The sequence below is a fragment of the Haemaphysalis longicornis genome, unplaced genomic scaffold (genome assembly GCF_048455015.1).
Source record: "Haemaphysalis longicornis isolate Haplotype H1 unplaced genomic scaffold, Haemaphysalis longicornis Haplotype H1 scaffold_6, whole genome shotgun sequence".
NCBI classification, from domain to species: domain Eukaryota; kingdom Metazoa; phylum Arthropoda; class Arachnida; order Ixodida; family Ixodidae; genus Haemaphysalis; species Haemaphysalis longicornis.
The window spans coordinates 209,801,922-209,874,010 of NW_027526407.1; the positions used below are offsets into that span (position 1 = coordinate 209,801,922).

Here is a 72,089-nt window from a genome sequence, read left to right on the forward strand (position 1 = left end):
GCGATGGAGCTGATTGATATGATGTGCCTCGACCAGTCCCTGGGCAGTATTATGAACCCCTAGATGCTCAAGTCTGGCAGTGGATGCAGTCATAGGAATTTGTAGTGCAGCTTTGTAAGCCTTTGTGATGATACAATCAATTTTGTTCACTTCTGCATTCGAAACTTGAAGGTAGGGGAGAGAATACGTTATACGACTAATTATAAACGCTTGGACAAGCCTCATCCTCTCCGTTTCCTTGAGACCATGGCGGCGTCCGGTAATTCGTCGGATGAGTCCAATTGTCTGATTAACGTGTATAACTGCGAGATAAATTTTGTGCTGGGGCGATTATACTGAATGACAAGACCGAGGACCTTGAGGATGCGCACCTCAGGTGACAGAACAGCCCCTTGTGGAGTTCCTATGGAAGGGAGAGTTAGAACGTCAGATTTAAGGTCCCGAAACTTCCTCTCGGAAACAGTGCAAAGAAGGGAGCAGACGCATCGGCAACTTTGAGGGCGAGATTTTTGAGTCTTAAGAAAGCAGAAGGACCTTAAGGCAGTAATTTGGCAAAGAGTCTGGTATGGTGAGGGGAAAATGTGGTCGGCAAAGTGGTTAGAAACATTCAGGATGTGTCTTTGCAATCACCGGATGGAAATATTGAATAGTGACCATGAATATGCTGGACGACTCAAAGCATCTTCCTGTCCCAGCGCTTTACTGCGCTGATTGAGCTAGTGTACATGTGTGTTCCTGCGTTGAGTATTTGCAGTTTTGACAGCACAATGCACAGTTGACAGTTCAAAGGCAATTGGAGTGACAATAGCATGAGTGCAGGTGACTATATATATTGAGAGACGTCGACCAGGTGTCCTGGTGAAGCGTTTATTGCAAGGCAATGGTGCAACCGGCTTTGGTGAGAGACCAGCCAAGATGGAGCCCAAAACGAACGCGCCCGTCGGCGAGATGATGATGGTAATGGGAGTGTTCCTGGATGGTGCAGGTTGTGGTGAGATTGACCACTGCAGGACACGATATCCGATAAGACAGAGACTGTGCTCACACTATTTCCCCCCCGGGCGGAGAGGCGGCCACCTGGCCGAAATTCAAGGGGATGGAGAGCGGTAGACGAACGGCTTCATACGTGACACGTGCACAATCTCCACGCCGCGGCACCGGCGGTCGGTGACAGCACAAGTAGGAGCTACTACATAGTTGACTGGAGAGGTACGCTGAAGAACTTTGTAGGGGCCAATAAAGCGGGGCATAAACTTTTCGCACAGTCCTGGCGCACGGAGAGGCGTCGAAAGCAGCACTTCATCTCCCGTATGAAAGGAGACATCTCGGTGAGCTGCGTCATAGCGAGATTTTCGCTCGTTCTGGCAGGACTCAGTGCTCAATCGGGCGAGGTTTCGACAATGCGCTAGCCGGGAAACAAAATGATCCAGTGCGTTGTCTGTTGTAGACAACGGGCAGGAAAAGAAAGAGGAGTCCAGAACAGAAGGGGGGTGGCGGCCATAAACGAGAAAAAACGGTGAAAATCCGGTGGTACTTTGAACGGCGGTATTGTAGGCGTAGGTTACGAAGGGAAGGATAACGTCCCAATTCTTGTGGTCCGGGTTGATGTAGCAGGAAATCATATCGGAGAGGGTACGGTGGAATCGTTCTGTCAATCCATTCGTCTGAGGGTGATAGCTTGAAGTTGTTTTATGGGCAGTACCGGCCGATCGAAGGACTTCCTCAAGGACTGCCGAAAGGAATGTTCTGCCACGATCACTTAAAAGAGTGCGAGGAGGTCCATGGCGCAAAAAGATAGCTTGGAGGAAAAAATCTGCCACCTCGGAAGCGCAACCCGTACGGAGTGGGGCAGTTTCCGCATACCTGGTCAAATGGTCTACAGCGGTCACGATCCACCGATGACCAGTCGGCGTCAGAGGAAGAGGTCCATACAAGTCGATGCCAACACTGTCAAATGGAGCAGGAGGGCAAGGAAGAGGTTGTAGCATCCCTGCAGAGGCCGAGGTTGGGCGTTTACGAAACTGGCACGAAGGGCATGACGCAACATATTTAGCGACGCTGGCCGAAAGACGCGGCCAAAAGAACCGGCTTTTGATTCGGTCGTAAGTCTTGTGGAAAGCAAGATGTCCAGCTGTGGGGTCATCATGTAAAACTTCTAAGATCTGGTTCCGAAGGCAGCGAGGGATTACTGGAACCCATCTGTCGCCGGTGGGGTGATAGTTGAGGCGGTAAAGAGCTCCACCATTCAGAAGACAAAATTTGTTTAGTCGTCGGCGGGAACGTCCGTTGGTTGGTGATTCTGAACCTTCCAGTTGGTCGATGAGTGGTCGGCAGAACGTGTCGTCGCGTTGTAAAGATACAAGGTTAGAAGGGAGAGTTTGTCCGGTGATGTGCAGAGGTGCCATTGGCAATGCTGTTGCGGAATCGGAAGAGGCTAAGGTATCTGGTGGGGATGACTGTGGACAACGGGACAGAGCGTCAGCATCCTTGTGGGTTCTGCCGGACTTGTAAGTGACAGAGAAGTCGTACTCCTGCAAACGCAGAATCCAGCGACCAAGACGTCCCGATACATTTTTAAGCGACGATAACCAGCAAAGGGCGTGATGGTCAGTTACGACCGAGAAATGCCGCCCATACAAGTAGGGTCGAAATTTTTGCACAGCCCAGACAACGGCAAGGCACTCTTTTTCTGTTATGGTATAGTTCTTTTCAGCAGGGGACAAAGTGCGGCTCGCGTAGGCGACAACACGTTCCGAGGAAGCATCGGTACGTTGGAGGACAGCACCAAGACCATGCCCACTGGCGTCGGTATGAAGAATGGTGGGGGCGGCCTCGTCAAAATGACATAGTACAGGTCCAGAGGTGAGTGCTTCTTTTAGGGTTTTGAAAGCTGTTTCACAGTCTTCAGTCCAGAGAAATGAGGTCCCGGATGAGAGCAGCTTGTTAAGTGGAGAAGCTATTGTTGCAAAATTACGAATGAATCGTCGAAAGTAGGAAGCCAATCCGAGAAAACTGCGGAGTTCTTTTTGACTAAGAGGCCGGGAAAAATTAAGAACTGCATTGATCTTATCAGGGTCGGGACGGATTCCGTCCTTGCTCACAACATGGCCCAAGACTTTGATGGAAGTACTGGCGAAGTGACATTTTTTTGTGTTGAGCTGGATATTGGCTTGGGCTAGACAGGTCAGCACTTCGTCCAAACGTTGAAGATGTTCAGTGAAAGTGGCAGAAAAAATAACAATGTCATCAAGATAACAAAGACAGGTCTTCCATTTCAAGCCACGAAGGACGCTATCAATCATGCGCTCAAAGGTAGCTGGAGCGTTGCATAAACCGAACGGCATCACGTTAAACTCGTAGAGTCCGTCCGGTGTGGCAAAAGCTGTTTTTTCTTTATCGGCTTCGTTCATGGGTATCTGCCAATATCCTGACCGAAGGTCAAGACTCGAAAAGTACTTTGCGCCATGTAACGTGTCGAGGGCGTCATCGATTCGGGGCATAGGGTAGACATCTTTAAGAGCCCGATAGTCAACGCAGAAGCGCACTGAACCGTCTTTCTTGCGGACCAAAACACGGCGATGACCAAGAGCTTTCTGAAGGACGAACGATGTCACGCCGAAGCATGTCGTCAACGTTCTCTTGGATGATTTTGCGCTCCGACGATGAAACCCGATATGGGCGGCGGCGGATAATGCACGAACCATCAGTGTCTATGCGGTGGGATGCCGCTGATGTGCGTCCAAGCTGAGTGGAATGCGAGTCGAATAAAGTCTTGTGCTTATTAAGTAGGCCCAAGAGAGAGAGAGAGAGAGATGAAACTTTATTAGGCAGCTCAAGTCCGAGCCGCGGAGTTATCAGTCCACGGAGGAAGGGGGTGTTCCACGGTCCTCCGACGGTGGTGGGCTTGGCGGAGGTGCACAAAGAGTTTCAATGTGGGCAGCCAAGAGGGACCACAGGGCTGCCCGTAGGTTTTCAGGGGGAGCGGCCCAGCTAGACCACGAGTAGGGAATATCAGGGGGGAAGGGGTTGGTCGAAAGAAATGTGGAAGACGAGGTCGCCCGTACACAGCGCCAATATGTATGTTCATTGTCCGGATAGCCACCGCATACCTGACAGTGCGGACGGCCTGGTGACTTTTGTATGTAGTGGAGGAACAGATCACAGGGGAGGGACAATGTCTGCGCCTGTCTAATATATGTAGCGTGTCTCCGTGACATAAATTTAGATGGGGAGGGAAGTACCATTCTTGCTTTGCGGAGGTTGCCGAGATGTTCGCGGCGCCTTTTATGGTGCCTTGCTCTATCCTCTTTTGGATTGTATTCCTCAGGCCACGGCTGAGGGCTGCCCGGGAAATGAGCGTCGCGGGCCAGAGCGTGAGCTCGTTCATTACCCTCTATGCCTTGGTGGCCAGGGATCCATTCGAGGAAAACGTGTAGGTGGGGATGCGCGTGCATATATGTTGTCAGGCTAGTGTGGACAGGGGATGGAATGTCATTCGAGGCGAAGCTTCGAAGTGCTCCCTGACTGTCCGTGCGGACTGTAATGTGGGCGGTCCGATGCTGGTGAAGTGTAATGGCTTCTGCGATGGCTTGAGTCTCTGCAGCTGTGGGCGAGGGGACGTTGACGTGATGCCGTACGTGAGCTGTGCAGGGGCCAACCGATGCCGTAGTCGTTGTATGGTCCACAAAACGGGCGTCCGTGTAGTAGGTGTCATGGATTGGTTCGGGCAGATGTTGAGCGCGCGATGCTCTACGTTCTTGATCTGTGGCTTGACTCATGTGTTTTGGTATGGGTAGCACAGTGATTCTTGGTATGCTTTCCCAGGGTGGCGGCGAGGGAGTGATGGGTGGGAGGTGGTCGGTGGGATACCCGAGGGCGCGAAGAATCTCCCGCCCTTGCATTGAAGTTGTTAGTCGGTGGTGCTGAGCTTCATGATAAACTGAGGCTTTTTCTTCAAGCGTGTTGTGGAGGGCAGCGTCATTAATTAATGCCGTGGGAGCGTAGAGAGGCACTCCCATTTCTATGCGGATGCATTTTCTGATGGCTGTTTCGATTTTGTTGGCTTGTGTCTTGGTAAGGCGCTGAAAAGGGTATGCATACATGACGCGTGAGAACACGAGGGCTTCCACTACTTTGCGTAATTCGTGTTCTTGGAGGCCTTGATGGTGTCGCGTCACGCGGCGGAGCATTTGGTGAATTTGGTTAATTTGAGCAATGATGGATTTGACCCATTCTGTACTTTTACCGTCTTGTTGGAGGATGAAGCCCAGGACCTTGATGTGGCTACGGCGAGGGATGGGCAAGTTGTTTACTGTCAGATTAATTAGGTTGCGATATTGGTTATTTTTCTTGGTTCTGTTGTCTAATACCACTACATATTCTGATTTCTCGTTTGAGCAGGTGAGTCCTACGTCATGGGCGTGCCCGCTGATGATATCGAGACCCTGTTGCAACGTGTATTCCTGCTCGCCGGGGCTACCCTTTGTACACCAGAGTGTGACGTCGTCAGCGTATATGGCGTGTTGAAGATTTGGGATAGCGTTCAGTTTGTCGGGGAGATTTTTCATCACTAGATTGAAGAGCGTTGGTGATAATATAGACCCTTGTGGTGTGCCTCTGTGAAGTGGGTAAGGCCGAGATGGTTTCCCATCGGGTCCCAAGATGCAGATGGTTCGGTCTGTTAGAAAATTTTTAACGTAATTGAAAATACGGATACCCGGTCTAGTTTCCTTGAGGCTGAGAAGTATCGCGTCATGGAGCACATTGTCAAATGCTTTTTTTATATCTACTCCTACGATGGTGCGTAATTGGGCTGCACTTGGCTGTGCGTATACGTCCTCATGGATGCGCTTGGCAATGTCCTGTGTGCTCACATGCTTTCGAAATCCCACCATTGTGGCTGGCAGGTGGCCGTTGTTTTCGAGGTGCCATTCCAGTCTAGCGAGCACCATCTTCTCCATTAGTTTTCCAACACACGATGTCATGGAAATAGGGCGGAGGTTGGCGGGTGTGTTGGGTGGTTTTCCTGATTTTGGAATGAGGGTAACATGAGCTTCTTTCCATTCGTGTATTTTGGTTTTTGTTGTCCCAGTAGTGTGCGAAACAGTTGCCAGACCCTTGCCATATGAAGCTTGCCGTTGAGCCCTTCGCACACTTGAAGCCAATTCTGTGTGGCTAACTTGTCGGCATACTCTTGGGCTTCGTGATTGAGGCGGTAAAGGCGTTCTTTGAGCACGCCGTTATGCTTGTCACGTTTCCAGCGTTTGACAATAGCACGACGCTTTCTCCAGAGGGTTAGGAGGTGCTGGTCAATGTAGGGATTGGATTCGGTGCGGGTTATTCTTTTGGTGTGTTTACGGACGACTGTCAAGATGACGTCGCTCCATTCAGCAAGGGTAATGCCGCTTGTGTCAATTTCTTGCAGGCGTTTACGGACAATCGGCCAATTCGTTATATTTGTTGTGGGCCTGTTTGAACCGTTTCGTTTTGATGACCGAGTGAGAGGGACACTTATTTGGATAATGTTGTGGTCGCTCCCGAGAGTTTCTTCGGTGTTGTCCCAGGCGGCGATTAACGGACCTCGAATCCAGGTAAGATCGGGATTTGTGTCAGCCTCCTGATTGGAGCCAAGCCTCGTGGGAGATGTGGTGTCATTCATAAGGGTGAATTGATGGAGGCTGGCAAATTCGTCCAATTTACGCCCTAAAGGGGACGTTCGAGTGTAGCCCCAGGTGGGGTGGGGAGAGTTGAAATCCCCAAGCAATAGGAGCGTGTCTGAGCTACGAGCTGCATTATACATCGTATGGAAGGCGGGCCCAAGAGTTGTTCCTTCTTTTCAACAGAGAGTTCAGGGCTGATAGTGGACGTGAGGCACGAGGACGTAAGTTCTGGAACACAGGTGCGCTGAACAGGCGCAACAGAGCAAAGGGGAAAAGGACCAACTTCGTCTTGGGAAACAGACGCAACAGTAGCGCCTCGAGGAAGCAGAATTGACTGAGAACTAGTGTTCCTGGCGGCAATGAGAGCTGATCCACCTGAAAAGCGAATTACACATGGAGGTATTATGACGCCTTTGCAAGCGAAGGTACCAGCGGGTACAGCAATCACATCTCCGTCGGGATTACTGGCACAAGTAACAGAAAAGACAGTTTCTTGTCCGGGAGAGAGAACACAATCGGCGGTTGCGACCAACCGCGGGGCTGGGACGTCTGATAAAGTGGCAAGGTCGGTGTCGGAAAGGTGAATAAAGGGTTGACGGCAGGAAATCACTGCAGACGATGATGAGAGAAAGTCCCACCCCAAAATGATTTGATGAGCACAAGGCGACAACACTGCGAACTGAATATGATGAAGAACTCCACTGATGAGAACACGTGCCGTGCAATGTCCAGAAGGCTTAATCATGGCTTCGTTAGCACCACGTAGGAGTGGACCGACATAAGGAGTGCGCACTTTTCGGAGACGAGAACGTTGATAATCGAAATGCTGGCACCAGTATCTACAAGGGCGTCTACTCGAATGCCTTCAACAAATACAGTCAACGTGTTCGATGGTTGAGCAGGAGGATTTGTAATTTTTCCAAGTGACGCAGTTTCCCCTCCAAAAACTGCTCCTTCTAGTTTTCCGGGTTGTTTTCATGGAGTCGAGAAGCCGGGCGAAGGGGCGATGCAGATCGACGGTGAGGGGAAGGCGAACGGCGTCTGAAGGAGGTCGAGTTGCGCTGTTGGTCCAACGAGTCCGGCGGCGGGGAAAAGGAGCGACGTGGAGCATACGGGAAAGACTGCTGGTAAGGGTCGTAAAATTGGCGTCGGTCGTTGCGAGAAAAATCAAGGTAGGCGCGGCGTTCATCCTGCTGGCGTCTCCGACAAAAGCGAGATATATGGCCTCGAATGCCACAGTAATAACACGAGGGACGAGGCTGACGCCAGGCCGAGAAGTAGAGGGACTGTGGAGGAGCTGTAGACAATGGAGCCACGTGTGGATGGTAAGGTTGCGGGAGGGATGGAGCAAGAGGAACCGCAGGAGCACTGGGCGGCGGCGGAGGTACGGCGGCAGGCGGCGGGGCTGTGGCAATGTCTCGCTTTGGGGGAAGGCCGCACGTGACAGAGGCGAGCTCTTCGCGAATTACCCCACGCAACCCAGGAACGGATGACTGAGGGTGAACACCCGCATACTCAGATGACGGCTGTCCGTAAAGTTCCTCACGGATGATGGACCGTATAAGCGCCGTATAAGAATTATAAAAATCCGTTCACTATCACCGAAACTATGCGTGATGAGCAATCGTGCTTAATTGTTCCCTCTCAACTCAACCGCAAACAATGTGACGAAAGCTGTGCACTCTTTTCCGGAAAGGGGGGCGGCTCGCGGCGTCCTCTTCGGCGGCGTTCGATATATCACATGCCGGGTAGTTTTCTCCTTTTCTCCGCAACGCGGAGGGGCTATTTCCGGTCTGGTGCCACAAAAAAGCAGGCATGGGTGCCTGCTCGCAAGTGCGCGCTCGGGCTGGTAGGGCGTTTTTGCAGCAATAAACGTTTGTAGTCGAGTGGTCCCGTTGAAAAGGAAGTATTGAGCTCGTCACTCAAACTCCGCGCGCACTCAAAACACAAAAGAAACGGCAAAACTGTGCCTACAGGTTCAGGCATAGAAGAGGTTCGTACACAGCGATGACGACGACGGAAATGGGAGAATCTAGCCGCGAAGTTCACCAGTGACAGCCGATCGGGCACCCATGGCCAATGTGGCGTCCCTTAGGCCATGCCAGGGGCCGCATAATGAGGACAACTGAAGAGAGAGCGGTTGGTTTTTCCGCGTCTTTCACATCGATTTCCGCGCTCACCGCTTCACGTGCACGTGTAATATTTGGCCCAGGTTTACTTGCACTGCTCAAAGAGTGTTGCAGGGTCCCTTTAAGGCGTATTGAAGCGCAGCAGAGACGAGGACAGGAACACAGACGACGACACACAGGGCGCTAATTAACTTCCAACTTTAATGACAAAAAAACCCAACCACCACACAAAATACTTACAAAATACTTATTCGGTCTAAATTAGAATACGCCCCGTGTATTTGGGATCCTTCTTTTAACAATCTCATAAACTCACTTGAAATGGTACAAAACAATTCTGCCCGTTTCATCCGAACTATAACCGAACCGCCAGCGTAACAACAATGAAATCTACCCTTAACCTTCAATCCCTAGCAGTGCGACGTAAAATTTCCTGACTTTCGTTGTTCCACAAAATATTGTCACGGTATAAACAAAACTACTAGTGGAATGGTTTATTTACAGAGGCGAACTTGTGCCCACAAGCAAGCTGCGAACCTCTAGCCTTTGCCGAACTCTCGAGCTCCTCTTCCTTCTCTTCTTCTCCGGGTCCCTTTCTTCGTCGTCGTCGTCTCCACAAGTTATCAGCGGCTATCCCCCAAGTTGGGTATGTGGAGAAACAAGAGCGGTTGGTGAATGCCTGCCCAGGGCATGGCGTCAAAGTTCAAACTCATTACCAGCCGTGGCATTGCCCCCCCCCCTCCTGGATGGCATCGACCCGATGCCACTCGTTCAAAACAAGAGGATTATCATAACCACTTGGTTACAACGTCAGCATGCGGCGGGGACGCCAACACGGACGAACAGTCATCGCCTTGTCATCGGGCGTGATACGGTTTCAGGCGTACGACATGTACAACGTCTGGGCAATGTTGACGCCTTGGAGAGGAAAACGCGTTTCCTTCTGGAACCACGACGTAGGTAACGTCCGATAGACGCGACAGAACCTTATAAGGCCCGAAGTAACGCCGTAGTAGCTTCTCTGAAAGGCCGCGACGGCGAACGGGTGTCCATACCCATACGAGATCGCCGGGTCGGTACTCCACATCGCGACGTCCGGTATTGTACCGTCGGGTATCAATTTCTTGCTGTGTGCGGATTCGAAAGCGGGCCAGCTGGCGAGCCTCTTCAGCTCTCTGCGTCAGGTTTTCGATATTTTCGCTGGTTATTGCACCGTTGTCAACAGGCAGCATTGCGTCTAGCGTCGTAGTGACCTCGCGACCGTACACAAGTTCAAACGGAGTGAAGCGAGTAGTTTCCTGCACAGCCGTATTGTAAGCGAAGGTGGCGTAGGGAAGAATTTCGTCCCAGGTCTTGTGGTGAAGGTCAATGTACATAGACAGCATATCTGCCAATGTTCGGTTTAGTCGCTCCGTCAAGCCGTTTGTTTGGGGATGGTATGCGGTACTTTTCCGATGAGCGCTGTGCGTCAACCGGAGGACGTCCTGCACTAAGTCTGCGGTGAATGCTGTGCCGCGGTCTGTTATAATAACAGCAGGCGCGCCATGTCGGAGAACGATGTTGTAGAGAAAAAATTTGGCGACCTCTGCAGCAGTTGCACGTGGAAGCGCTGCCGTCTCAGCGTACCGCGTCAAATAATCCGTAGCAACGATAATCCACTTGTTCCCCGATGACGACCTCGGGAATGGGCCCAGTAGATCCATTCCAATTTGGCGAAATGGTGCGTCCGGCGGATCCAGCGGATGTAGTAGTCCTGCGGGTTTGACGGTTGGTGCCTTGCGTCGCTGGCAGTCACGGCAGGTCCTCACATACTGCTGCACTGATGTTAGTAGTTTGGGCCAGTAGTATTTCTGATGGATTCTTGCAAACGTGCGGCTGACTCCTAGGTGCCCAGCGGTTGGTTCATCATGGCAGGCCTGTAAAATTTCAGTTCGTAATGCTGACGGAATGACGAGGAGAAACTTCTCCTTGCTATGGTCGTGATTCCTTTTGTACAGTACGTCGTCTAGTAGGCAGTAAGAATTTAGTCCCCGAAGAAAGGCGCGTGGAGCCGTGGTAACGTTTCCGCGAAGGTATTCAATGAGTGGTCGCAATTCTGCGTCGGCCAACTGATGTGCTGCCATATCCGCAGTATGAACGACTCCGATGAACGGATATTCCTCGTCGGCGTCGGACGATCCGGCCGGAAGCGGTGCTCGGGACAAGCAGTCAGCGTCACAGTGTTTCCTACCCGATTTGTATACGACCGTGATGTCGTATTCTTGTAGTCGTAAGCTCCATCGAGCAAGCCGTCCGGACGGGTCTTTGAGGTTTGCGAGCCAGCAGAGGGAATGGTGGTCGCTAACAGCACGGAACGGCCTACCGTACAAGTACGGGCGGAACTTGCTGATAGCCCACACTACTGCTAGGCATTCTTTCTCTGTCGCGGAATAGTTACTTTCCGCTTTGGAAAGAGCGCGGCTAGCGTATGCTATCACTTTTTCTACACCGTTCTGCCACTGTACGAGGATGGCACCGATGCCAACGTTGCTGGCGTCAGTACGAATTTCGGTGTCCGAAGCATCGTCGAAGTGAGCCAGCACGGGTGCAGTTTGCAAGCGCTCACGGAGTGTGTCAAACGCATTCTGCTGTTCCTCACTCCATTCGAAGGCTACGCTATCTTTCATAAGTCGCGTGAGGGGCTCCGCTATGTGAGAAAAGCCTTCCACAAAGCGTCTGTAGTATGCGCAAAGTCCCAAGAAGCGTCTGACAGCCTTCTTATCACTGGGTCGAGGAAACGAGGCTACAGCAGTCGTTTTTTCGGGGTCTGGTCGAACGCCATTAGCACTCACAACATGGCCCAGAAATTTAAGCTCTTGAAAACCTAGGTGACATTTCTCCGGCTTGATAGTTGTGGCTTCCAGGACACTTTTCAGGCGGGACAAATGCTCTGCGAACGTGCGAGAAAACACAACCACGTCATCCAAATACACGAGGCACGTCTGCCATTTGAGTCCAGCCAGAACAGTGTCCATCATGCGCTGGAACGTAGCCGGCGCAGAGCATAGGCCGAAGGGAAGGACCTTGAATTCGTACAGGCCATCCGGTGTCACGAACGCCGTCTTCTCGCGATCTCGCTCGTCGACTTCGATCTGCCAATAGCCAGATTTCAGGTCCAATGAAGAAAAGAATTTAGCATCACGCAGGCGGTCTAATGTGTCATCAATTCTGGGCAGGGGATAGACGTCTCGCTTTGTAACACTGTTCAATCTGCGGTAGTCAACGCAGAAACGGAGGGTGTTGTCTTTTTTCCTTACTAGCACGACAGGTGAGGCCCATGCGCTTCTCGACGGTTGGATAACATCATCTGCCAGCATCTCTTCCACTTGCGTCTTGATTGCCTCCCGCTCCTTAGGCGACACTCTGTACGGGTGCTGCCGCACAGGCCTGGCGGACTCGTCCGTAATTATTCGGTGCTTCGCGACCGGCGTACGGCGCACTTTAGATGTCGTGGCAAAGCAATCGGAGAATTCGCGCACAAGGCGTATTAAAGCATCCTTCTCTGTGGCCGAGAGTTTCTGGTCGATTTCCACGGGTATGTGTATGTCAGCTGTCGGCGACTCATCCGAAGTTGTCCCCAATGTGGTTAAATTGGTCACTTCGGCGACTTCCTCGATGAATGCAACGGTGGTACCTTTCGCGAGGTGGCGACGCTCATTTGTGAAGTTGGTAAGTAAGACGGGTGTGCACCCATTCTGAAGGTGTACAAACCCTCTTGCGATACAGATACACTTGTCCAGTAGCAACCGGATATTTCGTTCGGCTATACCTTCGTAGTCGACGAATGCGTCACTTCTAACGTCGACAAGTACGCTTGTGCGAGCGGGAAGCGTTACGTTGTCGTCGACAATGCGAAGGGCCGTGTCATGTCGGTCGGTGATGCTTCCGGCTATAGCTTTCTTTGTGGAGAAGGTGATTGTGGACTTCGGTAAGTCAATAACGGCCCCATACGAGTTGAGAAAGTCCATGCCCAGTATCAAATCCCTCGAACAATCGGGAAGTACTACGAAGGTGCCGATGTACGTGAAGCCGCGGATCTCGACCCGCGCAGTGCATATACCGGCAGGTGTAAGTAGATGACCCCCAGCTGTGCGAATTTGTAGGCCTGTCCAAGGGGTGATAACTTTCTTAAGTGAAATCGCTAGAGCCTTGCTAATAACGGAGTAATCTGCACCCGTGTCGGCCAACGCAGTCGTCGGGAAGTCGTCGATTCGTACAAGTAGGTCGCAGGAAGCCGGTTGGGTGGTGCAGATTTTATTGTCACTGGGCGTCTCGTCGTTGGTATCCGGTCGCTCCCGTCGTCGTCGTCGCAATGGAGGATCTTCGAGCGATTCGTCATCAGCGGCCTCACCTCCAGGGGTCGCTGACTTCAGTTTCCCCGGCTTTCAGGGCTGCGCGATAGGCGGTTGGTGGAGTTGGGCGCGAAGCGAGGACTGAAGGAGCGGCGTCGGTTCGGGGACGGTGAACGGGACTCAGAGCGTCGGTGGGGGAACATGTCGTGACGTTCGGCGAGGTATCTTGCTATCTCAGGCGGACGTTCTCCGTTTCGTGGACGCGGTGCATTGAGTGCGAACCCACGCAAACCGGCATGGCGGTATGGGCACGCGCGATACACATGACCAGCCTCCCCGCAGTGGAAGCAAAGGGGTGTGCGGTCAGGGGTGCGCCAGATATCACTTTTCCGGGAGTTTCTCTCTTCTGAGTACAGCACGGCGGGACGTGGCGCGGCGGGACGCGGCATGAAGTTTACGGCGGTTGGTTGCGGTTCAACAGTGGCGATAGTAGGCGGAGGACAGTAGTGGGACTGACGCAGGGTCTCTGCATACGTAGATCTGCTGGGCAGCGCTGGCTGTGCACACTCGTCAGCTGGTTCGGGAACCCGCACAGCCCTCCTGATTTCGTCCCTAACGAGCTCAGTAACTGACACAGTGGGACGGCGCACCTCACCATGAAGCACTGCCTGCAGCTCCTCCCGGACTATCCTCCTGACCAGTTCACAAAGGCCATCGACGTTGCCTTCCAGCGCTGTCAGAACGTTCGTACCAGAGACGGCAGTTTCCCGGCGGCTATACTGCCGTGCCCTTTGTTGAAGCGCCCTCTCTATCGCGGTGGCCTCTTCAACAAATTCGGGGACTGTTTTTGGAGGACCCCTCATCAGTCCGGCGAAGATCTCTTGCTTCACGCCGCGCATCAAATGCCGCAACTTCTTGTCCTCGGGCATGGATGGATCTGCGCGCCGAAATAAGCTAACCATGTCTTCGACGTACATGGCAACGCTCTCATTCGGACGTTGGTTCCTCGCCTGCAGCGCAATCTCAGCCTTTTCTTTGCGGTCCATGCTCACATAGGTAGCGAGTAGCCGCTGGCGAAAAGCCTCCCAGGAGGTCATTGCAGCTTCGTTGTTTTCAAACCAGGTACGCGCGGATTCTTCCAGAGCATAGTAGGCATTGTGAAGCTTACGCTGCTCATTCCAACCGTTGAATCTGGCGACACGCTCAAACTGGTCTAGCCAGTCCTCCGCATCTTCGAAAGGTTCGCCATAAAAGGACTTCGGCACCCGTTGCTGCTGGACCACGTACCCAAGTGTCATGGGAGTCTCAGGTGGGACCGGTGCGCTGTTGTCCCGTCCCGTCATCCTGGCTCTGCGATCTGGAAGCAGCCCGTACTCCACCGGCAGACCAAGTAGGCGGCGGCTGGTCCTCTCGTGAACAGGCGTGATCGGGGTGTCCTGGAGCTTACTCGAAGCCCTTGATGAACCGGGTATCATGTACCCCGCACCTCCACCACTTCTGTCACGGTATAAACAAAACTACTAGTGGAATGGTTTATTTACAGAGGCGAACTTGTGCCCACAAGCAAGCTGCGAACCTCTAGCCTTTGCCGAACTCTCGAGCTCCTCTTCCTTCTCTTCTTCTCCGGGTCCCTTTCTTCGTCGTCGTCGTCTCCACAAGTTATCAGCGGCTATCCCCCAAGTTGGGTATGTGGAGAAACAAGGGCGGTTGGTGAATGCCTGCCCAGGGCATGGCGTCAAAGTTCAAACTCATTACCAGCCGTGGCAATATCACCAACATCTGCATGAAGAACTCATTTTGCCTCCATTGTACGTTTCTTCTCGCCTTGATCATGCTCACAAAGTCGGTATTGCAATCAACCCGAACGACCGCTTTTTCCCAGTCGTTTATTCCTCGTACGTCATTAGAATGGAATCGTCTTCCCTCTCCTACAGCAACCATTGTAAATCACACGCTTTTCAAAAATGCCATAGTCAACATTGTGTAATTCTTGCTTGTTGTGTACAGTTATGCTTGCTTGCTGCGTTTCTTTTTCTTTTGCCTAATTTTGTATAAGATGTTTGTTTGATATGTATTTCTCTCGCTGCTTTTTTTTTGTTATTCTTATGAATGTACCCACTCCCCTCTATAATGCCATTGGCCCTGATAAATATAGTGCTAATTATCAGCCAACATGCCTCATTTGAGCCAACCAGGATGTAGTCAATATCACAACACAAATAAAACTGCGGCGAAGTTTAACATCTCCTTGTATACACCTGTCTTGCACATTCCAAGCAAGTGTTGCCACGATTACAGAGAACACTGGAGTCTTTCTCATTCCGCACAAGTGTTGCCAGATTACAGCGAACACTGCATGCGGTTGTTCTTTGGGGGCCAATTTCCCAAAGTGGGTATGCTCGGCTTGACAAACGTGCGGCAGGGATGCTGGGTGGTTGAACTGCCGGGTGGTTGCCACAATCTTGGCCAGTTTCCCAATTAATAAGTGGGTATGCTTGGCTGCACAAACGTGCGGCAGGGACGCCGGGCGGTCGCCGCGAGGCTTGCGCTCACTTGCGCTTTACATTTTTAACTACAGACATGAAACTGAAACCATTTGCTAAACAGCTTCGCTGCTGAAGTCAGGCAGCAGGTAAACGAGATGAAAACAGCGAGGGAAACGGCCATGTCCAGAAATAATGTGGGCGAATCACCTGTGGCGGTACTACCCATGCAACCACGGACGTCCGTTGGACGTCCGTAATACAGCCGAACATCCAAGGCCGAGTTTGGACGGCCATGTTTGGACGTACATTTTCGAACGTACAGTGGACATCCAGAAACGGATGTACAAGTCCGAATGACATCCGCCAACGTAAAAAGTTGCTATGAAGCATCAAATAACAGCGTAAATTGAATATAAAAGCAATAACGAATAAAGCTACTGTGCTTTTCAATTAAAAATATTTTGTACATCAACACTCGGGCTTGTAGGTTGTAAGTTTCATCTGCATATTTCTGATATTAAGCCGAATTTTTAAATTTTTTTGAAGCACTTAGCCAACTCCAACGATTATCTCTTTGGGGAAGGATATATAAGAATTGAGAACCACTAAAGAAACATGTGAAGCAAGTTCGTTGTGTTCATGTATGCCGTCTGCACGGTAGTAGCCTTGCGCGGTGTACTGTACTATTCGTTGTAAGAACATATTTTAGCATACCGTTACCGTGTTTGCGGGAGTCATCCTGGAACAGGACGAATTTTTCTTCAACTGCGAAGTTTCTGAGAAAGCTAGCTTTCCTCTGTAGCCGTATGGCTACATTCAGGTGGATGTCAAACTTTCCTTCACAGAAACTTACTCCACCTTGGGGATTTCCCCTAAATCTCGTCGATTACCGGCACAGGCTTCACCGTCGCCAGCGCTTCCGGTAACACGGGAAACGGTAACGCAAACACGGTAACGATATGCTAAAACTGCCTATGATTCTCCAAATTTTTACTGAACATCCAAAATACAGCCAATTTCAGACGTCCGACTGGACGTACGGAAATGTTAAAACCGGACGTCCAACGGACGTACATGGTACGTACATTGGCCCTGAAACGAACGTCAGTCGGACGACCGCTAGAGGCGGAATGGACGTACGGCGGACGGCCGACAGACGTACGTCCGGTGGTTGCTTGGGTGTTTCTCTTTCCTGGCTCATGATGCCTGTCTCGCGCTTGCGATTTTCTGCAACTCAGAACGCGCGTGTTTAAATGTGCACAGATGTAAGGCGTTTGCCGCAACATTTCAGCTGGCTCAGATGGTTGTCAAGTGGTTGTATGCCAAGTTTAAGCACTGAACCTCGCCACCTTTGAATGTTCAGTAGAGAGACTAAAATTCCTTTAGCATGTTTATTTCAACTACGATGCCTCAGCGTGTTCTTGAACAAAGGAAATAACGACTTTCATGTCATTTAATGTCTTGCGAGCACACGTAGGCTCGGAAGACATTGGTCGGCGGTGTATTTAAGCTGCAATGTTGGCCACCAGGAAAGGAAGAGGCAAGTCCAGCAAACTGTTCCAAGTGCTTTATTATAGATCTTTTGAACGACACAGCAAACTTTGCACGTGGGCAGTGACGGAGCAGCTACGGGGATCACAGTAAGCCTAATAACAGCGCACAAGCTGGACGTGCGAGATTGCAGTGTCAACAGTGGTCCCAAGGATTACGTTTCCAGTCAGACGGTTGCATCACATGGCAGCCTCTCATGGGAACAGTAACAGCAAATCAGCTCATGATAATGAGCAAAGCCCATTCATATGGGAGCACCATTCTGAAGGTGCTCACACACATGCACTTTAGGGCATTTTGTAAGCAGAAAGTAATTTTACAAAAAGACTTGCTTATTTGTGACAAAAGAAAGAAGCTAATGAAACTACCCTTACGCTTACAGCTTCTATTCTTACTTCAGCACCAGCAATCACTCCTTTCACGGTAACATAGCAACTAAACTTTGCTCGGAGGCAGCTGTACAAGCAACGTTCAGACAGGGGCTTTATGTCCAAGATTTCAGGTCAATGGGCATTGCAGCTGCAGAGGGCTGAAGATTCATTTTTTACATCACATCTTTTGCACTTAGAAGTTAATTTTTATACAATATTCGTGGCTTTGTTTTCCCACAGTTAAGATAAATTTCAGGAGCTTTAGTGCAATGTCTGACTTTGTAGCCCATTTTGTTTTTGTAAGTTAGGAGATAAGGAGATGAATTTGTAAAATGAGCTTTGCAGTTCAAACACCGTTTGCCATGCCTTCTTTATCAACCAGTTGGAGATATGCTTGTGCTGTTAGTTTGCTTTCGTGGCAAATGTTGACAATTTACACGTCGCTCTCACAGGCCTCAAAAGTCTCCCTTGGTTGGCGTGTCCTACTTAGAATGAACACTCCACGATGTTCATACACAGGTTTTACATTTTATTACCAAAATCTGATTCTTGTATATTATAACAACATTTCTTTGGTTTCCCAAGATAATGACGGACATTTTGTTTATTTTTCCAAGTACGCAGGTTTTGCAAACTCCGAGTCCTGACTTCATGATAGAGATTCTTTGGTTTTTGGTTTTTCTATAAAGGCTTTTATTTTCTCTCCACCAGTCAGTCTTTGCACGTCCTAGTACAGGCCTCTTTCCGTTCCAACTTGCATCTTTTATAATCTTCAAAATGTTTGCATGAAATGGGTATGCTACACGCATACTACTAAAGACATCATGCCAGGTTAGCAGGACCACGTCATTAGGACACGATTTAAAAACAGTCATGAACAGAGAATATGGGATCCTCAAAATGCACTATTTTGTAAAAGTTACATAGGAATCTATCAGGCATCTTGTAGGTGAAATGCATGCTAAGAGTGTCAGTAAATAAAATAAATAAATCATGAATCTGTGGGCATTTTTTTCACAGAAGCCAATTGACCATTTAAAAGCTTCAAGCGATGAACTGTAATTACTGAGTTGCATGACCTGTGATTCGGAGCACAGAAATAGTTATGGTCACTTTTTCTGCAGTACCGGCTAGCTAGCCATGCATACTGCAGCACGCCTGCCGTAGCACTTTGGCTGTCCACACAGTAAAACCTTACGTGGATAACAGTTGGTCCACTTTCTGAGTACTCTGCTAGCCACAGTGAGGCAGACCTCTAGCAGACACACACACCACACAAGCTCCCCCACCCCGGTCGGCACTGTGCGTGTGCCACAGGTGCCTGCGTATTTATTGCACTCGCACCCAGCAGACGGGTAAACCACACGGCTCTTCTCAAACTGCTGTTCAGTTAAGTGCCCCGTTCACCAGCTGGCCAGCTGGCAGCTTTGCTTCTGCTGCCCTTATCATCACAGACGGCTTTGAACAAGTCTACTAAGTAATACACCACATGTTGCCAGGATTTACGCGAAAATGAACAGATCCAGGCAGCACACCCCTTCCCCCCTCGCAGAAATTCTCTGGCACAGGGGAATACCCTGCCCATCAAAAAGTATCACGTTTCCGCCGCAAAGCACGCACCAACCTTGCAAGGCTTTGGCGCCTGCCCCCACCACTGTGGTAAGCCATTTTGAAATGTGCGTGGAGGAGGAGCTGAACAACAAAACCAGAAGGCTGTGGGGGGTAACTTGGAATTGGTCCTTCGCTTAGTTTGCTCCGAGATTTTTGTTCTTTTTCCCTCTCTTCTCTCTCTTGTTAAAATGGAAAACAAGACGTGCACACCCAGCACTGCAACAGCAACTACGCTGAAATCAGCAGCCCTTGTCTGTCAATGTGCCGCAGCCCAGCACTAGTGCTGGCTTTCAGGCATTGTGTAAAGCGACTCGGGTAAAGGTGCCCAACTGTGGCTCGCCTACTACAGAAACAGTGGGCACAAGGCACACAAATCCGGATGGTGTCAAAATGATGACACCTTTGACCGAGCCTTTCAGTCCAGACCTAGAAAGCACAATTTTTCACGGCTCTGATGGTAGAAAGTTTAAACAGGACTTGTGAACTTCAATTTCAGCTCAGGCAACAGGAAACATGGAACAAGAAGCGATTGCAAAAGCAATGGCCTTGAATTGCTCTGAACACTGCAGCTCAAGGCAGCAACTGCAGCTACACTGCTCAAAACTTCGCAAGACTTTGAATGCAAAATGACTTGACTGCAATACATTCAATTGATCCTACAGGTCACAAACAACCCCTGAAAGCAGCATTCATGTGAAGCAAGCTTTATTTGTTCTAAACAGACTCAATGGGACGGTTTTTGCTCTAGCCCAAACGGGCACTTTAAAACCAAAGAAAAATGGAAGCCAGCGCAGGGTGCAAATGACTTATCCTGCTAGGCTGTAAACGGCACTACCGAAAAGCTGTTGGTGCGACGCATGCAAGGGCACCCAGAAATGTAGCTCGAACAAAACATCTCAGCTATGCTACACTATCAGCACAACATTAACCCTGTCATAGGCCAGTAACAAAACTAAGTAGCTACCTGCTCTCATGCTAGTAAAAGTAAATGCTTTAAGGCCACGTTTACGCGGGTTTGGAAAGCCTCGAGCTACTTTTAAGCTACTTGGCGGAGTCATCTGCGTACTTGCATACCCTGGGAGGCACTGAGGGCAAGGCATTATGTTCGGACGCTGTAGATGTTTAAATGCTCACAATACAGTGTGGCAAGCTACGACACTGCTTTAAATGCACACCACAAAGAAACTTGCAAGGTGCAACTTTCAAAGCTTACAACACCCAACTGCAGGAAAGTGTACAGGGCTTGACAAAACCTATGCACAGTCAGTATTACACCTCTTTCATAATCGTAATCATGAGAGCCTGCGTAAGCTTCATGATAATGTGGCTGAGGTTATTTCTTGCGCTTGCTGCGTCTCGATAGTCGAAAAATAAAACAAGACATTTTACTCCCCCAAATACTGATTGGGAGATTAGCAAAAGCCTTTTGTACGTTATCAGCCCTAATAGACTGAACAGGGCAGTGAATTTTAAAATACTTTCTTTTTATATAAAATATAACAAGGACATGGTGCACCCACAAGAAAAAAATGAAACATGGAACATTTTGATGTGCGCATTCTGAAGGCAAACTCAAAAACTTGCCATTTTGGCCCTCTAAAAAACCACAACAAAACAAAACCTTGCAGTCTTTCCACACTGTTACGGCAGGAGGAACTACTTGCCGGCAAAAGGGGAATAAAAGAAACAAAACGGCGGGTGAGGGCTGTGAGCCCCACCCACAGGCACTTTGGCACATCAAGCACAGCCATGCGGGGCAGAAAAACAAACAAGGCAACAACATATAGCAGTGTTGAAGCGTAACAGCGCAAAAAGGACGGCGGCCACAGACCAATAAACAAGAAGAGCGCCAGTTTTGTTTCTTGCTGCGCTGTTACGCTTCAACAGCAGGAATACCCACCAACTCGCCCAACTGTCCGTTTTGTTGCAGCAACACATACCAATAAGCATGGCTGGGACACGCAAAAAGCAAGCACACACTGGGTGCATGAGGTGGCACAATAGGAGTGGTCCCGTGCAATTCAGGCAAGCGATCTTGATTACTACAGTCTTGATTAAGCACTTTGCGGGAAGGCACTTTGCTGGCAACCCTCACTGGTGCAGAGGAACGAGAAGGGTGCGGGCACTCTGGCCTGGTTCGCTCCAAGGCAGGTCCACAATCTTCTAGAAGTAGCAGGGACAGCTCAGACGAAGTGACTTCCTGGTAACGAGGGTCCACTGTACACTGTAGCTTTCCATAGATTTCCCATTGCAACAGACCTTCCTGTCCCCGAAGAGATGCGCGTGAATAAAATGACAGTGCAGGCACACCACGAGGCTACAACAAGAAGGTTTAAAGCATCAAGAGCAAAACTACTGATGCAATCATTAAATAAGATTGATCTGCAGGAACGTCGTTGGAGCCCTTTGTACTCCACACTGCACTAGGATGGCATGCTGCAAAGATCAGGGTGCAACGACTAAACAATGACCGAAGCAGCCTGGGCTCAGCTAGGATGGACCGCACGGCCAATTTTTGAAACTGACCGGCACTAACACGTAGAGCCAGATCTCCCAAACGGAGCGATGCACCAAGATGGTGCTTGGAAGGCTAACGGCCGTATCACATCAGTGCGCGAGTAAGCACCGGACAGTGCGGATGCCACGCTGGCAGCATGGAGCAAAGGTCACCACAGTGCGGGTCCAATGCCCCATTCTTGTAAATAGAACCAGGCAAAAACGGGCTCTGCCACACCACCGTCTGGGCAGTTTACAGCACCATCACCACACCTACAGGTGCGCTACACAGTGCAGTGCAGTGCAGTACCACACCACAGCAAACACCAGGCAGTGTCCACTTCATCCACCTAGAGCAGTCCTCAGGTGCAGTGGCACACTTTGCGTGTACACAAATACAATAGATCCTTTTCCACGGGGGTCCCGAATCTCGAGGGCCCGTGCAGTTAAGTACAGCTCGACCCCGATGACAAGGTGGGGCGAAAGAGCGTGACGCAGTGCCCCCCCACGAGACCCCTGACTCAGAGGTGGGCGGGCTGAGCGGCCCTGTGGATGCCCGCCAGCGAGAAGAGCCAGGGAGCGCCTACGGACATGGTGAGCCCCATGGAGAGGTAGGTGATGAACTTGCAGGGCAGCTCGATGGTGCCCCTCTGCCGGCTGCTCTCCAGCCGCGGGTCGACGCCGTGCAGGGCACACAGCACCGGGTACGTCTGCGGGGGGCACATCGAGAGGGAACAGCAGCTGTTAGAGAAGAGGTGGAACCTCAAAGGAAATACACAATCCAACAACAGAGGTATTCACACTAAGCTTGCTCCATATTCTGCATCATTCAATCAGTCACACAAGTAAACATGCACAAAAAAGACAGACTTGCAAAAAAATAGAACACTGTGGTTAGGCTGCCTCAATTTCAACCAAAAACATACCTGATTCAAGACAACACACGTGGCTTGGTAAAGATATCGTGCACGAGACAAAACTGTATTTAAAAGGACCGCAAAGACACAGTACCAGTGTGGTTCGTTCAAAACACTGCCATGTCCCAGTGAGAATAGCGCCAATTTTCTCACCAGCTCCAAACCAGCAGTGAGAGAGCACCGACGAAGCAGTGGCCACTTGACAGCGACAGCGATGCCTCTGTGACAGCACAGGATCGCGTTTGTGCGATTGGCTGCCACCAGCCCAAGCCATTACCTCTGGGCCATGGCCTCAGTTTCGTCGGATTGGATCCCCAGTTGAATGCTCACGTGTAGTAACCCGCTGAAGAATGTTTTTATAGTGCTAGCGCATACTATGTCACTCCTGTCCCTATTACGTCACCGCAGCACTAAATTTGAAAGTTACTTAATATATCGTGTGTTTTTGCAGTTGAACAAACATCTCTCGTGGTTGGAATTGGGCTCAGTGAGTTACCTAAGGCTGGTTCTTTCAAAAGGTACGTGCCAATGTGCCCGTTAGATGGCTTCATTGCTGTACTCGCAGGCCATGTCAGGCCCTGTTCCCGTTCGAATGAAGCCAGCAACGGAGACTGCTTCGCAGCGACAGCAGCAGTGAAGGCTGCTGGGAAACAGTAGCAGCGCCTCACCCTTTCACTCATTAGTGTTGCGACACACAAACTTGTTCTTTCATTTAATAACTTACTACTGGCAAAGGTGCTGTTGCTCACTTTTTGAATCACATAATACTGAATCACATAAACCAATCATTCTTTGCGGAAATACAGCTTGAGCTTGCCAACATGTGTGCTACGAGGTTTTCTTCTGCATTGGTGACCACTGCAGCGCTCCAACTCTTGTTCCTTGCTCCGTACGCTGCCTGCCAAGCTGTCCACACATCGGAATGCAGCCGAACTGAATGGACGTGGTGGGCTGTCTTTACAGCCCCTTCATGTGTGTCTGTGCAGGGGCGATGAGGGGATTTAGCAAATGTCCCGCACTTACTGAACGACAGATGACCTGAACTGTACATGATGTGGTGAAAAAAGTTGATTGATGCCTATTTGGTGACGGGCAGGTAATAGGGCAGGAGGACGTGTGCAACAACACCACCGATAGATTAATCAGAAGGCTTTCTTTGCCACGGTTCTACTGGCGGGCACGTGTTGGGCAAGGGGAGGCTGCTTAGACTGGCTCTCTTCTCTCATTCCCTCAAATAGCATCACTGCATGAGTCGTACCACATCACCATGCTGCTATGGGTTCCACACAATAAAAACACATCCCAGTGTTTTAGTAAAGACTGGCCTAGTTAGTATTCCATTACGTACAGTTCCGCTCAAAAATAGTCAAGGACTTGCGTGGTGTCTTTCTTAATCCCTGTCTATTTTTGCGCCGAACTGTACATCCCAGTGTTGTTCAGACAAGCGATTTCAGTGCTTGGGGGAGTGCGTCCTTTGGAGCAGATGAAGTCAAGATGTTTTGACGATGATAAGCTGCCGGTGGAAATAATACCAAGTATTTGGAAAGTTTTTGTAGATTTAAATCAGCGCATAAAATATGATGGACAGTGTTTATTGCGGGACGACATAGAAAATGTTTTGTGGAAATTTGCAATCAACTGCCATGTTTGACAGCTGTCCATTATCGCTTGCTAAGGTTCTGATAACATTGTGATGAGCTAATACTGTCACAGAGCACGCAATCGTCGGCATAACAATGGATTTCAAAAGAGGATTGAGTGCTGACAAACAGCAGAAGCTCTGCTACACAGACATGATGCCGAACCGTTAAAAGCGTCAACATGCACACACAATCTGAAAGAATGTTTCCAATCCAATCAGGCAGTTGAATATCAGCTCAGACTTGGATGCTGAGTAGAAAGCTTTGAAAAAGTCTATGGAAATTGTGTCACCTTGTTTCCCTGGAAATGAGGGCAAAACAAATGCCATGTATGAGTCTGTTGGTTGTGTTGTCGTACTGAAGTCATGTCTGATGCCAATCTCACAGTGGCACAATAAGTTTCGTTGTTCTAACTAATGCTAATGTGTTTTTAAATAATATGCTCCAGTAGCTGACATGAGTATGAAGTTAGTTATACAGTAAAAGCTCACTAATTTGAACTTGGTTCATTTGAACTTCCGGTTAATTTGAACTCATGCCCTGGTCCCGGCACAGCCCTGTATATTTCAATGGGGGGGGGGAGGGAACTCTTGATAATTCGAACTCGTCGGTATCCAGGGCGGTTAATTCGGACTATGATCCCCTGGTTTCCATTGCTCCTCGCAGAAGAAGTCGGCCCAGAGTGATTACAATGTGTTGCCAAATCCAAACCAAACCACATTTACTAGAAATGCAAAACAACTAAAGTTAATTACGAAACTGGAAAACAACAGCGTCGTGCACGTGCGCTGCACTCCTGCAACAGAACTTCGCTTCTACATAGGGCGCCGCGCCACCGGTGCTAGTGCTCCAGCGCATGCCATTATTACTTACGAAACGCTATTTACGAGATCACCTGCCACAAACGTGTAGTAGTGCCTAATTAGCGATAACAAGTCCAGAGGTGGCTTCTTCGCCCTTGCCCGCACAGTGTGGTGGCGCGTTTTCCAATCATTTTAGCACCCGCCTGCTAAGTCAAACTTCGCTTAATTCGAACAATTTTACAGTCCCCTTCGAGTTCGAATTAACGAGCTTTTACTGTATTGGCCTACAGTAGTCAAAAATTTGCTTTTCTCCGAACTTGCGTAAGAAAATCACATCAGCCCGCTTCGATTAGCTAGGGGCTATATTCCTGTTTCAAGAGATTCTTTAAATACGGCAGTGAGATAGTGGCACATCCAAACAAAACAGCAGACCAAAAATGCGTCAGGAATTTTGTCACAACCTGTGCATTTCTTGGTGTATAAATTCTATATTAGGTTCATACCAGCTTTCACTAATCACGGATGTCCTGCACCAGAACACAAGGCTGTTTTGAAGCAGTTGCAAGTGAAAACGGACGGAAAGAAGGTGTTGAAAGCATTAGAAATCTGTAATGGTGTCGTCGAAGGAAAATGAGGGTGATGCCGCATCACACGGCAGTACTCGTGACCAGAAGTTGCGTGGATTACTCGACAGTGTGGATTACCCCAGTTGTGGTGGAAAGTTTTTTGCAGGGTTTGTTTTGCACTGAAGTTCTGTGCCTAGCTGAGCAAACCTGCTACCACCACCTGAAGAGTGTTGCATTCCTCATCCTATGAACAACATGCAAGATCTCACGGGAAAATCTTTTTTGTTTCTCGGGTGAACGACGATTTTCAAACCTGCCGTGAAAGTTAAAAACAGCGCTTTGCAGGCGATAACGCCATCTGTTGTATTTATTGACAATTCATTTTTCCATTTGATTATTGCTTGTTTCCATTTTACGAACATAGACAGCTTCGGGAGTGACATTTCAGCCCAAGGCAGCGGCGAGTTGGGCGAAAATGGTGCCCTGTTTTGCTGCACGCTCTATAAAGGCGGACAGCTCTTTCAGGGACTTGGGCAGCTGCTGCTGCTGACGTTTTGTACCCCAGCAGCAGTGATAACTCCAGCAACGATGTGGATTGTCAGATTTTAGTTCTGATGAAGACTCTCCCATTCAATGGCCTGGGACTTCGACAGGTGCTGACCAGAGCTCTTCGATGTAAGGAGTTGCGAAACTCCACCGCAAAAAATGGTTATTGTTTGGCCTACAACACATTGTATGCCAAAACTAATCCAGTAGCCGATCAAGTGGCTCTAAATAATCCTTTTCAGCTTGCATAAAGCCGTCAAAGTGACTTTTTATTTATTTATTTTTTGCCGCCAGAAGACCAAAGATGACGCACAGCAGACGACAGTGCACAAGCGATGGTTGACCCCACGGTCACATTTCTTTTTACTACTCTTGCTTCGTATGTATATAAAACACTTACATAGTCGAACACATTGGGCTCCTTTGGCATAAAAAATTCACGTAAGCACTCAAATGCCATTTTTTGCCCAGGTCGTCGAGCAGTGAAGCACGTTGTAGTTTATTTTCTCACCAACACATGGCGCCACTGTAAAACAAGATCCAAAACAGTGGACCAATCGTACGGCCACTTTTCGATGCATGGGGCCTACGGGGAGTTTCGCAACTCCTATACCAAGCAACTCTGGTGCTGACAGGTAAGGTTTGTTTTTGACTTCGCGCTGTATTTATAAACAAAACATGCTTCCTACCTGACGACTGCAGTTTTACTTTCATGTGCAAGGTCTGGACAATGTGCGGTGGGGATATTTTGCCAAATGCGTTGCACCGTATCGTGTTATCCGCTCCAGGATAGCCTGGGGCTCGTGTCAGATTAGCGCTGGCGAGCGCTTCTCAAGAGCGCTGGATTTTTTTTTTTTTCTTGCTTTTTACCACTGAAGTGGTAATGATTTACCGTCAGAACGCAAGTACGTATGCCAGGACGCATATTTTAGAGAGCAACTGACTCTCAAGTTGCTTCACGGAGTGGCGCAGCCATCAGGGCCACTAGGTTGGAAGGCCCGCAAAAATCCAAAACTTGGTGCACAGCATTGATGTGCAGCTTAGGGACGTAGAAACAACTTCTATATCTTAGAATTCCAAAAATTATTTTTAGGCTTAGTACAATCGCCTATATGTACTGTGTGTGCACTTTTTTGTGCATTTTGTTCTGTTTATTTGACCAATCAGCTATAAATTGTACCTTTCACGAAACTGCTGTTATGTGTTTGAAAAAGCAATCTACAAGCTACAATTTCAGGCATAGCATTGCTAAATGTGTCCAGTAGCTCAAGAGAAAAAAAATTTTTTCTGTAAGCACTCAAAATGGGCCATTTTTCCACGGACACGAAAGAGTTAACAGGGACAAAGTGTAGACGGAAGGTCCTCACCACACTGCCAAAATAACTGACGAATGCAACAAGCAGCAATTTAAATTTATCGGCTGAGCATACGGGCAAAAAAATGCCATCTGCACAACTGAGATCAGGGAAGGAAGCGACAGCGCAGTGCAGCTTAGCAATTGTGCACCTCAAGGGAGCAAGCACTGCCTTGTGATCACAGGTACCATTCATGATTGCGCATTTACCGTCCAGCACGCTCATAACACGTCGTGAAACAGGAATCAGTTCGTTATGTCCACTTCTCGCTATATTTGGACACTAAAATAAAGACAAAATGAAAACGATTACAAAGGGAACTTGGGACGGGAACGTTCAAAGGCGTTCCCCATGCACCTTGCTCTTTGTGCACCTTCCCCCACATTGGCATAAATCAGATTTACTTGCAGTGATTACGAGCGCCACTTTTCCTCTTTGCTCACCCTGTCCTCCCTGGAACTTACGACAGCCCGCACACGCCGACTCCATGATTCCTTGAAATCGCTACACTGTTTCACTCATTCCGCGCATCGCATGTCTGCCGACACATCTGCCTCACTGTCTACTACTGGAAGCAACCACCATCTTAACATTGAGCCCTGTCGTACCAACACGCCCAAATTTAGTTTCTTCCCTTCAACAGTTGGACGCTGAAACCGATTGCCTGGTGCTATACGTTCCCTCTGGCTGGAAAAATTGGCACTCGCCCCGTGTGATTCGTCCTGAATGCGATTTTTGTGGCACCGCTCTGTTTAATGCTCACTCCTGCCAAAGCCCCAAGCGGGGGCTGCAGTATGCACAAATACACAAACAAACAAATGAACGGAGGACGCGGCAAGGAAGTGTGGGCAGTCACTGGTGAGTTGAACCCTTTCCACCCTTTGCCAGCACCAGGAGAATTCGAGCCGGGAACTCGCTTCTCAGTTGCCGCCTCGAATTCTCGAATAAAACACGAGAAACGAGATTTTTTTTCCAGACTGAAAGTGCGAGCCATTCTGCAGAGCTGATTGGGTGCTACACAAAGGGACGGAAGGTGCAGCACAAATAGTGCCAAAGCAGTTTCCTCCTCCAACACAAAAATTTAGACCCAATTTTTGGTTTTTGTTCGTCAATTCTGCACAGCCATCATGTCACACGAAAAAACACAATCTTTTGTGAGATCAGAGAAGGGAGTGTACATGCTTTCCATCAAAGCTGATTCACACTAATTACACCCGAAGCATGGCCGATAAAGCCGAAAGAAAAGGGCCAGCTGTGAGGGCAACCACTGCTGCACCGTGGCGAGAGGTCCCTTCACACTGCCAAGCGCCTCTACCGTTCCTTGAGGGTGCAACACGCTCCCACTCTGGCTGCATGCACATGTCGGGCCAAGCTCCTTTCCCCCTGAATAGCAGCCGTGGACTCACCACAGCTTTGACGAGAGTCCGGACCACCAAACTCGCTGCAAGGCCCACCGCTGTCCGTGCTACGATCAGCGCCAGCCCCGAGAGCACTCCAAAAGCGTATGGGGCAGCAGCTCCTATCTGGAATGCAGTACACTGGTGTCGCCGCAGGGCTACACTGGCCCACGAGGGTCGCAACATTCACATCTGTGTTTGCAGCAAAAGTGCATTCTTGCTGCCTTCACTAGCACTGCACAAACGTGCTTTTTCAGATTTCGTTTTTTTTTTACCCGCTCAGAAAAACTGGCACTGCAGCCAGAATTTTAACGCCAGTCGCCAAGTGCATTGGCTGTACACAAGAGAAAAAAAAAAAACCAGAGAGCTTACTCGGGTGAAATAAGTCAAATCAAACTGCCTTACCACCAGTTGGCTGTAACTTTCGCGGCACCCAGCGGAAATTGAGGCCCCGACAGAGGCCTCCACAAGAGCAGGAAGCAGAGCAGTTGCGACGTACGAGCAATGCACACAGCTAACAGAATGGACACTGTGCTTGGCATTAATCGTGACAACTCAGCTCTGCAATTGCCATTTTTCCCAACCATTCAAGATGCATCCATGGCCATGGCACGTTCAAGCATGGAGGTGCTAGTTCCCACTGACCAAAACTGGCACACTGCAGGGTTTCCTCGACTGTCGCGTAGTTGTCGGCTCCACCTCTGCAAAGCCATGGTGCCTCGTGGCACCTCAACAGACGTCTTCCACCCCCGTGGGATTTCTGGCAAACAAAAGAATCTGCAGGAAACTTCTCCCTGCAAATGTGCTCTGAAGGCCGCAGCCCGGCGACTATTCGCTGCTGCATTGAGTTTGTGTCCCTACCTCCTTTTTCTTGGCCCCGACAGGCAGAGATGCGCCTTTCAGGGCCAACCTTTTGTTCCATTCCGGCGTACCGCTGTGCTCGCGCTGTGGTGAGCTGCTGTTCAGCGCAAATCCCACGTGATGCCATTTCGCGTCACTGCGGTGGCCATTTTTAAAATCAAGAGTTGGGCCCGTCTGGTCGGGAACACACCTGACGACCATTAGGAACTGACTCCGGCCACGAAAGTTAATAACAATGAAGACGTTTGGGCTCCCATGCATGGTCAGTCAGTCAGTTCTTAAAGGAGTACCAACACGAAATTTTGGGTTACATTTTTCTCGCTGCTATGCACGCCCACCAGCCCACTAATCATAGAATGACACATTAGACGGTCGAGCGCAGCGTTAACATTCATTTACGGCGTCGTTTATTCGTGTCAGTTTCGGTTTCGACAAAACGAACGCCGAGCGGCCGGCATTTTTTTACCTTACAGGGGCCACGGCTTTTACTTACAGGCTTTTACCTTTTTTTTTACCTTACAGGGGCCACGGAGACAAAACACGTCTGGTTCATGAACAAAATCCCGGACCATCTCCACTAACGAAAAACCTGGCGAGGAGCAAAGCATGCAGTGCACGAGGGCATTCAAAGATTGCAAGGAGAAGGACTGCGCACCGGTGGGAGCAGCAAACATGCGCTTGCTGAGAACCCTCTCTTGCGCTGAACCGGATTTAAGCAACTTGCACGCCCCATCTGCCCGAGTTTGGGGCCGTGGTAGGGGTCAACGCAAGCGCAGTGCATTGCCCGCCCTGGGAGCTCGTACTCTGTGATCAACGAGGCCTCAGCACCACGTAAGGTTGCCTCTTCTTGCTTCGACCAACCACCTGACTTGATCAGGCCTACCGTCGAGAGCTGGTGGGTACTGAATGTAAAACAAATTATAACCCGTCTACAAACAGCTTCTGCTTGTACTTGACAATTGCTGAAGTGGACAGGGAGCGTTCTACTAATCTTTAAATCATGCTAGTTTATTTCGAACCACTTGTATTGATTATACACTTTTCTTTAGCACACATTACGTCCTAGCGCAAGGGGTTGAAAAACGAGTGTCGTGGTGTTTCAGTACTGTGACTACACGAGACATCGATAGAAGACACCGACAGCCCGAGCCCCTACGGTGCTTTGCCCCTAAAAGACTGCCTGTTCCCAGCCACAACGATGCCAATTTCATGGTAAACTACAAACCAGTAACGCAGCCATTGGAGAAAGCAGATGAAGCAGTGGCGACAGCCCAGGCACTTTGTGATCTCCTTGGCGTGATTGGTGAACCCCTAAACCAAGCCACTGCCGAGGTACATGACTGGGCGATTGTGCAGTTAACGCGGTGACGACTGTGTCTGCAATGCCGGCTGTCTGTCAACACTGCTTGCGTTTTTTGCGGTGCCCCGAGGCTGTGAAGCAGCCGGGTTTTCCAAGCGAGCCCAGCGCACACGGAAAGAGCCCCTCACCGAGTCGGCCGTGGGGAGCAGGCCCAGCCGGGGCAGCAGGGCCTGCCCCGCCCAGATGCCCGAGACGGTGGTGACCACGAGGCAGGTGTCCCCCCGGGCGGGCGTCCAGCGCGGGGGCGCCGGGTACACGTAGAGCAGCAGGGCGGCCGCCAGGGGGGCCCCCCAGGGCCGGCCCAGCAGCCACGCCTCGGCCGGCAGCGACACCGCACACAGCACGAACAGCAGCGCCCAGGCCAGCACCAGCCCCACCAGGATGTCCTGCCGGCAGCGGGAGCAGGACAACGCCCATCGTCACTACCCTGCTCGGAGCACCACTGCCGCCAATCACGTGCCGCCTGCCTCCACTGTCTGATTGCCACACCTCCGCTCGCTGGCCCTGCCTCCACTGCCGTGGCAATGCCTGGACTAGCAGCCCTCAACCTGGAGCATCAGCAAACCTCGTTTATTTATCATATTTATTCATTAATACTGCAATCCCACACTGGGATTTTGGCAGGTGGGTACAAATGACGAGGACGTCAGAAAAAGGCTAACAACAAATACATAGGTACAGAAGAAAAAATAAAGGCCGTGTCCGCACCAAGTTTAACACAATGTACACAATGTGGACAAGGTTAGTGAAGGCTAGTTAGCAAGTTGCTTATATTCAGTGATGGTCCGTGGAAAGAAGGAATATTCAGAGGTATTGTTGCGTGTACAAAAAGGAGTAACGGTCATCTGTAACTGTAATTCTCGCTTACCCTCGACACTCAAAATTTTCAGGCAATATAGTCTCTTCCTCTGCACTGAGCTACTGGTCCTCCTCTACTTTGGGTTAAACAGGTGCTTGCTCTGTGGGTGCAGCCAAGTGATTGAGAAGTTCCTGCAAGCGATCCTCTAGCTTCGCCACTAAGGAAAGGGGTCAGCTGTGTAGCACAAGCGTGAGGGCTGCTGACTGGGGCAGCAGGCACAAACTCCTTTCATCCTGGCTCTCCAGGGGCCTGCACAGGCACGCGCACAGAGGCCGCCTGCAACAGCGCCCCACAGCCGATTCAGCGACAGGGGCTCACCGGACCTGCTGCTCTTGGCAGAATGTCGATACCCGGAGTTCTGCTGCTTTCCCCAAGTGCAAGACAAGGTGGGCGAACAAGCGCCACAGGGCACTTCCCGTTGTGCTGTGGAGGGGAAGAATGTGCTCGCGTGCGCACCAAATCATTTGAAAAGCAATGGAATGCACCACTGCTCCAGTGATACACTTGAGAAGGGCCTTAGTTCCCACCCTGTTAACATTGGTTTATTATCAGCACAAGCTAGGATTCATGTCTGGACGGAGATAGTGTCATATCTTTCACGCCAAAGCACGATAGGGAAGGGAACAGTTTCAGGCTGTTTTTATGAGGCTACAAAACAAGATTCGTGATTTTGTGAGCTATAGGTACAGACATACATGCAAGACTGGCCCATTACACAATAGAGTTTTTTTTTTTTTGCAAGTCCAGTCCAGTAAAGGCAACATGAAATCAATGTTTGGACCAAATATGGGTTCCAATAAAATTTTGAGACACAGGTGGAGATGAAAACGGGCCATCGAAGCACGCAAAAAGCCCCAAATTTAAATTTGAGGGGCACAAAGGAGGACAGGGGCGTTTCAAAATTATTCACACCTTGTCGCTTACATACCCTGCCTCCCTTCCCGAGGGTCATGCTCATGTTATGCAGGGTCGTTTCCCGAACGGCAACACAGAACCACCACTGTTCTGCATACACGCACTGTGGATTGTGCACAAAACGCATTGACACACTATGTCACTTCCTGCACAGAGTGGATTGTGCAGGAAATGCATCATTAGGCTATGTCATGCACGTGAAGCGACCTAGAAGACATCAAACCATCCTATATCGAAAAAAAGGTGTGGAATTGGTCTTACACAACATTTCTTGCATGAAAAAAAAATCAATCAAACGAACAAAAAATTTCCATAATTGTGTCAGCTCCAAAAGGCTGCCACCGTTAGAGTGGAGACTGTACTTGTATGTACCTCCAGGCTACAGCAGCTGAATGACACGAAATTATCGCTGGTGTTAAAAGTGAACAAGTAGACGGAGCAAGGTGTACGCACCAAGGGCCCGTTCGGTGCCATCGCTGATCTTGCCATAGAAGCAAGCAGACAACAGCACGCAGTCTATACGTAGCACATCAAAGGGTAAGATGAAAGATTAAGCAACTTGGTACATTTTTGAACAGAGCAGACAGTGCAAGGAACGACCAACCAACCACAAGGAAAGGGTGAACAAACAGGCAGGCACAGCAGCACTGGATTACAACTAAGTGCGTTCAATCAAATGCAGTGCCCGCTAGATGCATGCCATGAAAAGGCAGAGTGCTTGGTCGAATACCCTTAGTTGTGTAGAGGGCAGCGCAATAAACGGGACGAAGCGAAGATGAGACAAACACAAGCGCTTGTGTTTGTCTCATCTTCGCTTCGTCCCGTTCATTGCGCTGCCCTCTACTCTGAAACAACCGGCTCAAGCTTCGACTCTTACAAGGTCCTTCCTTGCGGTTGGTTGGCCGTTCCTTGCACTGTCTGTTCTGTTTAAAATTTTCAATGGGAACGTGCAAACCGTGTGGACAAGAGAAGTTCACAGGGCCAGAGCCCCTGCACTGTTTTTCTACCCGCTCTGGCGATTGTGCACGGAAAGAAACGGTTGCCTCGACTGTTTGGTCGGCCTCATCAGGGCAGGGCCAAAGTATTCCTCCAGTGCTGGTGCGGAGACCGACTGGCCAGGGCCGAGAGACGAGGAGGAAGCGGGACGACTCACCAGCACCGTGTGCATGCCCAGGTAGAGTCGGCTGACGCAGAGCAGCAGGCACCACACGATGCACACAGCCAGCGCCACCGGAAACGAGTACTGCACGCAGCAAAGGAAGCAGGGAGGGCACACTGAGACCGGCTGCAGAGCTCCTTGGCCCAGCCGAGACCACCAGCAGAGCAGCACGCAGTCAGCACCAAACAAACTGCTGCATTTGCTGCACTGACGATGATAACACGGGCAAGCTTGGCGATGCCTTCCACTGGAGTGCCCAAGTTTAGGCACTACCAGCAACGAGTGTTTTACTGGGCCCTGCTCAGCAGGGAACACCGGAGGAACCGGGCAGTTCAGCCCCGGAGGTGCAGAGCCTCCCGCGCCACCGCAGAGGCAGGGGTGCTCAGGAAATGCACGCAGCAACAGCGCCAAAAAGGGAAAAGAGAACACTACAAGCAATGCATTCCCACCAGGGATAAGGCGGCTATGGTAGCCACAACCACGCTCAAAACAATGGAGCACAAGAGAGAACAAAGCGCGTATTTGTACAGAGGGCATCCAGCAACACATGGCCCCAAAACAAGCCAAAACAGGCAAACATAGCCCACATTCTGTTTCGTCACAGGCCCATTCATTACAGGTTGTTTTATCACATCATGTGATCTGTCACAGGGCAGTTTATTACAAAAGAAAGTCCACCATAACGGAGCAAGACCAAATTTATTGTTTTTATTTTTAAGTACAAAACGGTCCTCAGTGAAATCACTCACTGTGCTGGCATGTGCAATGACCATGAAACATATTTTGCACTAGTAACTGCTACTTCTGCATTGTTAACACCAATGACGGCTCTCATGAGAACAGAATGCTCAACATTACACCTGAAAAACAGTTCGCTAGCCGGAACTACAATTCTTTTTTGCTAAAAAAATCCATGCAGCGTCGATATCTTAACCTTGATGTGAATGTAGGAATTCAGGATGAAGAAAGGGTGCATCCACCCGCCGAAAAATGGGCAACCTCTAGCTAATTGCTTCGTTGCATAATTTTGCACTACCAATATTGAAAAAAGCGTCAATCAGATTGCCTGCATTACAGGCATTTCCCCGTCCAATTGAACTAAACCCCCGGATGCAAGGAAGGAAGTTGCGCCACATGTAATGGGAAGTTGTGAGAAATTTTCGCCTTTTGCAAATTAGTTTCTTACACAATTGTGCAGCCACAATATTGAAAAATGTTTCCCCGAGTACGGCTGCATTATACGTTTCCCCACCAAGCTATGGCAAAACTCTGATCACTTCAGCGGGTTGCATGTGTGCCCTCTGTTGTATGTGGACAATGTTCCGCCCATTCTGTGGTGGCCGCTTTTTCCGAGCCCTGACAGTGAGCAATGCTCTGGCAATGGCCACAGCTGCTGCCAGCCAGAGGCAGGGCGTGCCCGGCTGAGCCCCTGCCACAGCGGCCACCCTCCCGGGCTGGCAGCGGCACTGTGGCGGGCTCAGCACCAAAAATGCGTTTGGTCGCCCCAAGCACATAGCACAAGTGGAGTTTTTTCCTCCCACTAAAGCCACACCTTCAGGACGCGCCAAACACACTCGCAGAGTCGTTGCAATCCCACTGCTGTAGGCCACACCCTCAAGGAGGCAGGCGCTTAGGGGGGAGCGACAGCCACGGGGGCCAAGGGGACACAGTTCGAAATGCGACACGTGGCAACCCCGGTTGCCCCACAGCCAATGCGCTTCTCTCCGAACACGGCGCCCGCTCACTGGTAGACCACCAAACAGAAGAAAAATGTGCAGCCTTAACACGGGGCTACGTCGTTTGTAGGGTTGAAAACATATTAAAGCACTATTTATGGCAACCTTACAATGGACAGCCCCAACATAAAGACACACTTCTAGGCTTGCACATTTTTCTCAGGAAGGCTCCCTAAATTTAAAGTAAACATCCCACAATCTGGAATTCAAATTTTGTTGCTACCACTTATTACTATTCCATTAAAATTAGGTTCCAGTTGAAACCTTCTTGCTTGCTACCATGAAAAAATAAACACGCCTCTCTGCCTGCTCACATTTTTAATTTGGTGAGCTATGCGCATGCCAGTTACTAGTTCAAAAGTGAAGTCTCTTTTACCGCAACGCACATACGTTGTACGAAAAAAGAAATTTCAAATGTGGCACGAATGTTACGGTAACTGCAAGTGGACTCTGGCGCGTAGCTCCAAGGGACCCAACACCAACAACGACGGAAGAGTGCTAAGCACAAACTCGTTGCTCAAGCTTGACTGATTGTAGGGTTGAACGCGCCGACGCAACGCAGGCAATGAGGCGCGCCGTAGTGGAAGGCTCCGGATTAATTTTGACCACCTGGGGATCTTTAACGTGCGCCCAAATCTCGTACTCACGGGCGTTTTCGGTTTTCCCCTCTATCAGAAAAGCGGCCACCACGGCCGGGAACCGAACCCGCGTCCTCGAGCTCAGCCACAGCGGCGAGTTCGTTGCTCAAGCAGCCATGGCCACTCGTAAATGGCCACTTGTTCATCCCTCTGTGGCAACATCATGCCGACACAACACCTCGCCACCACCCATCGCCAGTGTCATTCACCCAGCCGCAACATAACAAAATGCTGTGAGCAGCGGCCGAACTTTCTTTACAGCTTTCTGGCTTCATGCACAACTAAATTTTCTGTCAGACCAGAAACTGCAGTCAGCCTAATGCAAACTTTGTATCTTGCAAAATGACCAAAAATTTATAAATTGTGGCATCAGTCCCGTGACCAATTCGTATGCGACAGGTGACTGGATAAAAGGTACACATGCACAACGCGTGGCTTCACAAAAATGTACAAGAAAACAGTCACTTTCCATGCTCTTTTGGAAAAAGCCAGAATTTTGAGAAATTCCAGAGTCAGTGTTTTCTTTATTTTATTTTTTCCAAATGTGGGAAATGAAAATCCTCAAGCTGGACACAAAAAGCTGCAAAAAGGTATTGCGCATTACTTCGTTTGTACTGAGGGTATCAGCACGTGAACTCGCAAGACGCCGATCCTTACCTGCATTTCTGACTTTGCGTGCCTAGAACACAGCATCTGGTCACATTCTGTGACTAACCCTCAGAGAGTTCAGTTTTTGAGAGAGGAGGCTAATATGTAGTCCCAGCTCAGCTTTCTTTATGTACATCATGGTCATGCTTGCAGGTGGCCGTAGTTTGCCAGATGTCAACTCAGACTCGTGCTTTAGAGCGAGTGCACGTCACGGAGAATGCGGGTGCTACCCTTGAGTGGTGCCGTTACTTCTCAAGGTAATCAGCTAACCTGTGCACAAGAAGCTCGTTCAACTTCAGACGCACCGTTTTTCCTCGCAACTCCATCGAACACACTGGACGAGCTGAGCATTGGCCTGTGTGCGTTAGAGTACTCGTTTCCCGTCAACCATCAGTACCTTCACAGCACCTTCACAGGTGCTGTGAAGCACCTTCACAGTACCTTCACAGACTCCCCTAATGATGAACGTGTAACAGGTTATCTGGAAGCACATCTTGCAAAATTCGATGACAGGACATGCTTGCGTTCATTAGAACTGCTAAAGAACACGTGCCATTTCTGCCCACAGACATTGATTCCAAACAGACCTAACAAGATTAACAAGCAAACGCCCTAGATAGTGTGTGATCACTCATTTGAAACTGAAATCAAAGGGCCACAAAAAGAAATTGTACCTGCAAAACAGGCTTCAAAATGCTACCGCCAGCTCTACCAATAACTTTTTTTAGCACATCATTTTCTAGCTTCATCAAAAGTGAACCAAGCAAGTTTTCAAACTACATAACCAAATGAAGCCAAAATATTGTTTCATATGCTCAGCATTCACACTTCCACAGCATGTTTTCTTTGGCCACTTCATAATTACCCATTGATGCAATGCTCTATCAATTCTTTCAGTTTTCTTTCTTTCCATTGTTCTCTTGGTTACAACATTGTCGTGCCGCCAAAGTATGTGAGCACTAAAAGTTTGACACGTTGCAATGTCTGAACACAAACAGTGGCGTTGGGAAAAATGGGTGCACAGTCGCACAAATCACAGTGACGCACTGTGTAATGACAGACAGTGCTCGTAGTCATTTATTCCCACAGTGGCCTTTGTTACGTTGGCCAAACGGGCCACTGTGTAAACAAACAACCATGCGAACACTGTGTGGTTACACGCTGGGCCACTGCTGTTTTGCATCTTGTTCTTTTCCCACCTTATCAGGCATCCCAGAGGTGTCAGAGATAAGAGTCTTCTGTGAGGGTCATTTCTCGGCTGTTTCAACCAATGCAAGCTCATCCATGGGGCAACTGGCATTGCGTCAGAGAAGTTCCTCCAATTGCTGATGCAGGCAATGCTGATCCTCTGCTGGTAAGAGCTCAATTGTGGAGTTGAGTGACACGGCGGTTCCTTCCCAGTGTTTCGCTCAGAACATTTCACATTCTCAGTTTCTACGTGAGGCTGAGGTCAGGCGCTGTGTCTCTGGACACACTGCCAGCCCTACTTGTAGGAATTTGGAGGACGTTGCCCACGTGAAGTTGGTCTTGCTGTAAGGCACTGTTGTGATAATGGCGGACAGTCCTTGGTCCAGAGGACTACCTGGCTTGCTCTGTATTGCAGAGCATAATGTCCACAAGTGTATGATCGATCATGCTCTGTGAAAAGATCTGATTAACATAGCGGTTGGGGTGGTTACATCAGTGATCAGTGACATGAGCTGCTGAAACTTTGCCTGCACCCCTTTCTTGCGATGCTACAATGTGGGGGGGGGGGTGCTGTGCTACAACTGTCTGCCTCGAAGGGATGCGCAGCTTCGCTGCAACGCTGTTTGTTGGCCTTGGAGCGGCCGTTGTTTCTGTGAAGGATGGTCCATTGTCTTGGAGTAGCCTGGAGCAGCTGGAAAAGCTTCTTTCTGGGTTGCTTTGTATTCCCCACTCCCTCCTCGAGGGCTGTGATGCATACGTCCATCTGTTTTGTTTGCTTCGGAGCGGTCAGGGTGTGGGCAACGCTAGTCCACACATGCCACGCACAATGCATTCAAGCAGTTGCAGAGGCGGTGGGTCTTCGACGTGGGTGTGCTCATTCCGATTCCAAATAATCTCTCCCATTTTCCCTTGTTTCTGCAAGCTGCACCTTCTTGACTGAGTGCAAGGAGAGGGTGGGAAGGAGTCACTTTGGAGCAGTGGGCAGAGATGGTAACTGGGCCACCCAGTTGCCCGACGCTGTGGTGGCTGGCGCTTCACAGGGGCCGCACATTCACATACTTCCAGGGGTTTCAGTCGTTGGCCTGCGGTTGTGCCAAAGTCTTTGCGCTTGGTGTCCCTGTGCAGCTTGTGCTGTTGGAATTCCCCTGGCATTGATCCAGAATTGCTGTTTTCCGTAGGCAGAGACAGAGCGAAGGTGGGCGAAAACTTTCCTTCCCTCCACCAGTGTTGGGTAAAAATGGAGAAAGTGCATTTTCCCTTCACTACTGCCAGCAGCACAATTACTCGGCTGGGCGTGAGCAGCTCACTCTTGCCTGCTCACTGAGAGGAGGAGGAGACGTCCAACCTGTGTGCCGAGCAAAAACAGGCTACGACACCCCCAAGCAAAACAAACCCCCCACAAAGCTAAGTTACTGTATTCCTCTAATCAAAAAGTGAACAAAAAAAGTTCAGATCAGATTCCCTTCCTTGATTCGTCCCCTTTAAAAACAACTCTTCCCCAGCACCTAACGTGCTTTGTACCCTCTGTGGGAAAAGCCTCTTAAGCGAGTGCAACACCCTGGAGCCCGCAGTGTCAGCTTGCCCGCTCCAGCCCCTTCGGGCCTGCGGAGGGACACGCAAAACTGCAAGCCTCCTCTTTTGCCCTGTGCTAGACTGACCTGCAACTTCTTCCCCACTCATGCATCACACCTCGTGTCTGTTTGGACGGAACGCCCCCAATTCATTAACTTGTTTGTCGGAACTCGCCACACAAAAGAGAAATGGGAAAACCTCAGGCGGGACGCATGACACAGCAGTAAGCATAAGCACATGAGGGTACGTGAAACAAAGAAGTAAAGGCAACACGTGTGACTGTGTGCGGGTCTGCACCTGTCGGATAGGCCGTACAAAACGCTGCAGCACTGCTGTGGACGATCCTTCCCGCTCCTCGCACCACACTGCACAAGCTACTGCCAGCAGTGCTGTAGTCTTTAAAATCCCTACAGAGACTTAAAAAATGTTTTGCAATTAAAGGCACCCTGCACCACCCGGGGTATTGTCGCAGCAATCTCCTCCCGCAAGAATTTTGAAGAACCGTTCACTATCACCGACGCTACGCGTGATGAGAAATCACACATAATTGTTGCCTCTCAACTCGACCTCGAACAACGCGACAAAAGCTGCACGCTCTCTCGCGGAGAGGGGGCGGCTCACAGCGTTCTCTTCAGCAGCCTTCGATATATCACGGGCCGGGGAGTTTTCTCATTTTCTCTGCAACATGGAGGGGTCTAGTCCGGTCTGGTGCCACAAAAAAGCAGGCATGGCTGCCTGCTTGCAAGTGTATGCTCAGCCTGGTAGGGCGTTTTTGAAGCAATAAATGTTAGCTGTTGAGTGGTCTCATTGAAAGGGAAGTATTGAGTTCGTCGCTAAAACTCCGCGCGCACTCAAAACACAACGCCAAAACTGCGTACACGTTCAGGCATAGAGGAAGTTGGAACACAGCGCCGACAATGGTGGATCGTCACAGAAAATGCGAGATATAGGCCGCCAAGCTGACCAGCAACCAGCCAACAGGACATCCATGGCCACAATGACATCATTTAGGCCATGCCAAGGGGGCCTAATAAGGAAAGTCGAAGAGAGTGCGGTTGGTTTTTTCGTGTCTTTCACGGCGATTTGCACGCTCACCGCTTCACGTGTGGCTCAGGTATTCCTGGCAGTGTAATCTAAACGTCGCGCAGGTTTACTTGCACTGCTCAAAGAGTGTTGCAGGGTCCTTTAACTACTTTTGACAAGAAAATTTCATGGAAGTTCATTTTGCTGAAAATTCGGCAGAGTTGACAGGTATAAAAAAAACACAGTATTCAAATTGAACTCGATTCATATATGCTCAAATGCCAAGCGTGTGACGAACCTCAGAGCAATTTGTTCCAGTGACATTCTACAGCATATATAATGTGTTTTCGCAGCTTGCAACACGTTCGTGTCTAGAAGTTTCCACAGTCTGCTAATCACTAAAAAGAAAAGATGTCAGCTGATTTATCTTCGAGATGCATCCGCCCTCATGTAAGAATCGCTTCCCAAAGGATAGCCACCATCTTACAAGCCACAATTTCAGTGCCGCCAACTAAGAATAAATAGCGGCACTACACCACCACAATGTTGTAAATATATATCTTTTCTTGAAATAGCTGCAAAGTTCTTTTACATTTCCCTTAAATACAGAAAAAATGCAAACCTTCTCAGAAATTAATGCTATTTCAACAAATGCGCCAATTTTTTGTTTACACAGGGTGCATTGAAGGGATGCCCCATCCCCGAAGTAAGAAAAATATCACTAAAAATGTCAATCTTACGTTACAGACTTCTAATCTACAAATTCTGAACAAAACACTGGCAAAATATTACAGCCCTACCACAAATTTTCCCCAAGCTGTCACACTCCCAGGTGCCCTGAATGAACATGCTTGCCTCCGTTTCTAAACCTCTATTTTTATTTCCTCAAAGCAAAGTTTTCTACCGTGGAGCACAGTGTTGCCCACAGCAACTCGATAATACTGGTCAAATCCTCACAACTTCTCCTGCAAAGGCCGAACAATCAAGCAGTGCACACTTAGCAGCCCAAGTGCATCTAGCCAAAATATGGTACAACAAAATTTCACCCCGTCCCAATTTTTTGGAATGTGGAAGATATACTAGAGCTGCACGGTAGTTTCCCTTTTTCCTCCACATGTAATTCAGGCCGGTAGAGAGAGCACAGCAAATCAAAGATTTTGGCAAAATGGTGCAATGCAACCAGACTTGCACGTAATGCATTTGCTATCCTGAATTGCATTTTTCTGTGATCCTGTAAGACTTCAATTACTTCTTTTAGGAGTAATGATCCTTGTAATTCAATTGTCCATTTTCGCCTAATCAATTACAAAATGACCCATTACAACACTTCCCACCTATTTCTTTTTCTTTGCAGAGAGGTTCGGTGTGTTGCCGTGTTGTAGTCACTAAACTCACGGCAAGAACAGCCCATGCTTTTCTCCTCAAAAAAAAAAAAAAAGGCAGTAAGCCCAAAACATTCAGGATTAGTATAGCCCAAAAATAAGCTTTCACAAAATCAGAGGTACATACGTGCAGGTACCACAGATTTTCCCCACTCGATTTACTGGTGGTCTCGGTGTTTATGCCATGCTATATGTGTACACATGTGCCACTGCAATAAAAGAAGTTATAAGAAAAGTAACGTGGCATGTAATCAATCCGTCTAAGGGAACTAAAGCTGTCATTGCAATCGTTTACTTTTTACAGCGAAGCAGTTGTAGTCAACTATGTACACAAGTCGGCCACGGCATATTATAACTTGGAGCTGATGTGGCACAGACAAAAACTGGTTTCCCATTTGCTGTTCTCAGCGTGCCAAAAAACGCTGCGAGAATTTCGAGCGGGTAGGATAAACGAATGGAAACAGGTTAGGCCAGGGTCTCATTAAATTATGCTGTACTTCATGCGAGTTAACATTCGGCGACACTTTACCTTTGCAAGTCTAACAAGACCGCTTTAGTCCTTCACAGAATTGTGCCATTCCAATGTTGCCTGCTTTGCTCGGCATGGTCGCTCAACCCCAGCACGTTATGGCTGCTGTTGCCGTGTCCAGTTCCCATTCCAGTGAGCCAGTGCGCGCTTCATTGAAGCCATGGCGTCGTTTGACAGCAGCCATTGTCCCACGCACGCATCACGCGCCACAGATGTATCGTGATCACTGAAGCATCACGACTGGCTAGCACGAGCAAACGTTTCAATGTGTACCGATTGCAGTCAAAAATTTGCAGAAATTAGTTAAAAGCCCAGCCAGGTTGAGAAGCATTGCGAGTCAAACAGACTGCACCACAATCGCACATGAACAAACCAAAATCACAACCTAAATGTAATCTGTGCTGTGCAGCACAGACGCCACATCCCAGCAAATCTGCTGGTATTCAAATAGTGCCGCATCGTGACAACTTTTGGCGCAATGTCAGCTCTGTGCCTTATCTGTGGAGCGCTTATCACGTTTTTTCGCTTCCTGTTGCGAGAGAGACTTTTCCTGCTGTCCCAGATAAAGGCCCGCGTGTCAACACACCGCTGGCCGCAGCTAGCTTTGTTCTGCCTCTTGTACTTTTCGCAGCCACTGCATTTTTTCTGGCAGCACACAGCTGAAATTCGTAGAAATGCTACACAAAATGCCCTGAAAATTGAAGGCACTGCGCAACGCACTTTCTTCTCATTCTCATTCATTGACAGAGTGTGATCACCTGTTCACTTCTCAGACGGTGCTCTGCATGCATCTTTGCAAATTTCGCTAGCTGTGTTCCTGAATGCCGATGCCCACGTTGCCTCGGGCATGATGCCCGATACAAGGAAAGAAAAATGCCTAGCTTACAAGGTTGTCGAAATGGCCGGCAACCTTTTTCAATTCACCCAAGCCTGCTTCTCGATCTGATCTGCCCTCAAATCATAGCTGTCTACCACTGCATGCCTAGCAAAGAACTCATTCATCACAGTTCGTCTATTCTAGGTCTAGTCTGCTATGCTACAGCGGAAACCACAACATCAGGTGTTTTAAGTCATCTTTTGGCAAAGTCAACCAGTAGTGAGTACACAGTGAGTAAAGAGGGGCATCGCTGTATCTAGCCTTCGGCCCGCAATAAAAAATTCATGCCACCAACTTGCCGAAAAAAGCCTTTGTGATTAGGTGTGCCGCATTCAGGTTTCCACACTCGATTATTATTCTGTGTGACAGAGCTTAGTGCAACAGATTAAGCATGGAAAAAAAAAAGCTGCATAAAGAAAAATAACTTGGCGAGAAAACGTGCTACCATGCCTTACATGGCACATGGGCTGAAAAATGTGGGGTCCCAATATGGTGTGCCGGTCCTTTTTTTTGGCTAAGAACAAAACAGGCCGGCTTTGTTAGCCGTTGAACAACAAAAAGAAACATGCCCATGGTTGTGCCTGCCATAACCCATACGGTGTCAAACCCATGCGTGCTTTTGGGCCTTGCAAAATGTGCGGCATTTACCGGATGCTGTAAAAGAGTGTACGTGGGGGGACGGGGCGCTGCCTAAATATAAGACTAGGAGAGCACTCGGGGACGATAAAAAATCGCACATATGCACATTTACCAGCACATTGTGAAATGTGTGGATGCAAACCCTGCTTCAGTGATACCAAGGTGCTCTTCAAGCACAGAAATTGGACGGTTAGGGAGATAGTAGAAGCCTTCTACATTAACCGCGCAAGCCAGACCTCAATTACGCTCTACGAAAAAGCTTAGTCGGCCATCTGCACACGCCTTTTCCTGTGATTTCATGTCTCTTAAGTGCATTATCGTGAGCAAAGTTGTTCCTCCTTGTCCCTTTGCGCACTTATTTGCGCTCCCTAATAAACACTAGCTGTGAGTCAGCGCTTGTTTTGTACAATCGCCTCGCGTACCAAATGGCTACCACTCGTGACTCAGTGGCTAAGGCGTTGTGCAGCCGAGCCCAAGGACGCGGGTTCGATTCCGGCCGCTTTTCTGAAGGAGGCGGAGAGCAAAAACGTTCGTGCACGTTAAGGATCCCCATGTGGCCAAAACTAATCCGGAGCCCCCACCGCGACGTGCCTCGTAGCTCCCGTGAGGCTCAGGCATAACGCTCGCACCGACCTAGAGCGAAAGCAAGGCGGCGTTTCGAAGCAGGACATCGCAACAGTTGCGCCACAGAACAGCAAGGACAGCAGCCGGCTTGGAGCTTCCGCACGCGCGCCGAGCTTCCGGCGACAGGGTTGCGATGGATGGTGCAATCACGCAACCAGGTGAACGAGGCGCTTCTGCTTAGCGGGGAAAGCTGCGGCGGCGGCGCAACTCACGTCGTATCGCTGCTGCGTGAAGAGCAGCAGCGCGAAGGGCACCGAGGCTCCGGTCATGGCGTGCGTGGAAGGCATGCCGAACTCGGCCGCGTACGCCCGGTCGAACTGCACCACGGGCGGCGAGGCCGGCCGCGGCCAGCGCAGCACGTCCTTGGCGAGCCCCCCGCAGAACATCACGGGCGCCCACACGAGCAGCACCCGGCGGCACACCACGGCGTCCCAGTTCCACAGCAGGAAGGGGAAGAAGGTGGCGTAGAACGCCTCGTAGCCCAGCAGCGAGCCGAAGCGGAACACGTGGTACCACAGCCGACGCTCCACCCGGCACGGAACCGAGGCCCCGGCCGCGCAGCGCTTCACGTCGCCGTTGGAGGACTCGCCGCATCTGTGGCCGTTCTTCACCACGGGCAGCCGGCGGACGCCGTAGTAGTTCTGGATTCGCTCCACGAGGAAGGGACTGTTGAGCGTCTCGCCCAGCGAGAGGCCGTGCTTCAGTAAGTCGCGCATAACGCAATCTTTACCGGTCGTTTCGATGCGCTCAAAGATCAAGGGGAGAGTTCGAGAGGCTAATCGTCGGCCTGTCACAGCGGAGACACGCCTGCGGTGAACCGCCGTCGGCTGCGGGCGCCCGCACAGCTGCTGGCCTGGCACTGACTGGCTAGGTTGACTGGCTACTGACGGCTGACGGCAGATTTTTTCTTTTTTTTTTTATCCATACGGCTAGGCTTGTGCGCCGCCGCGCCGCACCGCCGCCGCTGCCACCACCTGGTTTGGTCGCGCCGCCTGCGCTGCCACCGAAGTCGCGGGAATGAGCACGCCGCCCACGCCGCCCCCTCCGGCCCCGCGGTCCGCCGTATTATTCTTCTCTTTGAGGGGAGCTCCTGAAGGGCGACTCTTCTGAAGAACGAGGACATATGAAAGGAAAACACACCGCTTCGCTGGAAGTTGTCGTTTCTCCCTCTGCAAGAAATGCCTCTCTCAGCGGTGCTGTTCGTCGGGAAATAATCGCGATCCACCATGCATCAACGGATGATTTGTACTTTCTGCCTGGAATCGATTGATTTGACTGATTGTAGGGTTTAACTCGCCGACGCAACGCAGGCGATGAGGCCCGCCGTAGTGGAGGGCTCCGGATTAATTTCGACCACCTGGGAATCAGCGTGCGCCGAAATCTCGCACACACGGGCATTTTTTGTTTTTCGCCTCCATCAGATCTCGGCCGCCGCGGCCGGGAATCGAACCCGTGACCTCGTGCTCCTTAGCCACTGAGTCACCGCGGCGGGTTTTCTGCCTGGAATCAGTCATTCTGCTGCTCGTGTCGGGGAGACTTGTATTCGCCGCGAGATCTACATGTAGGTGGCGACAGCGTCGCGCTGCTAGTGTGGATGCTCCGCTGAGCGGCCCGTAAGAATGCACACTTTGGGCGCGCTTCGTGCCTTTTCCCCACCGTGTGTGCGCTCTAAAGGCGCAAACAAGAGTGGTATGCTCTAGTTCGGTTCCTCAACGTTCAATGTATAGCATGGAAGCGGCAGTAAGTTTTCATTACTACGCCAAAAAAGCGACGACCCATCGGGAATCTCAGAATGGCCGTAGTAGTGACGGCTGGTGGCTAGAAGGGGGAGGTGACGCCAAGGGCCGGTCAAAAGCGATGCGCCGGTTCATGCCTGGCGCGGTGGCGCTGCTTTCCGTAGTTCGATGCCCGCCTAGGCGCCCGCTCGCCCGCTCTACGACTCGGCGCGCGGCGGAAGCGCAAACCGGCAAAAGTTCGCCGCACGCGCAAGTGTAATTTTACTAAGCACGCAAGTAGCTTGGAGTCGCACATACATCGCAGCTCTCACTGACCACTTCGACGCGTTTGTTCCGATACGCATAACCTATGCAATACGGAACGTCACGCATCTTGGGCTCCCGACTACTCCACGCTTACCATTCTGTATATTTAAAACAAAATACAATGAAGAGACCATACCCGTTCGCATAAACACATAAAGCACGAAAACTACCATTTTTTCAAAGCCGAATGTATACTACCGACTACACGCAAACAGAAATTCTGAGGGTCTGCATCTGCGACTGCAGCCTTTCACTTCTACTAGTAGAAGGAACAAATTGTTCAGTTTAGAATCTCTTTCCTGCACATATTCGGACTGCTAACATTTTGCTGAAAGCAAATAAAAAAATGTATTAGGAGAAATAACATACTAGGAGAAATAACCGTAAAGGCACCTTATTTTTTAAAAATGCAGAAATATCAATGCTGAACTGTAAATGCCATGGGAAAAGTTTGCATTTGAGCGCTGCAGTGTTCAATCTCGATGACAAAAAATTAAATTGCTACATCTTCAACTACGTTGATCAGTTTTTCACATTTACACAAAGACGTACGAAGAGTGAAACAGTACGTAGGTATACTCTCATAAAGCAGCATTTCCTCCTGAGTAGGAAAATAAACTAATTTACTCTGCCAATACAAAGCTTTTAATTTTAATAGGTTTTCACACCATGCACAGTTGGTCTTCTCACCACAGGTCTTCACACCATGCACAGGTCTTTTCTTGGCGTTTGGGGTTATCAGCAAATTAACTCACCCTTTTTGCCAAACCCTTTGCACGGTATCAGGTATCTTCCACAAGCAGCTCTTGCGCCATTGCACTGTTAGTGACCTCTAAGGTATTGACAAGTGTGACTTGAAAGATTTCACTATCACTTCAACGCTGCACTCGATTCCAGTGAAGGTATGGGACTCGTTAATAGAGTTCCACCCCGTCTGACGCCTGCGAGCGTCACCTGAAATGGGCTCAATAAAAGAATTTGTTTCTCTCTCTCGATTGTAGTGAATACGAGAACGACTTTTTCAAATGCAAGGTTCTGGTGATCCATGGTACAAACTGTAAATGAACATCGTCACCCCAGCAATCTCGTGCTTCGCCAAATAGGTGCTTTGCGGTTCACCTTTCACGATATCTGTCACGGTTGGGGAGTTATTGCGAGCGCTTTCGTCTCCAGCGTCGGTAGCGTCATTGTGCAAAGAGGCAACGATGCTTTTATGGGATTGTTTCTCTGGTAAATACTCATAGACATTGGGATAAATAGTAGGGATCGCAACACTCGTAATTTTAGGTCGGTCACGAGAATTTTTTTCGCAGAGCAGTGCGTCGGCGACGCTTTCGGTTTTACGCAATGAGCTCTGGATTACCGCTTTCAGTACTAACAGAAAATTAGTTTTTAAAAAGTGACAAACTCCGCCTACAAGGCACAAAGAAACACGTGTGCGAACTAATAAACAAACGACGAAATGTAAAGCGCATTTCAAACGAAGTGTACTCGCCTGGTCATGTGCCAACCCCGCTCGTTGCCCGCGCTTCGCTTTGAACAGGCATCGAAGTGCTGACCGGAGCGCCACCCCGGCCACCGCGGCCGTGCATGAAACGAAGAATCGCTTTCCCGTCGGCGGCGCAAGCGCGGTGACGCCACCTCCCCCTTCTAGCCACCATAGCCATAGTGACAACGAACTTGTACGCCGTGCACATGGCTCGTAGCAAGCTCGATCTTTCCAGACATGGCTTTGAGCCTCCAATAGAAGCATAAGCAGAAACAAATCATGAAGCCTCGATCTCTGAAATTCAGTTTACAACAGCAATCTCAATCGCTTTCACTGGTAGCATGACGCATTCTTGCATTTGTGGGATGCCCTGAAATGGTAACACCACCTACCTGCCCCGAAATTCTTTCTAAGAGCTTACGATATTTTTTGTGTCTTCGAATTAAAGGCAACATAAAATTACTGAATTTTGATCAGCGCAGACATATAATATAACCGCTCTAACGGGTCGTTTAAAGGGGCCCTGAAAGGCGTTTTGAGCACACTAAATGAAGTAGCGCAATCGTTAGATTAGGTCGTCAAGGTCATCTGGGCCAAGTATTACTCTTTTACGCGCAATGGAGAGCTCACACTTTTGTTGCAAAGTTTGTCGCTTTTTTCTCACCCTTTCCTTCGTGTTTTTGGACGCCGCCATCTTCACATGTCTACATCATCGATTCCCCGATGTTCGTCATGAGCTAGACATACTGCTATTGGGCGGCTTTTCCACGCACTTCATTCCGTAACGAAAGCGTTGAAGCTCCGTGGCACTTCTTTCGTGCAATCGCAGAGAACGCCCTGAGCCGAATGCCCGGGTTTGACGGATACATTTTATTCCATTTCAAAACAATCCAGAGATGCGTTTCGAACGAACACAACGTCACAACATGCGTTGCAAGTCTGAACCGCGATTGACAGACGATAGGTTGCCTCCTCCTGCCCGTCGTAAATTCGGCACTCACCTTGCGCGCGGTTTGCGGGACGAACAGCAAGTCACTTAACTCTGGCACGCAAGCCGAGATGGCTTTTAGCCACGCACAGTACACATACCCCATGCGAGGTTGAGTCGTACGTCGCTCGAGAAAGATAATCCAGTCCATGGGAAGCACTATCCACCCGCAGAAGCACAACGTCGCATTTCATCGCGAAACAAAGGCGTCCACAACACACACCGCACACACACCATCGCCTCCTGTAATGCCAAACGCATCTCACACTTCCCAATGGGAGTGAGTGGTACGCCTGCAGTACCCACATGTCGCGAGGTGGGGCCCCAAGCTGAACCAGGATCACGCAACCGTAACTGACTTCTGGGGAGGTTTGTGCCTTGTTGCCAAGGCAACCGATGTTTGAGATTGTCAAAGAAATGGCGCTCGGACCAGCACTAGAAAGCTCAGAGCCGCGCCGGAGCATGTTTTGCCAACGTTGCCGCTCTCCACCACGCGTCGCCCCAAGCTTAACTGGTCACATGATTGAAGCGTTTTGTGCACGGGTTCTGTATCGGATTAAAATGCCTTTTTAACATGCCGCCGGCAGGAATTACCACCACCGCAAAATAAGACCCGGCACCAGCGGGGCCACATCTGATACGGCGCTTTTTGGATAAACAGTGCGCGGTGCATGAAAGGGACCGAGCGCACGATCCACCCCGAGCGGCTGCGAGTTCGCCGCCGATTAAAAGTCGCGTGCTGCCCTGCAGCAACGCACACCGCGAAAGGGCAAGGCAAGGCCGCCGCACAAATGCGGCCAGATTTTTCGTTCGCTTTTCCAGCCTTGAGCGCAGTTCGGGATTCATGGTGTCAACAAAGCTTGCCCGTAGCAGACGGCAGTATGCGGAGCGCCATAGCGGAAGTACGTCACCGCTGAAGCGCGCAGCATTATGGGAGGGAAGGCCCACGCGCCGTCAACAGCGAAAGGAGGAGGAAACGCGGCGCGACGATAATGCGCGGTTTTTGATTTACGATATCTCAGCTAATACTCATCGCTTTAAAGGGGTCCTGAAATACCTTCCGCCGATGCATGGATCTACATGTAACCAAATAAGACAATGTATTAGCAATCTCCTCCCGCAAGAATTTTGTTAAAGCGATGAGTATTAGCTGAGAAATCGTAAATCAAAAACCGCGCATTATCGTCGCGCCGCGTTTCCTCCTCCTTTCGCTGTTGACGGCACGCGAGCACTGCCTCCCATGATGCTGCGCTAGTCCGCGGTGACGTACTTCCGCATTACGCTCCTCCGACTGCCGTCTGCTACGGGCAAGTTTTGTTGACACCATGAATTCCGCACTCCGCTCAAGGATGGATAAGCGAACGAAAAATCTGGCCGCATGTGTGCGGTGGCCTGGCCTTGCCCTTTCGCGGTGTGCGTTGCTGCAGTGCAGCACGTGACTTTTAATCGGCGGCGAATTCGCAGCCGCTGGGGAGGATCTTGCGCTCGGTCCCTTTCATGCACCGCGCACTGTTTATCCAAAAAGCGCCGTATCAGATGTGGCCCCGCTGGTGCCGGGTCTTATTTTGCGGTGGTGGTAATTCCTGCCGGCGCCATGTGAAAAAGACATTTTAAGCCGATACAGAACCCGTACACAAAACGCTTCAATCATGTGACCAGTTCAGCTTGGGGCGACGCGTGGTGGAGAGCGGCAACGTTGGCTAAACATGCTCCGGCGCGGCTCTGAACTTTCTAGCGCTGGAGCGAGCGCCTTTCTTTGACGATCTCAAACATCGGTTGCCTTGGCAACAAGGCACAAACCGCCCCAGAGGTCAGTTACGGTTGCGTGATCCCGGTTCAGCTTGGGGCTCCACATCGCGGCATATGGGCACTGCAGGCATACTACTCACTCTCATTTGGAAGTGCGAGATGCGTTTGGCATTACAGGAGGCGATGGTGTGTGTGTTGTGGACGCGTGTTTCCGTCTCCAAAACGCTGTAACGCCAAAACTTCCGGTGACGTCACTCAAAAATAAAAAACAAAAAACAAATAAGCAGAAGCCGTTTATGCATTAAGTAGTATAAGGATACTCATAAAAAGTAAAAATATTGCTGCGCGTGTAGGCATTTGCATCGAAACGTTTCACGCATTAACGAAAGCGGGGCGGATGCGCCACGAGCGCCTACTAGTGGCAGTAGTGGTAGAAAGCACCCGTAAAAAAAAAAAAAAAGAAACAATGGCGTTTTCTGATGTGCGCGATTCGTCCCACGAAGTTTGTGTAGGAACTGTACGAATGTAGTGCATCATTTTTACCATACCGCTACCGCTCACTGTTAATTAGTAAATACCCTTAATAATTACATTGATAATTACAGGTTCGGCGACGGGCCTCGGGGCAAGCAACCGCACTGAAATGGTCCATGTGAAAAGCTTGGCATACTGCTGAACAACAATGCGATCACAACCATTGTCACTCGAGAATGTAAAAACAAGCAGCGCGCCGTCGCCTCCTGTACGATGATCGCGCTAGCCCGCTGTTTATTATTATTATTTTTTTTATAACTGCTGCTACCACTAGTAGGCGCTCGTGGCGCATCCGCCCCACTTTCGTTAATGCGTGAAACGTTTCGATGCAAATGCTAACCCATGCAGCAATATTTTTACTTTTTATGAGTATCCTTATTACTACTTAATGCATAAACGGCTTCTACGTATTTGTTTTTTGTTTTTAATTTTTGAGTGACGTCACCGGATGTTTTGGCGTTACAGCGTTTTGGAGACGGAAACACGCGTTGTGGACGCCTTTGTTTCGCGATGAAATGCGACGTTGTGCTTCTGCGGGTGGATAGTGCTTCCCATCGCCTGGATTATCTTTCTCGAGCGACGTACGACTCAACCTCGCATGGGGTATGTGCAGTGTGCGTGGCTAAAAGCCATCTCGGCTTGCGCGCCAGAGTTAAGTGACTTGGTGTTCGTCCCCGCAAACCGCGCGCGAAGACGAGGAGCAGGAGGAGGCAGCCCATCGTCTGTCAATCGCGGTTCAGACTTGCAACGCATGTTGTGACGTTGTGTTCGTTCGAAACGCATCTCTGGATTGTTTTGAAGTGGAAAAAAATGTATCCGTCAAACCTGGGCATTCGGCTCAGGGCGTTCTCTGCGACTGCACGAAAGAAGTGCCACGGGTCTTCAACGCTTTCTTTATGGGACGTACTCCGGTAAGAGAATATCCATGTCGTGTTATGGCCGTGTTGCATTCGATACGAACGGTTAAGCGTTTGTTTACACTTGTTTCGTTTGTCGTAAAATGTCCAAGCACTCCAGCACTACGCTGGCAGATCAGCCGGCGAGTCGACGCTGAGCAGACGACTCATCTCTTTGCCGGAAGTGCGTGAAAAAGCCTCCCAATAGCAGGATGTCTAGCTCATGACGAACATCGGGGAATCGATGATGTAGACATGTGAAGATGGCGGCGTACAAAAACACGAAGGAAAGGGTCAGAAAAAAGCGACAAACTTTGCAACAAAAGTGTGAGCTTTCCGCTGCGCGTAAAAGAGTAATACTTGGCCCAGATGACCTTGACGACCCAATCTAACGATTGCGCTACTTCATTTAGTGTGCTCAAAATGCCTTTCTGGGCCCCTTTAACAAAATTCTTGCGGGAGGAGATTGCTTATACATTGTCTTATTTGGTTACATGTACATCAATCCATCGGCGGAAGGTATTTCAGGACCCCTCTAAATGCAGAGCATTTCAGTAACTCACGATGTCACCCGCGTTGACGTCCATCGTAGTCCGCACCGTCGTTGTCCGCACCCGTCCCCCTACACTATATAAAAAAATACTATCCGGCGCCTGGTTTCGATCCCTCGACCCTGCGGGCGGAACGCAATGTACATGGTGCTCTACCCACTGCGCCACAAAGCCGACACAGAATGGGAGGCTACGAACGCGCCTTATATCCTTGACTCATTCAAACTACGTCAAGAAGCTGCTGATACAACGCATTCACTACCACCAACTCCCCAAACACTAAACGTTAACGCAATACACCCACCCCCTATGCCACGCATTTACTCGAGTCCCCCTCGCGGGGAGATGGGCCCAATTTTTTTCTTCGTTCTTTGATGATTTTTCTATCGCGTTGTTTCAATTGAGGAATGAGCGGCGTGGTTTGGGCTGGCCAGCGTACGTCAATGTTTCTGCTTTTTTCTTCGTGTTTTGCCTATTTTTCTATAAACGTTCTTCATACCGAGCAAACAGCGCCGTGCGTACGCAAACTAATTTACGTTGTCTTTTTCCAAATTTTACCCAAGGCAGCACACATGACGGATGTCTTAAAACTTCAGTCAAGTCAACGAAAAGCGTGATTCACGACACGGCCGCAATTCTCAGAAAAGCACCAAGCCACACTGCGGGATCATTTTAAAACTGCAGGTTTTTTGCTCACTGAACAACTATAAACACAAAATAATAGCACATTATCGACATTTAATTATTTCCCTCCACATCAAAAATAATTAAAACGAAGAACCAAGAACATTAAAAGTGTGGTTCCTGCTATAGGCTCCTCTTACAATGTGGCATACCAAGATCATGTGCGGCGGATAGCTGGTTTCGATTTCTTATAACAATCATGTACAGCGACTCAACAGCGGCGAGGCAATGTCATTGTGTCATCTGTTTATTGTAGGAATTCGCTTTTTGCACTGTAAATAATTATCACATGTGTCCGCCCACCCACGCACGCACAATGAACGCGCGGAGCCTTTAACTGTATGGAGAAGCAGAACCGAGACCACATGTGAGAGGCGAAATGCAAGTGCAGAAGAAAATCTCGGTGCGCCTGAAGCGAGAACAGCTACGCCGTGGAGAAAAATTATCAGTACCACACGAACGCGTCAACTCGCCGGAGCGCGCGATCAACGCCGAACGACTCCCGGTAATGCGCACAAATGCCGTGCGTGGGAGAAAACTCACAAAAAAATAGAGAACGGAAGCAAAAATATAACGCAACTTGCAGCGTTCGTTGTGGACTGTATTGAAGGGGCAGAAGTTCTATTTTAGGGTAAATTCATCACTTGTGTAGCGAATGCGCGTTGCAATAGCTTTGCGAATGCTAGTCATATAGCAACCCAAGCAGCATTGGCCGATAGCCAATCATTGGACGCCCCTTGGCTTCCCTTTGGCTTCCGATAGCTTGGCCAGACGCCGGCCTGTACGCAAAAGCCATTCGTGGACAACAAGCGCTATACGACCGGCCTTGAGGACACGCATTGGCCGGTGCGCAAAAAATCACACTGGACAGCCGATAGCTTGGCCAGACGCCGGCCTGTACGCAAAAGCCATTCGTGGACAACGAGCGCTATACGACCGGCCTTGAGGACACGCATTGGCCGGTGCGCAAAAACTCGCACTGGACAGCGCGCTCATTCAGACGTAAATTTTGATCATAAAATTTTATGAAGAGTAGTAGCCTATATGTGACGCAGGTATTTATGAGTGCCTTTACGCACGTCTTGGCATGTTCTTGTTAGTTGAATGACCACTCAAGTTCACTCAAAATATTACTGACGTTTGCGTGTTTTTGAATTTGTTTTCACGCGCAGCGCACAACAAAAAAAGTAGTTCCAAATCATTTTCAAGCTTGTGTCAAGTAGCACATTTAAATAAAAAAGTATTGGCAGGTGTAAATGCCGACAGCCTTGCCTGTTGTTGCATATTGTTGCATGAAGTCTCACTGTAGAGCACTCGTGTGCGTTATTTTGCGTGTGTACATGCGCACCCGGCGCGCAAGCAGCACCACTCGAGGGCAGCACTGCGGTCGTTGCCCGCGACCTGACGTTCAGGAACGGTGGACGAGCACTACTGCGCATGCGCCAACTAAACATCAAAAAACAAAGAAAGCAACTTTTTTTTTGCCGGATGTGACGTCATGATTTAAGGAAAATGGCAGCTGTTGCGCGGTCATCTCGCTGCGCTTTTCTCGTCGTGATTTTTGCCTGCCGTTGCAGCGGTGCATAGGTGTTTGGCTTACGATTGTGATGACGGTGCTCTCGAAGAACTTCTGGAGAGCACTTACGGTGGTGTGCAGCGTGTGATCGGGACGCTGAGTGTGTGCGACTGCCTAATTTTCGCGTAGTACGTTGCGACGGTGACCACGGGCGCTCTGCATCAAGTTCTGCCGCCTCGATTTACGACAGTGATGAGTGCGTTCCCGTCGAACTTCTGCACCATGTTTTATTAGAGCGCCGTGTTGAGGCCGCTGGGCGCTTCGCCGCCTACGTGCCGTGGCGAGAGGCAGCAACGCCGGTCAGACGAGAGCACTGGGATAGCGCATGACCACTCCCATCGTAACCAAGCTAGCCACTGCAAACGTAGACCACTTCTACGTAGACCACAGGGCTGTGCTTTTGTCCGAGTACAACGGAGTTAACCTGTGCGAAGGTATAATTGTGTGTTCGGAGTCGTGAGGCAGGCAGGTAATGTTCACCATTGCGAAGGTGTAGTAACTACCATAATCTGTCTGCTAATCACTTTGTTGGTCTGAAACCTTAAGCCAGCTGATAATAGGACATGCAGCCCGGTGGGAGGTAGGGCTGCGCACAGGACAAAGGTTTTTTTTGTTGTTGTTACCAGCTGTAGGAACCAAGCCTTAATAATACACATCCAGGCCTCAAGTAGTGAATGAGAAAATATTAACTAGTTGCACTTAGCCCTGGTGCCAAGCATTTTTTTTTTTTTCGTGGGCCCTCTCAAGTTGCCGTTTTTAAAATTATCGCTTCTAAGGCACGTTCAAGCTGGTATAATGCCATGCATTCTACAGATGCTGGACAGTTCACCCAATATGTCCTTGATGTGTGCTGTCACATGCTGAAGAACAATATTGTACTTCAGTTGGTACTTTTAGGAACAGATCTTATGATGTGCAATGCTTTCAAGTTCATTTCTTCCGTGTTTAGCGTGACTGAGGACTTGTCTGCAGCAATCTTACCGCAAATAAGGTATTGCTTGTCGAACAGCACAAAAGTACCACTACAACTTAAAACTGAAATTAGTCAGGGATGAGGTTTTGCTTGTCAGTTTTCTCTCTCCAGAAGTGTGGCAATGGCAGCTGAGCAGTGGCGTTGCTCGGTAAACTTGCACCCGGGGCCCAGAAAATTTGTCTCCCCCTCACATATACAAAACAATTATTAATAATAAAACTAGTGCTATTGTTATTATTGATAATATTAATGTCTTCTATTGTTAGCGTATGAAGGCTGGTTCACACCTGGGACTGGAGTTACCAAAAGCGATTTCTGTCACTCTTGTCACTTGGCATTGCCCTCATCGCGCGACAAGAGCGATTGGTCTCGACAAATTTTGTGTCTTTCATTTAAATACCAATGTAAAAAAACTTTTTACAGCTACTGAATGCATGGGCTTCGAAACGTCAATGTCAATGCAAGCATGCATAATATGTGATGCGAAATGAAGCCACAGGATACTTGATCTGTAGTTATTTATAATGAACTGGCAATATATTAGAAAAGTAAGCAGCAAGATAAGAAGCCGTGTGTTATTTAGGCAATAATAGCTACACGAGCTTGGTTTAGAGATCCCCAGACGACGACTCTGGTGCAGATCTTGATACACCGACCTTTTCAGTGAATTAGGCATCGATAAAAATCCTGACAGTAAGGAGCATCATGGTGTGTCACTCGTGAGCATGAAAACACCATTAGCAGCCGAGAAAGGAGTGGCCAAGAGCTACTTGCGGCAGCACAGGGTGTAATGCACCAAACCAAAGCAGAGTTGGGGAAAAGTGAAGGCTGATATGCAGCAGTGTGAGAGTACCACATCTACAGTCGATACCAAGCGAATGGATGCCTGCAAGAGCAATGGATGTGTGAGAGAGTCTCTGGCCTTGTCAGAAAACGACACTATAAGGTGGTCGCCACAGGCGTTCGGAAAGCTTTGCAGCCCGCTGTGCCGACTAAATCATGCAGACGTCCCGCGGGCCTGGAGGAGGGTGGCCAGCAATGATAGGGCTGTTTAAAGGCAACACATGCAAGGCAAATAGTCGCTTCATTCGCATCAATTTTCCTGTGTCTAGGAACACACCTTGAACAAATTATGCTTGAAGGACCACAGGCGGAGCCTGGTGAAAGAAGGCTGGGGGAGAAATAGAAGTTGTCCCAGCAAATAACAACAGCCGGACTTAAAGAAAAGCTATTTTCAAGTATTGTGCAGGAAAAGTGGTATAAAATGTGAAAGAAACGGCCGCCCCATAAATTCGGGAAAACCGCCTGCGCCTGCCCATTTGTCACTAAAGGCAGCCTCTGTGGCAGCATGCAACTGCTGGAAATTTCTCTAAGTGAGAATTTCAGTACGTTTGAAATAGATACATTGTCGGGTCTCTTTATTTCTATGGTTATGTGATTACTGAGAATGGAAGCAGATAGAAAGGGAACATTTAGCGTTGAAAGAGACGACTGGCCGTACACGAGTCGTCTAAGCGGCCAGTGCACGGCTATACTGGCTATAAAAAGTCGTGTGGATGTTTGTCTGCGACAATGTTGTCGTTTCCTTTCGTACGTTGTAAAAAGATTCCACCACACATTTGCAAATAAGTTAATTGACATTGGCGTCTTGGGAAAACGAACACAGTATAAAGTATAAAATGTGAGGTTCGGGCTTACCAGTGAAGCAGCCACCAGCCAATGGAGGAAATCTGAATCGAAGGAGGTTACAAAGTGATAAAGAAAGAACTCTTGAGTAAAATATCAGATTCGTACGGGCCCGAGTGTATCAGCGCCACACGCTGGCTCACAACCGTTCGGTCGCGCCTATCCCGATGTGTTGGTGACGACGATTTCATTGACGTCGTCGTACAGTCAACTAGTCCAAGACAGATCCTAGATGAAACAACCTTTTCCCAGTAGCTGAGGAAATATCGCCCTCTCCAACCAAAAGTAATAACCAAGAACAAGACGTTTGGGACCCATCTCGATTCCCTCTTCCTTCAGGGGTGACTGGGGTCGCGATGTAGCGCCGGTCACTCACAAAGCGCCTCGCTGTGGAGCGCCGTGCCCGCATGTACACAAGTAAGAGGGTTCGGAGGGAAGGATTTATGTTCTTTGCATCTTTTCCTCCAGTTGGTCACGCTTCTGGAGCGTTTCACCGAAGTCTCTTTTGTGGTCTGATGTTTTGCAGCGGACGTCGTCGTCGTGCTGCCTGAGTCGTTCCAGTAGATTTTTTCTCCCCAATGCATGGGGAGGGGCACTCAGCTAAAAAATCTTGCATACGACACCGGGCGTCCTGTTCTTTGCCGCACAGTCTTCAACATTTTTTTTCTAGTAATGTACACAAAGCACTCGGCAGAATGCTTTCACTAACACAGAAACTGCCCCTCACTCCCACCTCAATTATCGTGGGGTCTCCCGACCATATTCCGGGATGGGAGCACTCAGCGGATCGAGTGCCTAATGATAGAAATCGGGTGACGTAGCTGGTGTTTATCTTTTTGTTATTCACTTAATTTCGTTGTCCTGTCCTTTTTTTTTCTCACCCTCCACCTTGAAAGATGAACCTACCAGAGCAAAATATTTAGGTCATCCACTTAAAATATTTTTTCACTTAAAACTCCTTGGGACAGCCACACGAAAGCCATGATAAAATGGAAAGAAGATGAACACACGGCTATCCGCTTTATTTATGTTCACAACGCAGATACTCATTTATATTGCTCTTAACTTACAGGGGAATGAAATAAAAAAATGTAGATTGACCTGATTAAAAGTTAGATAAATAAAATAAATGCCTACATAACTGTTCTATTTCTTGCATAATTTGTTTGACAAGCTACTCGTCCGTTGTTCTATTAGTTTAATTACACGGGGCCGCATGGGATACGCCCCTTCCATATAATGCCATCTTCGTACAATTGCCATGTGCTGGCTGTGTCGCTTGGCACGATGAAGGAAAGTCAACGACATAAAAAATATGAGCTATCAACACCCGATATCAGATCCTTCGCAATTGCTTAAATCGTGAATTGGTTGGTTAGTGCAAGCACTGAAGGAATCGGGTGCAACCAAGGGGAAGTCGCGACAACCCATTTGTCTCACCTAATGTTGGACACCTGAGCTCCCACCTCCTCTTGAAAGCCCCCACCTCCTGACCTCCTCTTCCACTTGCGCCCCTCCTCCCAACACAGGCTTAATTTGTACAGTTAGCTCCTCCCATTGCATGTTTCACACTTACTTTCATTTCGTTTTAATTATCAGTCCCCGCTTCCTCAAGATTCAGTCTTCCCCATATTTATTTTTTCAGGTCATTTTAACCTTGGTTTCCTTCTGAAAATATGACAACCGGACCAGGGTACACGGTCTCCCACGCGTCACTGCGAAGACTACAGAAAATGCTAAACATTCACCATGACCCGTACACAACATCTCATGTGCGTAAAAAAAGCCACATAAATAACCGCCGAGGACACATGACCAAAGTCTCGTAGGCTTGGATGCCTCCCCCTTCACTCCTCCCCCCTACTGATCTCGTCTGCCGCCCCAACAGTGGTCCTGGACGTAATGAAGGGGCTTTGTTAGGCCCCTGTCGTCCCATCGAAAAACAAGCTCGCTCGCTACACCCCTCCGAGCGTCACAGTCGTATACCGACGCACCCCCTCTCCAGGAATCGTTCCTTGTTCGCCTCCGCTCACCCTGCAGGCAATTAACTCCTTAAGCCGCACCCATCCTCGACTACCGCGACATTCCTGGATGCCCAAATTCTCCTCGCTTTCTTCCATTGTACCAGGAAACAAATTTGAATAGACTGGTGGGGACGTAAATTGAACAGGCCAAAGCTGTGGTCTCGTTACAGTTGTCTTCCAGTTTTCGACGTCAGCATTACACATTGTAGGGGCCCAAGTGGCACCCCCCCTTTATCGAGGGGCTGGTACCCGGGGCCCAGGGACCCCCGGCCCCCCCTTAGCGACGCCACTGCAGCTGAGTGTTTTTTGTCACTACAAATGACAACTTACCTTTTGTATATATATTTAAAGGTGTGATTACTAACTTGGCATCTGTGAATTGAATACAAGTTAAACTTAGCTGTGAATTCAATAAAATATTTTTGAATAGGAATAGTAACAGCTGGCTGCGAATTGAATATTTTCAAACCACACTATCTTTGTTTTGGCGTTTCTAGAGTGTGTAAAACATAACTACACCAAAAAAGACAGCTTAGGCAGTCAGAACTAGACACATCTCTGTTCAGGCACTTGCGCTTGACATACAAAAAATTTAATGTAGCAGAGAAAATAAAACATAGACATGCAAACCAGTGCAACAAGAATTCTGCATACATTGCCATAAAGAAATATGGGTTCCTCAAAATACTGTGAACACAGTAAGCATATTAGGTATATTTAATATGATAGGCAGCAGTCCCCCTACTCTCCTCAATGATTGAAAGGAGGCTGGGCTTGCTAGTTGCCGGTGGGACCTCACCAACAAACCAGCAATAACGTTTTATTTCTCACTTCTGCTATTATATTTATAGGAAACCTATTTAGATGATAAATTTTGCTTTCGTAGTGTTGCACTTAACCTAACATACACCACAGTTAGCGAACACTAGCTTGGTGCAAGGTTTCTGCATCAGGCTTTTGGCACGGCTTCAGTGTCATGCAGAAAAACCAACCCGCAAGGTCTTACCATGTAGTGAAGCTTGAAAGTTTGCACGTCTTCAGATAGAGCAAAAATTCGTTCCTCTACTATTTGTAAATTTCAAATATTTGAAACAGAGCTGCAAATCGAATATCAAAAAGTACTCGCACAGTATTCTAAGTTGCGAATGTTCACACACCTTCAAATATACTGCCTGGTCACTTCAGTGTAAGTGTACAATAAGTTTATACAAATAATTTCATGAATGAAAGTTAAAAATGCCATAAGTTGTTCATTATGCAAGTTTGATGCATTTATTTGAAATCACTGATAAGCATTGGGTGCAGTTGATTGGATGGTTAACCTCTCTGTCTTCCCTGTACTATCTCCTACATCCCCTCAAGCTCAACGGGCATGGCTTCATTTCTCCTACTCCCTTCTTTAGACACTGCTATGCTTTCCTTTCTTTCTCCACCGGATTCGACCTCCCTCGAAGAATACACCATTGCCCTTGCAATAGAGCACGCTACTCAATGTTCCTACCACCACACCAGTATATATCTTCTCCGACTGCCAGACAGCCCTTCGTAATTTCGCTAACCATGAGACCCACCCACACACCACTGATTTCGTCACTCCGAGACTTGAATCGAATCCTCGGCCACGCTTCACACTGGTTTGGGTTCCTGGCATGTGCGGAAACGCCTTAGAAGACACGCTCACCCGAGTACCTTTCCCGGGTTCGCCCATGTCCTGGCCAACCTTGTACCACCCGCCGACGGTTCGTACTCAACACCGCGCTTCCCGCCATTACCAATTACACGCCCAACGCCTATCACGCACCCTGTACCCACCCCCCAGTTCCCATCTAACTCATGAGGCTGCGTGCCTCATTCGACAGGCTCAAACCTCTTCACTCCCCTCCCATCACATTCTTCACCGCATCTATCGGTGCCCTGGCCATCCTTCCTGCCCCAGGTGTTCTTCCTACCCATCCATCCCTCATTCTAATCGGGACTTCACCGCACCATCTCTTACCCAATCCCTCACTTTCATCACTTCCTGGGAGCTCTGGCTGTCTTCCCCGCCGACAGTGAACATCCAGGCTGCCCAGGAAGCTCTCTACAAACACGTGCACCGGATGCGCACAGGCATTCAGGAGTACTGTGTGGATCCGGTGAATTGAACTTTCAAATTAGGACCAGGCATTCGGGAGTACTACGTGGATCCGGTAAATTGAACTTTCAAATTAGGACCTGGACTTAGAAATAAGTGTTTGTTCTCTCTCCCTCTCTCTCCTTCCTTCCTTTACAGGGTGGGCATTCATAGGGGCCTGTGTTGTAGTATGTGTGGGTTTGTAGACATCTGTACAACGGCTTTGGACTTAGAGGTTGGTGAGGGAATCTGGCAGGTCTTTTCTGCTTTTCTACGAATCCGTGGCTAGTAAATTTGAGGGCAGCAGGGCGTGCCGCCTCATTCCCTTGTAGAAAGGCATGATGTCCAGATGAGGTAGATGATCACTAGCTTTTGTATCCGTGGTAGTGTATTTGAGGTGTGATGCATCCTTTTTGATAAAGGGACATGCTTACTGGGAGTCACGGTGGAATCTGTCATGGCTGTGCTTGCATCTGTTTTTTTGCAAAGTTGTGGAAGTGGTAGTGGTGAGTGTGGCGGGCATCAAGGGTTTCTTATGAGTGATTAACGGCAGACGTCCCAGGGTTTTGTGCTTAAAGGAGCCATGAAGAGAAAACACAAGTTTGGTTCATTCAAAAGATTGTGTCGTTAGAATCATACTGACACCACTTTTAACGTAAACTTCGCTCAAATAAGCTACATAATTAGGAAAAACGGGAATGGTCATGCGACCCACCAGCTCATTTCCCGCAACAGAACCTGTGATGTCACATGGGCTAAGCTCTGCGATTGGCGGAGGCTGGCAGAAGCAGACGCAAATTAGGTAGAGCTTACAAACTAGACGAACGAGCGATTTGCGCTTAAATTTAGGGCACATTCTTTACAAAGCAATAAGAATGATGGGACAAACAGTGGAAGTTACGAAAGCACATGTAAACATAGAAGTACTGATGCGTTCTGCTGTTCGTACTGCGCACAGCATGCTTTGGTTTAGCTGCACAGCACTACGGGGCTTGGGGTTGTCTCAGACGACACTGGCCGATTGACGCAAGCAACGGTGTCTTACGTGACCCCATTTGTCGAGCGAGCACTGTTTCAGGGAACGAATATTTTCTCCTAGAACAAAAACAAGCCAGGTTTAAATGCGGGCAAAAACAAACCAAACGCTTGCCACTGTATGGTGGCGCCATCTAGGTTACGGAACGTAAAGAAACGCGGGAACAAACCAACACCGCTGTACAGGGTGGAGACAACCTTTGAACGGTCCCGTGCCGCCGCAATTGGGCCAACGGGCTCAACGCGTTATTCTTTTCGTTTCCCACGAGACCTAGCAACGCGAAACAGACAATATGATTCAAACTTCTTCAGTAAACCGCGTTGCGGCGATAATTTTAGCGCGGTTTTGACACAATGACTTGCTTCGGCGGCGAGCGAGCAACCGAACATGGCGGCGCCAGCGTTACGTGTCTCTACCCTGTACGGCGGATGCGTGAATGAAGGTACTCTAGGCTGCAGAGCGGTCGGTTCCCGTGATGTCACTTGGGACCACGAAAATGCACGATTGAGCGGGAAAATCAAAATTTTAACCTAAATTGTTTAATTTCTCAGTGAATAAAGCACCGTTTGTATCCGGACAAGCGCTGGGGGCACTATAAAACACGAAATCTTTCGAATAAAACCAACTTGCATTTTCTCTTCATGGCTCCTTTAAATATGCATCAAAACAGTGAACTGAATAAAGGTGGCTACGCAAGCTAGTTGAGACTTCATCGTGGAAATTTTGGTCAAATGTCAGGCATGATTCAAGGAAAGGATAGAGACAGGAATGAGCTTCATCAACGAAGCTTCATTTCCCTCTGAGAGTGATTACAAAGTAAACAAAACCCTCATATGACACTGGTTTAACACCACATGTAAAAAGCAATCACAGCTGCTGCACACTTCACACTAATTATTCAGTATTCTATAGTGCATCTGTCTCCCACATTTATCACATAGGCCTCAAAGATTTCTCGTTCCTGTTTTGTGCCATACAACTTCAGCACTCACATCGTATCAAATTCTGGCATGCAGCCACCTGGCGTGCATTGAGTCTTGCAGTGGAGCACCAAATTGGTTTCTGTTCCAGTCGTCAGCGATGCGGCATGCTCCCACCACCGCCTTGTCTGCCCTATCTACCATTAAGACACATTGAAATAGGAACAACAAAGCACGTGACTTTTAGTACATTCTGTGCATCATGGTGACGGGCTGTGTAGCCACAGGAGGAACAAAGTTACAAGAATTCGTGTCCAACAGTGTTATGGAAATTGCATTTGAGAATGTTAATTTGGCCCACTGCCGCATGTCGTGCGGGGTCCCGCTACGGTTATCAAACTTTGTCACTGTGTAGGATCAAGCAGAACACGACGAAGGCTGATAGCAGAAGCACAAACGGGCACCAAATATGGTGGTGGGCGAAATAAATATTTTCACAGACCGAACAGTGCCCTCTCGACACCCACGTGCAAGTTGGTCGAACTGGAAGTACATAATACCTTAGATAAACTGCACGAAGCTTACCATCACTCCCAAACCTCCCGCCTCAACCACCTACCAGACGAGACACCCTTGAACTCCTCGTGTATCCAGCGCCCCAAGAACAGCTACAAAGTGTGCCCCTCCACATCCGTCAACACATTTGTACAGCTCCCATTCCGCGATATACGCATCAATACGCTCGTCAGGAAAGCAACCCTCTGGAGATCAACGAAGCTAACGTGGATAATTGCAAACTTTTCATTTCTGCGCGCCAAGAGTCCTCTGCAATGATTTAACAAGAATATGCAGCAGGACCATGACCTCCTGAATATAATGTCCCGGAGAGATTACAAGACACGGGATTCGACGAACCAAAGCGACGCGCAGGAATCACCTTTGTAGGTCGCAATAGTCTTGTCTTGTTATTTCTTAGTCAACGACCGTGTGGTGAGCGACAAGAGTTTCGTGCGAACGATCGTTCGTGGCTGGCCGGTCGCAATAGTCTTGTCTTGATATTTCTTAGTCAATGACCGTGTGGTGAGCGACAAGAGTTTCGTGCGAACGATCGTTCGCGGCTGGCCATGATAGCACCGCCGTTTGAAGTGAAGGCATACGCGCACTCGCACGTCGGAGACGAAACGCCCAGCGGCCTCAACACGGTGCTCTAATGAAATGCAGCGCAGAAACTTGTCGCGAGCGCGCTCATCACTCTCGCAAATCGAGGCGGCACAACTGATGCAGAACGCCCGTGTTCACCGTCGTAACGCACTACGCGCAAATAAGGCACAGCGGCCGCACACACTCAGTGTCTCAATCACACGCTGCACGCCACCGTAAGTGCTCTCCAGAAGTTCTTCGAGAGCGCCCTTATCACAATCGCAAGCCGAACACCTATGCACCGCAGCAACAGCAGACAAAAATTACGGCGAGAAGATCGCAGCAAAGTAACCGTACAACAGCCGCCATTTTTTTAAAAGTATGACGTCACGTCCGGCAAAAAAAAAAAAGTCGCTTTCTTTGTTTTTTGATGTCTAGTTGGCGCATGCGCAGTAGGGCTCGTCCACCGTTCCTGAACGTCAGGTTTGCCCGCGGCGGTTAGAGCCCGGTAAACAGGCCAAAACGCAGCAAAAAGTAGTTACCTAAAGAGCCACAGCACCGTGCCACGAAACAAAGCGTACTTAAACTAAACTGCAGCTTATTCAAAACAGCGTGAGAGAGAGTGTTAAACGTTCAGTAGGAATTGGTCATTTGTGTGTCCTAACGCAACGGTGAACGTCGAACTACTCCAGCGTTGTGCGGTTGTGCCTTTGCGCGTTCTTTGAACCCGCGGCGGGGCGGTGGACGGGCGCGTTGGCGTTGCGCCGACGGCTCCGTGTCTTTTGTGGCATTGAAACTGCGGTAGTACTCCTGTACGTGTCTGTGAGGTGCGTTTTGGTGTCGGTGGCTGTGTAAAGTATACCTGACTGGTGTAATAACATCGTTTGCCTGCTACGGCCGCCGCTGAAAACGTAAGTCACCATTTCATTTTTTCGCGGTGCGGTAGTGCTCGCGCTCGTTCCCGCCAAAACTTCAGCTGTCGTTTATAACTGGCGCTCACGAGTGCTGCTTAGTGTTGTTGGTTCTTGCGAAGAAAAAAGTGGTCACATACATGTGCTTCCAATTGTGTGACGCCAGTTCTAGCTATCCTTTTTCCGGCTTTGTGTTTTCCGAACAAGCAGCCGTGCTCCCACTGCAGGTTCACGACGTTCAGCATGCGTTGAAGCAAGACTCGTGTGCAGTATAAGAGTTGCGGATGTATTAAGCTGGCTTAATTAAACTCTACTTATTAATGAAGCTTTCGTTTCATTATTTTTTTGAGCAACGTAAAGGTATTGTCGAGCGACAAAGTAATTACACTACCGCTGGGCTTCTCCGTCGGTTCCGTTCGCGTCTGAATTCCGCGTCTGACGGGGCAGAAGTGAGCGAAGGCACAACAAAATTTCACGGAACCGCTGGCGTGTCGCTTTGTCTATTGGACTTTTTATATTACTTTGCGCTACTGCAATAAGAGTGAAGCCCATTTTCGGTGAAATTCCGGACTGTTTTCTCAAGAACGAGCCAAGTAACTGCTACCGTAAAACGCAGAATATTGAGAAATGAATAGTGCAGTACGTTTTGTTTCATAGCGAGTGTTAACAAGCTAGAACTTTAGGCTCAATATTTTCACACGGATATGTGGCAAGGCTTGTATAGGTGCTGTATTTAGTAAGCAGCGTGAATTTAGCATTATAGTGAACTATTTTTTTTTACTTATTACAGGCGCTACGACGCACAGGTGTTTCCCGTGGACAAGTGGCGGATGCAGCAGTGACAAGCTTTCCAAGCTGGGCTATTCTACAATAGTGCTGTTCAAAAACATATTGTGGTCTTGGCAGGTTGGCGAATTACCGGGAATGAGGGTCCTGTTTTCATTTACCTAAATGCTTGTTTTGTAGGCATCTCGAGCAGTTAAACGAATGATAATCGGTTCGCGCTTCATGAGCAGCGCTTTTCAAAATTTTTCTCGACTGTTGTTTGTGTTTGCTTTCATGTTTGTGTTCGTATTCTTGCCACTGTTAAGCGAGGTTTCTCGTATATTTGATGTGCATAATAAAAAAGCTACACAGAGAGACCCGGTGTGTTGTGTTGCTCCATTGTTTTGGCAAGTCAAGTATGTATAATTGCTTCGCAAAGTTCATGCAGTTTGCTTATTGTGCCTCGCGGTCCCATTTCTATTTTATACATGCCATTGTACAGGAAATTATTTAACGAGTGCGCATTAAATAAATAATGCGCACCCGTTTAATAATTTCCTGTATACTGGCATGTATAAAGCAGAAATCGGGCCGCGAGGCAACTCGTAAAATAGGCATTGGTCATAAGGACTGGCCACAAAGCCAAAAATGTGCATGAAAATAGCGTGGGGTCCACCCACTGGCATTATCATGGCAAGGTACTTTGCCAAGCGTTGTCCAATATTGGCCTTCCAGGGCTTGGCCAATTGTTGGCTTGTCACCTTTCCCAAACACCAGCCAATATTGGCGGCCGAGGTATTGCCAAGCTCGGACACATTGGCCACTGATGTTTTGCCATGCTTGGGCTTGGCAATTTCTGCTGCTTGGGAAGGTCCTTATGGGAAAACTGCAGCTATGCAGTGCGCATGTACTGTTTGTTCATTTTTTCAACCCATTTGGCCAACCAAGCAAACCGCGCGAGTCGTGCTTTAGTGATCGAGGCTAGCGTGTGGATACCTTGTTTGCTAACGTTTCTGTCGTGTTGTGTCAGCCGAGCAAACAGCGGGCTGATTCCACGATAGAGAAATAAAAACCAGTATTTCTTTCTCTATGATTCCAATTCCGAGCACCGCTGTGAACGGTTGTGTAATCAAGAGCTCGCACCGAGCGGTGATAACAGCCGAAGCCAGCTGCGGAAACAGGAGCGAGGGAAGCGAAGAACAGGACTATCAGATTATCTTGCCGACTCTGCTACCGGACGGATTGTGTCAAACACAGTTTTTCTTCACGCCGACGTAAAGGGAAGACCATACCGTGTCGAAGACTTCAGGGACGCTCTGGCCAAGCATGGTGCGCTTCCCGAGGTTATTGCCTTGGGCGTGTACCAAATCAACAACGTTTGGGCAGTGACCTTCAAGAACGCCGACGCAACTAGGAAGATGCTGGCCGCTACCGAGATGGTGGTAAAGGGGCGTCGCTGCCTCGTGATTGACCCGCAGAACCAGGAGGTGAAGCTCAAGCTCCACTGCCCAGTAAACGCAAAACGTCCTGAGGACGTCCTCAAATGGTCCAAACGTCGTGGATCTTTTACTGGGCGTCCAGGCGACATCCACAGGGTTAAATATTGTAAATGATCCCTCAATGGTCCATCCTAGAGCTTATTTTGGATCACAATCCGTATGGACGTCTGACGCTGCCGTTAGCGTGGAGGAAAGGCTATTACGCTCGTATCTCTCGAAAAAATTGTGATAGAAACTTGTATTAGTCATACATTTTTGTATTGGGTGTATAAGACGTGTATTAGTCATATACAAACTTGTATCAGTTTTATAAGCTTCGCGTATATGATGTATTAGTCTAATACCAATGAACCTATAAGGTTGTATTAGTTTACAAATACAAATAGATCTGAGAGACCACTAATAGACTTAAGGGCTATTAGTTTGTATGAGTTTAATACGTAGAGACGTATTGGTTTAAATAAAAACTAATACAAATGGACCCACAAAGTGCGATTTCCTGAATTTTATTTTTTTCCGAAAATAACAAGACAAAAGGTTGAAATGAAGGCCCTTAAGCAATAATTTTTATTTAGTATGACATTATGAAGCGTTTTAAAATCTCCGTAAATCTCTAACCAAATTATGATGCAAAATAGGTCCACATTTTTTTTTTCGCTTTTGCTCCTAAAAAATGCGCTGCTATCAGACATGAAGAGAACTGATGGGAGCTAAGAGCGCTAAAAGTGCTGTGCCTGTGAGGCCGCAATAATGTTTTTATACTTGTATGCCCGCCCCTTGTGTAGCAAATTTTCTTGATGTCCTGATTTCAACTCCTTATGTGGCAAATGTTCTTTATACCCTGTATATGCACCCCTTAAAGACCCTGTTGTGGGGTTCTTTAAGGAAATAAAATATGATGATGACAGTACTGCTGCAGCATCCTCAGAACCGCAGTCACTCTGCTGCCCCCCCCCCCCCTTCGCTGCTCTGTCACCCAAGAGTGTTAGTAGCGCTGCTATTACACACGTTGAAGCACCATTTCACAACACAAAACCACAACAAGGGTTGTTGTACAAGCGTATTTATTGGAGCCGATAAAAGAAAATAAATCGGGTGATGTCGTTTTTATTTCTGAAGCCTGTGAGTGAATGCTGAAGTTTTAGCCACGGAGTGTTTTTTGAGTGCGAAAAATTCTTGAGTAGCTAATCTGTTCCCTAGTCCAGTAAAACATCCACAGAACTGATTTATGCTTAACACAGCCAGAAGTTTCGTGAAATGTTCCTTGTAAATGAGCATTGACTGTTACGTCAGGGCCTCTCCTAACCTTTTCTTTCCTCCATGCAACACAGCTGTAAGTCGTCATTATGGGCACGACGAAAAAAGTAAACAAACAAAAAAAAAAAACCTACGCATGAGGGCGCGGAGATCATCGCCAAGCAGCAGCCTGGTAGCGAGAGTAGACAGCCCATGACGTCACGTTGTTTTCTTTGTGTTCTCTTTGGAATGTCGCAGCGGCGAAGCTCTCGTGGCCCAGAGGGCTGAGCGATCCACTCGGTGCATATGTGCGCACTGCCGCTTGGCGGAGCCTGGAGGAACCAGCGCACTTACAACATTTGGCTGGGGCGCGCGGCGATTGGGACGGCCGCAGCACAACACGCGCTTGGTGATCTCAGAGGCCATGACGTCGTTGGCACTCTGCCTTTGAGCAGGCGAGATTGTTAGTTATCGCTGGAGAGCAATGTTGTGGGTGCGTAATGTACACCCACGGTGCTGAGATATATCAGTGCGCATTATTGGTGGTCCTATGGAAACATCCTATAAGAAAATTTTCACAGAATTAAAAACTGTGGTAACATGCCCTCCACTGCTCCAGTTTTAACGATCTGCTTGCCTGCCTGTCTCAGCAAAAAGAGCGCGCCTCCTGTAAGGTTACCATGAACGAAGTATGAAAATTTTTTGGCTGTGCGGCCTGATAAGATACCCTGCTTTGTACGTTTGTCACTATTAAATATAAAATTACCATTTCCTCACAGAAACGGGTCTAGAGTGCGTTAACTTGTAAAAGAATACACGAACAGTAAAAAAACATAGAACCTGATTAGCCATCCCGTCAACAAAACGTCAATGTGTTAGGGACAAACAGCGGTGGCACATACCGTAATTAGCCGATTCTAACGCGCACTTTTTTTTCGGAAAAATATATCGAAAAATCGCACGCGCTTTAGAATCGGATACGAAACAAACTGCCGAAACAACGAAAATTTCGTTCCGCCCATCGCCATCTCCATCTCAAGATGACGCCAAAGCTTTAAGCAACAATTTTTCGGACGCAGGAAGCATAGGCGCCTAGGCTTTTCTATCGGCGTTCACACAAACCGTCAAATTGTTCCGCTTGCGCGCTTGATAACAGCAATGTCAGCAGCGGCTCTCACGCGTTCACAACGAGTGGTCGGCTGGAGCGTGCGCCTCTGGAGAAGCTCGCGGGATGGGCGGGCGAGGCGTGGGCCACGATCCCATTGACCATGGTTGAACGTCCGTTATGAAGTGTGGCATCGCGAACGCGCTTGACGGCACCAAGGACGAGATGTTGCGGTCAGCGGAGAGCGACGAGGAGTGAGATGAGTGAGATTACTTCGGGAAATAAATCGCCCGTTTCTCTCGCATTCGTTTTTCTTGCTCACAAAGTTCCGTGCGCGTTACAATCGGAGGTGCAAGTTTTTAGGGGCGAAGCTCCTTAAGGCGTGGGTCTGTCCATCCTCGACGTATGTATGTAGCCACCTCTAGTTCTTGGATTGTTTACTAGATGGCGGTACTTGTATATGATGAAAAGATGCGCGTGGATTGTTTACTAGATGGCGTGGCTACCTCCAGTTTAGTTCTTGGATTGTTTACTAGATGGCGGGGAGCGTTGTAATAAAATCCGTTCGCTGTTGGCGCGCGCTCGGAGTCGCCCGATGGATAAGGCTGCAGATGTGCGAGCCCGCGAGGCAGAAGCGCTCCGTGAAGCTGCGCGACGTCGCCGCCAAGATCCTGCCGTACGAGAGCGGGAGGCCGAAGCGTGTCGTCTGGCTGCGCGACGACGCCGCCAAGATCCCAGCGTTCGAGAACGAGAGGCCCAAGCGTCACGGCAACGGCGCGAGGACCCTGCCGTACGCGAAGCGGCACGGCTGCGGCGCGAAGAGGATCTCCAAAACGTCAGAGAACGGGAAGCGGCGAGAAAGCGCGCGTATCGGCAGGCAGACCCCGATGCAGTGAGAGCTCGTGAGGCGTCTGCAAAACGCATCAGGCGAGCTCAGCCCCAAGGTGCCGACGCGCGGTTTAAGCGAGACTTTCTAGACGTTACGTTCGGACACAGATGTAGTGGGCGAACTTTCACTGAAGAGTCACGGTTTTACCGATAATTTCCCTCAGGAGCTCCGCCCACTCATCATCATTCATCCCGTGGATATGCTGTGAATTTTTTTTTCGGTTTTTTTGCCGGGAAAATCGGGTGCGCGTTAGAAAAGGGTAATTACGGTATGTTATCGCTGCAATCGCTTCTTTGAGGCACCACGGCCGCAATCGCTTCTTTGAGGCACCAAAGTAAACGATCAGCTGTTTCTCAGCATAAACAAAGCGCCCTTTCACGATTTGTTCAGCATGTCGAACACGTCATGTAAGGCG

The 72,089-nt window shown here is 49.0% G+C and overlaps 1 protein-coding gene across 2 annotated transcripts; it reads right to left on the minus strand.

Annotated features, from left to right (window-relative positions):
• Positions 1–17,155: 17,155 nt before the first annotated feature.
• On the minus strand, positions 17,156–45,726 carry LOC144141328 (sphingosine-1-phosphate phosphatase 2-like). 2 transcript variants are annotated; one of them, XM_077672901.1, is made up of 5 exons: positions 45,081–45,726; positions 34,007–34,096; positions 31,208–31,465; positions 28,868–28,984; positions 17,156–22,375 (listed from the first exon to the last, which is right to left on the minus strand). In XM_077672901.1, the coding sequence occupies exons 1-5, from the start codon at positions 45,582–45,584 to the stop codon at positions 21,977–21,979; spliced, it is 1,368 nt and encodes a 455-aa protein (XP_077529027.1). In that variant the 5' UTR covers positions 45,585–45,726; the 3' UTR covers positions 17,156–21,976. The 2 variants fall into 2 exon arrangements, with proteins under 2 accessions (XP_077529027.1, XP_077529028.1); XM_077672902.1 differs by having other exon boundaries at positions 22,007–22,344.
• Between the last annotated feature and the right edge of the window lie 26,363 nt (positions 45,727–72,089).

Coding starts and splice junctions, on each gene's coding strand:
- LOC144141328 (XM_077672901.1), bottom strand. CDS start 45,584: ATGCGCGACTTACTGAAGCACGGCCTCTCGCTGGGCGAGACGCTCAAC. Junction 28,985..31,207: donor TGCTCCCCACGGCCGACTCG/GTGAGGGGCTCT, acceptor ACTGCATTCCAG/ATAGGAGCTGCTGCCCCATA. Junction 22,376..28,867: donor GGACTCTCGTCAAAGCTGTG/GTGAGTCCACGG, acceptor CTTCTCTAACAG/CTGCTGTTCCCTCTCGATGT.